We start from the raw sequence: 72,089 nt of genomic DNA, 5'->3' as shown, positions 1-72,089 counted from the left end.
ATTCCATTTGCATACATATAAACAAAAGGAATACATGAAATAATAATAAGGGCTTATGCCCTTTTACAACACAAATCAAATGATGGACTTATGTCCATTTACAACAAATTGAATTAATCAAATTACATTCAAATCTATACTACAAAAACCCAAACATTCATAATGTAAAGCGGCCAATCACATAGCTCAATTATCGAGGCCTTTGGTTCATAATCACCCTTTTCTCAATTAATCACATTAACTAAGAAAGCAACTTAAACAATTGGTTTTTGGATCCATATAATTGATTTAAATGGAACTAAATGAAATGAAAATCCAATTCTCATTAAAGAGACAAAACAATTTTGTTCTCATTTTATTTGGGCCAAAAGGAAACTATGACCACAACAATTGGGCCATAATGCAAATACTAAAACTTTTGGGGTCACTTTGTAAAAACACAATAGTCCACAACTTCATGTAATTACAACTAGATCCCAAAATTTTATTAATGTAAAAACATCATTAAAGGATCAAAACAATTTGACCTTTAGAGTTTTTAGGCCTAAACGTAAAAACGTAAACTTTTGGGCCAAAATACAAAAACACAAAAGTATCAAAACTTTACGTAATTGCACAAAAGGGCCCAAAAGTACCCTACTTGTTAGGGTGGCCGGCCAAAGGGAGTGAACAAGTGAAAATTTTGAAAATTTTGAAAAAGTTTTTGCAAGTTGATTAAAGCACTTTAGCAAGTGGATTGGTTGGTGAAGAAAGTCTTTGCAAACTTTAAAGACTTGTAAGAAAATGTAAGAAAATGTTTTGTAAACATTAATGACATTTTCCTTTCTTCACCCTTAAGTTATAATACAAAATTAATAAACCAAAACTTTATGAAAAACATAAAACCTTTAAATCAAAACTTCAAAACTTTTTGTTCTTGGCAAGAACATCAAGAACATGAAGAACAAACATGAAAAACTCATAAGAGCTCCATGAATGTTTTCACTCAACAAAAATCAAATTTTCACTACACAAAAGAGGGCTAATATCCTAGGGTACTTAGGGGTTCCAAAAGTCACCTTAAAACCATTTTAACAAGACAAACATGAACCCAAAAGATCACCCTTTGGATTTGGCCGAATTTCCCAAAATACATGGCACCAAATTTTAGTTCCAATATTCATGCTTGAATGAAATACATCTACAACATTTGAGATGCTAAATTTTCTAGCAAAATTTATATATTCAAAAGCAAGAACAAAGCTTGTAACATTTACAACATTTAAATCACAAAATATGAAAGTCACAAAACCCAAAAGGATTCACCATAAACTAGGCCTAGGCTCTGATACCACTTGAAGGAAAAAAAATTGTCCTAGCTAAGAACAAGTATGAACATTTGAATACACATGCAAGCTATTAACACTTTAAAGTAGACATGCATCCAAAAACAATTCATAAAACCCATGACTTTCAAAGCCTAGTATATGGTGAACCAATAAACTCTTTAACAACATTAAAGATAAGTAAAGATTTAGAGTTTCTTTACCCTTGAAGCTCATCCTTGTTTACACAAGGGATTCACCCAAGTGGAGGGCCTTCAAGTCACCTCCAAGCTCCTTGAATCCTCCTTGTGTTTTCCTCCCTTTAGTGCTCCTTTGAAGATTTGAGGAAATGAGGATAAGTTCTCCAAAACACCAAAAGTTTGATGTCTCTAAGTCTCTTCACCAAGGATGTATCTTGTGAAGATGATATGGATGACTTAGGGAAGAAGAGATTGCTAGATGTCCCTTCCCTTAGTGGCCGGCCTCTTGGAAGAAAATGGAGAGAAAATGTTTCACCCAATTTCAACTAGAAAACCCTAATGAGACAATTGCTATAAAGTTGCTTTTATAACCTTTTCTTTGGTGAGTGGCAAACTTGCAATTAAGCAAGCTTTCACCATCCACCCTAATGGCCGGCCATCATATTGTTGTTGGGCTTGTTGCTCATTTTGTTTTAGTTGTCATACAATTTAAACATAATGGGCCTTTTGGACCAAAACGCTTTTGGGCCCCGAAACCCAAAACCAACATATAAGCCCAATACGAACCTTTCGTAAAATTAATTAATCTTGACCATTCTTCAATTAAACCATTTAATTGCTTATCCATTTCATTTAATTTCTTCACATACATCCTTGCTCGGTGTACGATCCATTAGGTTCCATTTAGCGAGGCAGTGGGCGATGTTACTCTTAACGATCGATTGTGAATTGAAACCACATTTCAATTCTCCCTTTGATGATTAGTGTTTGCTAATCATTAGGGCTTCCACAAACCATGAGTGACGCCTAGCAAAATATCATGGTTACCCAAGCTAAGTAGAATTGGTTGGAGAACCTATCCAGTTACAACTACAATGCAATACGGTCCTTCTCTAATACAATACTCTTAATCACATTGTTTAAGTGATAGTTTGTTTCATGTCTACTATCCAATGTGATACTTTCCTATATGATTCCCTTGAATATGATTTGGAACAAACTTCCTAAGTCATATTCATTTGCTTTGGCCAAAGACTTTAGAATCATATCTTAGAGTATTCTCCTTCCACCTTGGAAGGTTAGAGATCCCTTGTTGTGCATTCATATGCCTACATGACTAGATAGCTTGACCCCAACAATGCCGTGGACATTCTGATGGAATGCCGTTTGACATGATCAAAGATCAAGGACCTAACCATTAGACATCTATGATGCCTCAGGTCAAAGGACTACTTTGCATATTGCAACTTTAGAGTTCATACATGACATGTATGTTCGAACTCTCTTTTGATCGTAGTTCAGTGTACTCGATTACTCTTTCAAGCACCTATGTGTTTGTCTTAGTGTCCAACACCAAATGGCTTGAGACTAGTCATACTCACGCTTGAGTCAACACAACACATACTAACCTTAGCGGATTGTCAATGCCCAATTGGTAATCCTATGGCTAGGAACGTTTTAGGAATGAACATAAGAGAAAGGTCTCGATAATCTAACTCACTTAGATCACTTATCTCTTAGAACAAATACATTCCTTGGATTCTCTTATTGCTTAAACACATGATACAATAAATAATGATTAACAATAAGATTTGCCCTCCATTAAACATATAAAAGTTTAATACATTAAGTATTCCAAAAAGCTATTACATCAAATGAGTGGCTTTGTGGGCATACTTCCAACATGGCTAGCGCGTTTGCGTGGGCGTTGTCTACCCGGTGAACTTGAATGATAGTGTAAGTCTGAAATGCCTCAAGTTACTTGCATACTTTCTCTAGGAATCAAAATGAATTGCGAGCTTTTTCACCACCAAGTCTTTTACCATTTGGAGGCCTGCTAGTAGGGCCTCGTACTCTGCTTCGTTGTTGGATGATTTGATGCCCAAAATGATAGCTTGCTCGAGCATTGAACCATCTAGGGTGATAAGGACCATTCCTGTTCCCTAGCCTTTGTAGTTGGATGCTCCGTTAACATGCAAATGCCAGAAGTGTTCGTTGGGAGGAGCAAGTGCAGCTAAGGTGTGCTTGGCTGCTTCTGGGGCATTGTGGGGCTGCTCTGTTGCGTTGCCTAGGCCAGGCGTGAATTTTGCTATGAAGTTCCCCAAAGCTTAGGCCTTTATCGCCGTGCGGGGTTGAAAAACTAAACCGTATTTGCCAAGTTCTAATGCCTATTTCATCACTTATTGAGAAGCATCTAAACCATGTAGGATTGATCGTAGAGGATATTAAGTCATGACGATGACTGTATGAGCTTTAAAGTATGGTCTAAGCTTCCAAGCCACGAGAACTAGTGCCAAAATTAACTTTTTGATCTTCGAGTATCTAGTTTCTGCATCGAGAAGAGCTTTAGAAGTGTAGAATAATAGCAGTTTGGCCTCCAGCTCTTCTTGTATGAGGGCAAAGCTTACTATTATTTCTGAGACTGCCAAATAGTTGTAGAAGTTCTCTGCTAGTTCTAGCTTGGATAGTAAGGGAAGTGATGTAAGATACTTCTTCAAGTCTTAGAAAGATTTTTTGCACTCATCATCCCATTTGTCTCATTGTGCCCTTTTGATGGCCTTGAAAAAGGGCTTGTATCGATCAGTAGACCTTGAAAGAAAGCGATAAGGGCGGCTGCTCATTCGGTCAAGCTTTGGATCTCCTTCAAGGTAGTTGGAGATTTCATCTCTAGGATCTCTCAGATTTGTTTGGGATGTGTCTCAATTCCTCGTTGGGTTACTAGGTACCCTAAGAATCTGTCTGAAGATAATCAAAATGTGCATTTGGTAGGATTGAGCTGTATCTTGTGCTTTCTAAGGATGTTGAAAGTTTCTGTCAGGTTGCTGATGTGGTCTGACCGTTGCTTGCCCTTCACCATGATGTCGTCGACATAGACCTCCTTGGTTATTCAAATTTGCTTCTTGAACATCATGTTTACTAACCTTTAGTAAGTGGATCTCACGTTCTTAAGTCCAAAGGGCATAACCTTGCAGCAGTAGGTGCCTCGCTCGATCACGAACACGATTTTCTCTTTGTCGGGCTCATACATGGCTATTTGGTTGCAGCCGGAGTATGAGTCCAAGAATATGAGCTGCTCGTTCCCAGAAGTTGAAGTTATCCATAGATCGATTTAGGGAAGCGGATAAGGATCTTTTGGGCATGCTTTGTTGAGGTCGGTGTGGTCTACGCAAACCCTCAATTTGCCCTTCTTTTTCTTCATGACTAACACGACATTGGCAAGCCATGATGAATGTGCTACTTCTTCTATGAATCTAGCTTGTCAATTTCTGATTCAATGATCGCCACTTGCTTGGGTGTGAAATGTCTTCCTTTTTAGATCATCGGTATAGTAGTGGGGTCAACGTGCAACTTATGGCAAGCTACCTCGGGATCAATGCCAGGCATGTCGGAAGGTGACCATGCAAAGATATCATGATTTTCTCTAAGGAAAGTCGTGAGTTCTTCCTTCTCAGTTGGGCTTAGACGTGAGCCAATTCTAGCCATCTTTTCTGGCTGCTGGGGATCAAAAATGATGTCCTTGGCGTCCTCTTCGGGTTTCCATCCTATTTCGTTTGCTTGGGCACCATTTTCTTGATCCACTTGCTGTAATTTCTATTTGGTAGCTTCTTCGTCCTTTCGGACCTTAGTAGGCCTCTACAGGGGTAAAAGTCTTCTTCTTGGATTCTTTCAATACTTGTATAGTGCATCGTCGAGATGTAGCCTAGTCAGACTTGATTTCTTTGATTCCTTCTATTGGGTTGTGGAATCAGATTTTTTGATACTTGACGGAAGTAACGACATCCAGCTTGATCAATCAAGGTCTCCTAAGAATCCCATTGTAGGGAAATGGGTTGTTTACGATTGTGAATGTTTGCTTTGAGACAACTGGCGGTGTTTTCATGTCAAGTGTGATATGGTCGAGAGCAGTCGAGGTGTGCCCATTAAATCTGGTGAATATCTCTGCTCGGTGTATAATTGTGCTTTTCGAGCCTATTTTCTGAATTACTGAGAGCTGAAGTAGGTTGACCGCACTTCCATTGTTAACCATCATTTTATCGACTATAGTGCGGGCTAGTTGGATAGATACTACTAATGCGTCGTCGTGTGGGAAGTCGACGCCTTCTGCATCATGCTCAGTGAAGCCAACGATGGGTCCAGGTTGGGTGTTGACTGCTTAGACCTCTAAGACTAGTAAAGCCTGCTGTATCTTCCTCTTTTTGGAATTATTGGTGGCCCTCAAGTGCTCGGATTCGACGAAGATGCCATTGATCTGAATCGTCTTGGTTGGCGGCTTTTTGTCATCATCTGTGTTCCATCTAGGCTGCACAACAGGCTTGTCTAAGTATATATCGACTTTGCATTCTTTCACGAGCTTCTTTACGTAGTTCTTCCAAATGTAGCAATTGTCGGTTGTATGACTAGGACCTTGATAGAATGCCTAGTATTTGGTGTGATACAACTTGGAAATATCTTCCTTTGATTGTTTTGGCAATTTGAACCATGGCTTGTTCTTGATGTCGCAAAAGATTTAGTGGATCGGGATTGACAACTTAGAGTAGTTCTTGGTCGTTAGGCCTTCCTTGGTTGTGGGTCGATCCCTACGCTTGGCCTCTTGCTTACTTTTGCCGGATTAATTCTCGTCTTTCTCATTTTGAGCCAATGCCGACTCTTTCCGAGGCTGCTCAAGCACCTTATCTGCTCGTCGAGCCTCGTCCTAAATTGCATGCTTCTCTGCCAGAGTTAGATTTTCTTTCATGATCAATTTTCCGAATAGTGGGTGTTTACTGGGAGTCATTTTTGGAAGGCTGCATTTGCTATTGAGTCGTCGTATCCGACTATCTTCGCCTTCTTTGCTTTAAACCTCTTCACATAGTCGTAGAACGACTCTTTTCGATTTTTTTTCACATTAAACAAATGGTTGGATTTTTTCTTGATCGAGCAGTATGATGAGTATTCTTTGGTGAAAACCAAGGAAAGATCATCAAAACTTTGGATGGATCGTGGTGGCAAGGTGTGGAACCAATCTTGCGCTTTGCCTTGCAAAGTGGTGATAAATATCTTGCACATTAAGAGGATCGTTGTTCCGGTAAAGGACCATTGTGCTTCGATAATGCTTCGAGGCACTTCTCCAGAACTCTATCTCCTTTGAAAGATGTGAAATGTGGCATGCTAAACTTGCGTGAAGGCTCTGCTTGCTCAATCTCGTCCGTGAAGGGTGACCTGCTCATGTTAGTCATGTTTCGTCGTAGTGTTTCATCGGCCACTTCGTTGCATTGGAAATCACGCAATCGCTCATTTAAGAGCCTCTCTACCTCTTCCTAAATTTTCCTTTGTTAGGGTAGTGAAACACTCGGTTGCCCTTAGTCTTGATCTGCTGGTCTAGGCTGCTCTTCTACGTGTTCACCTCGCTTATGCCACGGCGGCTATGCATGTGGTCCATTCCTGGCAAGCGAGGGAATTCTTCGCAGGTTGCAGGCTGAACTTGTGCTGGATGTAGTAACTGTTTCTCTCCGTCTATCTTGCTGCCTATTCCGATGTGATGTAGATGATGTTCCTTGCAGGCTTAGCCACAAATAAACGATTTGCTTGGAAGGCTGCTAATGTTGATTATAGGAGTATGCTCGTCCGCAGGCCTAGTCAAGAGTGCACGCTCATCCGCGAGCTAAGATGGGAGTATATGCTATCTCGGAGGCCCAATCGGGAGTGTACACTACCCGAAAGCTCGATTTGTAGCTGGTTGAATGGCTATTTGCCAGGATGCTGCTGGAGAGTTTCCTCGTCTCCCCTTGTCCTACTTCGGGACACCTCATCTGGGGCACATTAGATCTTGGTGCGCTGCAATAGCTCATTCACCAAGGTCGTCTGTTGTGCAAGGGCACTTGTCAACTCTATGACTTGTCGAGGCAAGTGTTGTTCGCCATTCGAATTGGAAGAGCTTGGAAGGAATGCGTCTCCTTGAGCAGTGGAAGTGTGGTAGACTCTGGGCACGAGGTTTGAGTTAGGAAATGTCAAATTTGCGAAGGAATGTGGTGAAAATGCCCCTAGTTCGATTGTAGGCCCATAAATTTGAAGCTGGGACGGTTGAACCAATCTTAGACCGATTTGGGCTGCTTGGAAGACCACGGGAGTAGGCGAGCCACGGGAGTGGGCAGCTCGGCATGTGGCACATGTGGGTGTGAGGCTAGGGCTCAGCTTGGCAATGCGATGGGTGCGCGTCAAGCTTGAGTGGCTTGGGCCGTCTCGTCTTGGGCTTAGGCCCATGTGGGCTTGAATGGCACAACTTGGGTCGTGGTTGTGGTGTTGTGGTGTTGTGGGCCAGGCTGCCTTGGTGGCCACCGTGGTGGTTGCCACGATGGTTCCTCGTGGGGGTGGTGCTGCTTCACTCATTGTTGTGTTGAGTCTTGTAGATTGCCGCAATCCTAATCCTTGAACATTGGAATTTTCGTTTGTTAAGGTTTCCAAATCTCTTGCCATTGTACTTTTCTTTTACGGTTTTATCGAAGAATTTTTAGAAATAAAAATTCCAAGAATTAGAACGTACGAAAAATCTACAAATGAACAAGAAAACGAAAAACCTTGAATGCGAGAGTTTTTTACGAGCGTTTGATCAAGACTCTCAATGAAAGCACCAATTTGTGGGTGCAAATTTCTTCCTTCTTGTTCTTGGACAAAAATGCACCTGCAAAAACAATTAACACCTTAGGTCAAGGCCAAGAGCCTCACGCACCCATGATGAATTGGGGGGGGGGGACTTTGGCCAAACAGCCTCCGATGCCAAAGTTAGAATTTTGAGGGAAAAATGTTTAGAGAATTTAGAGAATTTTGCAAGAAGCTTGGAATTGGGTTTTGGAAAAAATGAAGTTGTATTTATAGGGGTATGGCAGCCCCCTTTGGTATTTTTTGCTGTTAATCACCATCAATTAGCTAATTAATGACTTGATTTATTAAATCAATTAATTATCTAATTAATATAATTTGAAAGAAATAATTTGGGAGTTACCTTGTGAGGAAGATTTGATAAGGGTTGATGAAATAGGTTTTGAATATCACTTTTGACCTTGATTGAGGGATGATTGTTCACTGCTTGCGCGTAGAAATCCCAGTGTGTCTCAAGGGTAACCTTGTCATTTTTGCCCAAAAATCCACGTGTCGCCTCCATATTTTTCTTGATTATTTTTTGCTTCACAAATATCATACATTGACCGTATCTATGAAAAAAAGAAGAGTTTAAATATCCCAACCCTACTCCAACTAATACTGAGACCTTTTCTGATAAAACTCACTGACGGATTGTACAAGTGGTAATTACCAAGTTGGGGACAATATCGATGTTGTTGGAAGTTAGCCTTTGGCCCCAGTCTCTCTGATAATTCTATATCATCAACGTCCACATCATTTGGTTTACAAAATTTAGTTTAGAAATTTGATCTCCCTAACATTATTCTTTTCGAAATATTTGGCTAACTCGTCACAAAATTTGGTGCTTTCTACATGAAGTTTGGACAACTTCTCCTCTAGCTTGGTCATAGTCTCATTGTAGAGCCCATCATCCAAATGACAATTAGTTGACATTTCATAGATTGACTCTATGTACTCATTGAAAGTATTTTGATACTGAAAGACATTTGTTAGCGTATCAATTTATTAGACATAATTTAGGCAAATTAGAACTTTGCTTAGTCCAAGATGCATGCAAACAGACTGCAACGAAATACTATATCCATTTGATAATATTCCAACGAAGATGCAAGATGTCATCTCGTTTGATTAGAGCACTTCCACCCGTGGAGGGTAAGATCAATAGATTGCCCATAACCCACAAACCTTGCTCCAGCGGTCAATACATGGCCCATAACCTTACTAGCTACCTAGTTAATTATACATGCACGAATTTTCATTGAACATACTAACAGACAAATGACCTGTCCAGGCAGATAGGATATGTGTTTCTTGCTATAACACACGAATTATAGTGAAATTAAAAAGCAAAAACAAGAAAAACTAACGATGACAACTAAAATTGCACTTACCCCATACAGTAAGCCTTTTAAACCCATATATAACCCATATACAACACAAACGAACTTCAATCTGACCTAGTATAATTATTTTCCCGTTCTTTGAGTAAAATTGTTTGTAGTTGACGTTCTTTCAAGATATTTTTTGTTCTTGTACAATAATATTTGATGGTTTTCCCATTTTTCAGACAGTGAATCCTGCACATTTGTAAGTTTGTACAACTTGTTTTGGTCTCAACCATTATTCCAAGTTCGACTTTGCGCATTCGAAGTCACTGCGTGTCGTATGGTTAATTTGACTAGTATTAATTTTCATTGGCTATTAATCAAAGATTGCATGAAACACTTCAAATGTGTTGAAAGTACTTTTTTTTATTATACTCGTCGAAGTACTTTTTTTGGGAACTTTAACGAAAAGTTTTCAGTATTGTTTACTTTAACGAAAAACCACATTTATACACTAAAAATTCAATCATGGCACTATTCACTTTACATTTTATTTTGTCCTTATCGTTAAAATTCAAAGTTTTCAAGTCATTTTCATTAGTTTTTTTTAATTTTTTTTACCTTGTGAATGACTTCCAGGCTAAATGCTTTTAACTACAACAGCTACAAGTCTCTTGTAAGATTTGATACCATATTGATAGTGGTTGAACACAAGATCTCGTGTAAACCTGAATCCTTTTCATCATATAAATGATAATTAAGCGTCTTGCAGATTTGGTACTTGTCCATTCATAAATGGAATTAAACACCAACCAAAGGCGTTTATTAGTGTTGTAGTCTAATCCCTGATGTTAGACTACAATGCTTTTGCTAGGCACTTTGAAATTCATCAACTTAGAAGGTATTTGAAAGATATAAAAGGCCATATGCTTGGGATCATCAACTTGGAACCACACGCCTGGGGTTTAATGTTGAAGCCAATCATGAATATAATTGTTGGTGTCAAAACTCGGACAGAGCATGGCATTGGGTTTCAATATGTATTTGTCTTGGCTTTCGATCTCAGTGCCATGATATAGATCGAGTGAAAGAGAGAATAGGCGTGCCACTGTTAGAGGCTGCCAACAGACAATGTTTGTATTCAAGTGACTGTGAGGTTGTGCATAGAAATAACTTCTTAACCAAACAATTATATGCCGAGTGGGACCCTAGTTTGGCTAGGTTATTTTAGGTGCCTCGAGTGAACAGGAACTTAAAATTTAATGTAACTTTGTGTGTTTTTGCCTAAAACATAAATGAAAGAGAAATGAAAACTTAAAGTGAAAAACATAATGTAATTAGTTCATGATGGAGTCAAGGTTACAAATGTTCATAAAGTAAAATCTAGACTGATGGGTTGAACTACATGGCTTGGAATGTAAATGAACTAGAAATGTATAGAAAGCAGTAAAAGCTCTTAGTAAGATTCAAGCCATGAAGGGCAAGATAATGCTAGAGAAGTCCACCGAGATTACTGTCTTTAGATTGGCCTTAGTACCAAACATAATTCTCAGAGAGGGAATCAAAGTGGTTGTAATTGTATATCAACCAAATCATACCACGGGGTGACAAAGCTATAACAGTTTTATCTCTCAGTGAACGTAGATAGTGTTTGCTTTAAGGAAGACTTTGAGTTTGTAGTTGAAGATCTGAGAGTTGGTTTTTGCTGAAGAGCAATTGGGTTTGTGTTGAAAAGTAGTTGAGAAGATTGAAGAATCACTCAATATTTTGTATAATCGTAAAGATTCGATTTGATGAAAGTCCAGAGCTTGAAGGCTTATGGTTCTATTATAGGTAATGAAGAAAGAGTAACCTTGACCAAATTGCTAAGTTGGAGTAAGGATAGACCGGTCATTTGGTGTTGACAATGACTGTAACTTGTGGTTCTTAGCCTTCAACTGTATCTTGAGGCTGTTTGCACAATTATGGTAGTAATTTTAGCGTACCGGATGATGCGTGCGTATGCATTTAACGGGACGAGATATTCCAGAACTCCAGTCGTTTGCGTGGCTGACATATCTTGGAGAGACTCCTATCCAAGCCCTCAGACAAGTTGGAGAGAGATGAAATGGTTGTCGGAGCTCTAATTTGGGGTTCAAAGTTGGTGGACTGAAGTCGTGAGACTTTTACCTAGATAACAATGGATAGGCTCCATAGTTGACCTTAATTTTATGAGTAAACTGTCAATTTGCCCCCTGAACTATCACCCAACTTTCGATTTGCCCCCTGAACTTTTTAATTGGAAAATTAAGGACTTAAACTAATTTTTTTGGCCGATTTCCCCCCTACCGTTAGTTTTTCATAAATTTCATCCAAATTAACGTTAACTCTTATCATGTGCAAACCATGTAACTCTCATTTTTGGACAAAAGCGTCATTTCACTAGACCTTCAGACAGAAAAGCTATAGAATCACACATATTTGCAATAGGTTTATATTTTAGAAATCTAAGGTTTTCAATTATTTTAAAGAATGAAGTGACCGAACTACCCACACATGTTGTGCATATGCTTCAATTTAACAGAAATTTGGATGGAATGAATGAAAAATTAACAGCAGGGGGCAAATCGGCCAAAAAAATTAGTTTAAGTCCTTAATTTTCCAATTAAAAAGTTCAGGGGGCAAATCGAAAGTTGGGTGATAGTTCAGGGGGCAAATCGACAGTTTACTCTAATTTTATTTATTGCCCAAACATTCATAGTTGCATGTGAGTTACTGCATTTGAGAAAAAAAATACACTATAAAAAGTTGGGGAATTTGCTACAATATACATGTTTTGATATTTGGTTTGTAAAATGATCATTTTTTGGTAACGACATATTGATCATATATTGAAGACATAACAATAACATAACAACAACACAACAATAATATAATGATGATTGATCATTTTGCAACCAAATCTCAAAACACATTGGCTTTTTAGCTAAACTAATTACTGAGATTGTCATAACTCCTCAATTTAGTCATTGAGATTTAAAATCGATAGAAGTGGTACCTGAGATTGTCTACCATCAATCATTTTGGTCTTTAAGTGAAAAATTCCCATTAATTTGAAGAAAATACCAATTCAAGGGGAATGGTTGTTTTGACAAAAATACCCTTAATTTAACGGAAATCTCTCACAGAAGAATCAAAATAATTGACGGTGGACAATTTCAGGAACCACTTCTATTGATTTTAAATTTCAAGGATCAAAGTGAAAAGTTATATCAATCTCAAAGACCATTTTAGATTAAAAAAAAAACCAAATATATTCATTATAGCTAATTGTCCTAAAACGTTTTCCTGGATGTCGGTGGTCTAAGGGTTATTTTTAAGTGATAGTTGAAGTAGGGGCATAACTTCTAGATGAACATATACACAGGTGCACGTTTGACCCCACAATACATGTACACATGTGACAGTAGCATAGATATAGGAGTCGAACTTGTAAATAATTAGCCAAATTTAGTCCACAATTTCCAGTTTATCCGAGACAAACGACAGCATATAAGTCTTAAGGCCATCTTTAGTCGGCGCTAAAAAGTTTGCCCTTTGACTATTCTCCACTGTCCAGTAATAGGAAGTTCACGTGGGCCCCCCAAAATGCTTTATCGAAAGATTAATAGCTCATCTACGTTAATCAAAATAGTAAGAATTAAATTAATGAGGAATTTGATTGATGAGGAGTTGGAACGAGGAGGAGTTAGAATCAGATTTCAGTGAAACTGTTTACTTAAATGTTCTGGAATTGGAATATGAATGAAACTGAGTTCATATAAATTGTTTACTAATTTACCTGAATCGAAATAAAAATCAATATGATTACTAAAATGTCCTTGTTCTTTTATGTTTTATGTCTTCCGTATATTTATTTGGAATAACATTTTAATTTGTTTTATTTCACATCAATCCAATTCCTCCTCTCCTCTCGGCAATTTGTTTTATGTCTTCCATATACTAGAACACTCCCTCCCTCTCGACAAGTTTGCGTACCTTTTCTCTCCTAACCCTCACCAACATCTTCCCCACACACCCTACCTCATAGCCACCACCTCTTCTACCTGTGAAGTATCTCATGATTTCTAGGTTTTTTGAGTGATTGCTTCTACGGGTCTGTGAGTTTGGATTTGGATTTGAATTGTTTATTTTTTGGGTTTGGGTGGTTAATTTTTTAATCCTGTTTTGGGAAGACGTGGTTGGGGTTCTTGAACTGGTAGGTTGGGAAGTGAAGCCCAGTCACACGGGGAGGTGGAAACCGGAAAGTGAGGAGCAGACGCATGAAGGCAGGGTGTGCAGGCAGCGGTGGACTTGTTGGGATGAGTGGCAGACTTGAAATTTTAGAAATAATGAGAGGGTCATAATAGGTGGAAAAAGTACATTCATGATTCCTCCTTCTCCTGGAATCCAAATAGCTCACCCATCTAAGGAGTCTAATTTCTCCAAATTGGCGCATGAAGGCAGGGTGTGCAGGGAGCGGTGGACTTGTTGGGATGAGTGGCAGACTTGAAATTTTAGAAATAATGAGAGGGTCATAATAGGTGGAAAAAGTACATTCATGATTCCTCCTTCTCCTGGAATCCAAATAGCTCACCCATCTAAGGAGTCTAATTTCTCCAAATTAGGGAGTTGGATTCCTTATTTTGTGTGGGTCCCACCACTCTTTTGATTCCCCTTGTTTTAGTAAACACTTCAATACTCTGTAATCGGAATTCAATTCCTTGTTTTGATTCCAATTACGGATACCTAAACGCGCTATAATGTAGTCTACTTGTGGTTTACTTGTAGGCTTGTAGCGAACTTTACCAGCTAATTAAACAGTGTATTAAATTGCGATTTTGAAGATTTTTTTTTTCGATTTATTAATTTATAAATTTTAATAGAGTTTAAATGATTTTTAGAAATTTGAGTTAATTCCCTCAAATTCTCAAGGGAGAAGTGAGATTTTTCAAAATACACTACGAAATCTCTCTAATTTTCTCGAATTCCAAACTTTTTAAAATCCTTTAAAATCAATTTATAATTAAATATACTTGAAATGTTAAAAACTCACAAAAAATCTTGATTAAATACCCTTAAACTTTTAGAAAATCATTAAAAATACTGATAGGTTTTAAAAGAATCATTAAAAATGCTAATTGAATACCCTAAATTTATGGAAAGAAATAAAATCCCTCACAATCCCAATTAAATACACTCTCCTGCCTTTTACTGACTAAAATACAACCTTCTTGCTTGAGACAACTCAACACATTTTCGTGCAAAACAAATGGCCTAATATATATTTTCTTATTCTTCAAAAAAAAAAATATATTTTCTTTAATACGTTTGGTGCGTATAATTAGGCCAACATGTAATGTAAAACTCTGGCATTAAGTATCAATTAACATAGAACTCTTTTGATGATTGGCAATGATCATGAAAATTGAAAAGGCTACAACTTCCATACAACAACTGCTCTTTTAGCAACCTGTGTTTCTATATTACTATCAGATATAATTAATAAATTACAACAGTATAACTTACATATACTCATGTGTAAGATTAATCTGATCCAATTGTCAACCGATCGAAAAAAATGAATTCTAATCATTACAGACGAACCCTCCGTTTGCAATCTTTTCCTTGAATCTCCCCGCTTGAAAAATTGTACCTCACGGTACAATTCAATTCAACCACTACATTTTTCTTGACCATAACGACTTTCACCTTACCCTGAATTCTCGTATAAGTCGTCATGGTCAGTTCCCCTGAAGCTACCTCCCTCATGAGCCCCGGTACGCCCAAGATCTTCCCGGGAACAATATCCACCGTAACATTCATCCTCGATGTCCGCCTCGCCTTTGCCACTCCCGCTGGAGTCCTCCCTTCGCCGACCTCTGTCCCGCTGTAGTAAACCAAAGTGGTGGCATTGCTATACTTGAAAGATGCCACGTTAGGATTTTTGACGGAGACATCCGCTAGGAGTGTTATATTAGTATCCGTACGTAGGTTTCCATTGGCAAACTCCAGCCGTTGGACTGTGACCTTGTTCATCTTGATCTTCGGATCCTTTACATGAAACACGGTGAATCCGAGGACTATGGCTGTTACAGCTATGATTAAGAAAACGGCAGAGACACAGCCGCAACAGTGCACGTATTTTCTTTGCTTGAGCTTTATGTGCAAGGAGGCGACTTCCTCTTCATCACTGCGGAGATAGTGTGAGTTGGCTAGGGCTAAAGGCTTGACTTGTTCTTTAGGAGAAGCCATGGTGATGAAATGAACAGATGCAAAAGTGGTGGCCGGAGATATATAATTGGTAATGGGAAAGGCTGATGAGTTTCATGGAAACTTTGATTTTCTCCTTGTTGGTGTCGTTGATGGTGAAGTGTTGGAAAATTTAAGTCTTAGACGCGGTTGCCCAAGTTGTACGGCTTGACATTTGACTTGGTTTGTTTTTATTTTTTTTTATAGAATTGTGCTTTATTTTGAAATGGCTTGCAGAAGCTTCTCTGAATGATGAATCAATTGTGGTTCAAATGTCAATTCTCAGGGTAACGCTAGGTAAAATTATCAAGTTAATTAAAATTTAGTTTATAAAATTAACATAACTTGTTTAAGGATAATGCTAAGGAGATTTAATTTTTAACTAAATTTTGTAAGCTAAATGTGGTGGATATTAACGATTGAATTATTACTCAATTGTTAATTAATGTGTTTATCTTTTTATTAACGACACATCATTTAATTTATAAATTTACTTTCTCTAACATCATTCCTTGTTTAATTGTAAAAAGAAAAAGCATATATTTAGAATTTGTGGGGTGAACGATGGTGACGTTCTTAAGATTCAGGCTTAAGCATTTCGTAGAAAAGTAATCGGAATGCTTTGTGAATGAAAAAAAGAAAAAGCATATATTTAGAATTTGTGGGGTGAATGATGGTGACGTTCTTAAAAAAGTCAGGCTTAAGCATTTCGTAGAAAAGTAATCGGAATGCTTTGTGAATGAACCGAGTCAAAAGTGTGCAGTTATTGATGTGATAAGGGGACTTGGGTGTTTGACTGGAATTTAGAAATGGATAATGTTCGTGTTCCTTCCATAGAAGAATTTATCTTTTTTTTTGGGAACTTTAACGAAAAGCACATAATACTGTTCACTTTAACGAAAAACCATATTTTTACACTAAAAAGTTAATCCTGTTACTATTTACTTTACCCTTTATTTTGTCCTTATCATTAAAACTCAAAGTTTTCAAGCCATTTTCATTAGTTTTTTTTTTTTTTTTCAACTTATGATTAATGTCTTTTTATTATATGGACATCATAATTAGAATCGTTCATTTTTTTTATCATCTAAGATCGTAATTGTGGAGCCAAAAATAATCAAGAGGTGACACATGGATTTTTGGGTTAAAATGATAAAATTACTCTCAGGGAACACCGAAATTCCTACACGCTAGTAGTGGACAATCATCCCTCAATTAAGTCAAAAGTGCCTAAAATAGGTATTTATTTCTAACTTGTTTGTACCATACTTGACAAATTCCAAAACTACTGAGCACTGATCAACGTTATACCGTCAAGAACCCAGAAGAGTTTCCCTCCAACCAGGAGGTCAATCACAGCGCAACACGTGTTGACGTCAGAAGCCAATCACAACACAACACGTGTCAATGTCAGAATGAAACTAGAAACTCTCTTTTATAAATAGAGATCATTATCTCACAATATTTCCGAATATCATTTGTACTAAATCATTCACTTGTACTCACTAAAGGAGAGCTTAAACCTGTGTACTTGTGTAAACCCTTCATAATTAATGAGAACTCCGATACTTCGTGGGCGTAGCCAATCTGGGTGAACCACGTACATCTTGTGTTTGTTTCCCAGTCTCTATCCATTTACATACTTATCCACACTAGTGACCGGAGTAATCTAGCGAAGATCACAAACTTAACACTTTCTGTTGTACCAAAGTTCTCACTGATTTTGTGCATCAACATTTGGCGCCGTCTGTGGGAACGACACTTATTCCCACTCTTTTTTGCTTTGCCAAGCTGGTTTCCACCATTCGTACACTCTCTTTTGACCAGGCATCCTTCTCCAACATGGGGAGCGAAGGAAGCCACAACACACAGAATGACACCCCTCTTACACCTAGTGCGAAGCAACGAAAGAAGGAAGGAAAGAGGGTTGCTCTTCAAGGTAAAGTCGATGAGCTAGAAGCTCAGAACAACAAGATAACAATGAAGAATGAGGTCTTCCAGGAGCAGTATGAGAAGCTCCACGAAACTAGGCGTACTCAAAAACGCGAGCTCGTTGCCCTTGTGGACATCAACCATCATCTGGGTGCCCCCAACACGAAGGGTCGCCTCCTTTCGACATGGGTATCCCTGATGAGGAGCGAGCTAATCATCAAAACATTGATCAACATGAGATTTCTCTCAACCCAGATGCTTCGACCCGAAGTAGAAGAAGTGGAGGAAGACACTTCCTTGCAGAAGGGTTGGAATGATCGAAAGTTGTTTATCGTGACTGCCGAGACTTCTTAAAGCAACGTCGAGAGAATCCCTTCTACATATGCTCGAAGATCAATGACCCAAAGGTTTCTGAAAGACTCGGTCCTCTCCCACGACCTAGGCCAACTGCCAATTTAGGGAAGGAACGACACGTTCTAGAGGAACATGAAGGTACGGGGGACTTTGAGGTATTCCAACAAACTAGCCCTAGAAGTCAGTACGGCGAGTCCAAGAAAAAACCACACGCCCTTGCTCAAACTTTCCTACTTCCAAGAGGCGATGGAGAGTTACGAAAGAAAATTCTAGTGGTACATGACCCCACTTAAGACCCCCTTGTCCTACAGTTTCTTGAGGAAGTAAACAAGTTGAAGGCTGAACATCAGGCCGAGAAACCTGACTAGAACCAACCCAGGCCTGGCCCTCTTACAAGAAGGATTATCGACACCCTCTTCAAGCGAAGACAAAAAAAAAGCTTGGTTTATAACTCTATACTAGAAGGGAGGACCCAATTGAACACTTTAACCTCTTTGAGTCCACCATGGCATATCAGATACACACCGACGAAGAGCGATGTCTTTTCTTCCCCTCCACCCTCTCTGGCGGAGCTCTAAACTGGTATTGCCATCTTCCACCTAAGACAGTAGACTCATTTAAGGAATTGAGGAAACTGTTTCTCTCTTAACACATCTTCCAGACCGATCACTTTCATTCTGTAGATGACTTGTACACTATTAACCAGAAGCCGAACGAGTCACTACGAGAGTATGCCGGTCGCTTCAGCCACGAGTATTCTCACTGCGATGAGGCATATGACATGACCGCCCTCAAGGCCTTCACGGTATGCCTACTTGATTGTTTCTTCAAGTATATGATCAATGCTAACACTTGGAAGACTTACTTTAAGGTGATGGCACAGGCTTACAACCACGTCTCCGCTGAAGCAATGACATACCAAGGGAACCCCTATATGGTTAACCCCTATCAACAAATGGGAAGTGGAAGTCAAGTTCTACCAAGTGAAGAGATATTGGCCATTCGGACACCCATTGCATCATCTCCTGCCTCATTTAGCTACTCGCTAAGTTACCAAACGTATCTATCTCTTGGTAAGAGGAAGGATTTTTACTCTCAACAAGCCCATTACAACAAGAGGGATAAAAGTTTGTATCAAGACAACCAGGGGTGAACGTATCGTCGACTATTATGACTATGGGGCCAAGCCTCACTCTTTCAAAGTGGAGGACTAGGTACTGAAGGAAAAGCTATTATAAGAAGGCATACACATTATAAATGTTTTGACTCTCAACCGCTTGAGATCTTTTGTCACACAAGACATTCGACAAATATTTAAAGAAGAGGGAATTCAGACAACTTCTTCTGAGTCTTTTGCATTCCTAGCACTGGAACACTTGGTCTACGCTGACCTACCCTTATACTCAAACTCAGAGCTTTAACATGCGTACTTTGACACAAAGTATGTGATACTAAGTGTTACAACCAACATGGTTCATCAAAAACATGGATCCCTTCATGCATAGCAAAACATTCATAAGCATCACTCATATCAATCAACATAAACATTATACATTCCAACACATTCATACATAAACATCATACATTCCAACACATCCATACATAAGCCAACTACGCTTCGAAAGGGTTCAACATACTTTGTGTCTTCGACACTTGCTATAATGTGCCTCGACACCTAGCCCTTATTCTCACCAACCAGGTGATGAAATGTGAAGAAGGAACTCATCTTCATGCCACCAACTAGGTGATGAAATGTCCAACCCAAACTCTCTTTCATGCCACTAACCAGATGATGAAATGTACAACCCGTACTCTAATGTCATTTGGCAACTTGCCACTCATTCCACCAACCAGGTGAAGAAGGAACTCATCTTCATGCCATAAACTAGGTGATGAAATGTACAACCCTTACTCTTCTTCATGTCACCAACCAAGTGATGAAATGTATAACCAGTACTCTAATATCATTTGGCAACTTGCCACTCATGCCACCAACCAGGTGAAGAAGGAACGCATCTTCATGCCACCAACCAGGTGATGAAATGTACAACCCGTACTCTAATATCATTTGGCAACTTGCCATTCATGCCACCAACTAGGTGAAGAAGGAACTCTTCATCGTGCCACCAACCAGGTGATGAAATGTGATGAAAGGTGGTGAAGGAACTCACTTTCGTACCACCAACCAAGTGATGAAAACAACTCACCATTCATTCCACCTACCAAAAGACGAGTGGTACAACTTGTACATGTGAACTCCTAGCATTCACAAATAACCCTTAAGCTTGACAACTCAACTAAGGGAGCACTTATGCCCAACAAGAGTTATAGTCACCAACAAAGTCTTATTGTAAGCCAACACCAACTTCAGTGCATGGCATACGAAGATCAAGTTATTCAGCCCTTTTGCATTTGCTTCAGATATTTCATCTCTGTAACAATGCAAACACTACAACTCATAGAAAGCTTCACACACTCTTGACCAAGACAGTGTGAAACAAAACCAATTTATGGTGCCAACAAGAGCTTCATCAATAGAGGGTAACCACAATTCTCAAAAGCTTCACACACACTTGATTAAGACAGTGTGAAGCAAAACCAATTTATGGTGCCAACAAGAGCTTCATCAAAGGAGTTCAACCACAATTCTTAAGAACTTCACACACTTTTGATCAAGACAGTGTGAAGCAAAACTAATTTATGGTGCCAACAAGATAATGTGAAACAAAATCAATTCATGGTACCCAACAAAGCTTCAACATCAAAGCTTCACCTACAAAGCTTTAAAATATATATATATATATATTTTTTTTTTTCAGAAATTCGAAAATTCAAAAATTTAAAAATTAAAAAATTCGAAAATTCGAAAAAAAAAATTGCCTGGGCCTCCTCTTCTTTAGGTCTAACAACTTTCATAACAAATATATATGAAGAAGGAGTTTTGGGCTACCACTTAGAAAGGAAATGCCTCATTCGTCAACACTCTCGACCGGAAACTTGGGGGACTCCTACCATATGCTACTGCACCTTGATACTCGGAAGTCTCACGACCACTCAGTGACTTGGATTTTTCAAGTCTCCAAACGAGAAGTTTTCCTCACTCGGGAAATTAAGGGAGCACTACCTCAACCTACATGCTTCACTCACAAAGCTTCAACAAACAAGCTTCAACAAAAGGAAAAATTCAAAGAACTTAGTGAAGAAGGCCTTGGTGTATTTAACACAATACGTTGAAATGAAGCAAAGCTTGTTTATTGATATCTCCGATAAGTTACAAATATGTACATATACATAACTTATTTCATCAATCCTCATCATATCTTCTCCACAAGGTAACCCCCAAATCATTCATCTTTTATTTTATTAATTAGCTAATTAATTATTTAATTATTCCATTAATTAGCTAATTAACCACAAATCAAGAACCTAACTCACAAAATCATCCAAGTGGCTGGTCTTTCTTCTCCCAAAGGGGCCGGCCACACCCCTATATAAACCCTCTCATTCTCTCCAAAACCCAACTCCAATTCGCTTGCTAAATTCTCTAAATTCTCCAAACAATTTTCCCTCAAAATTCTAATTTTAGCATTGGAGGTTCTTCGGCCAAAGCCCGCCCCCACATTCATCGTGGGCGCGTGAGGCTCTTGGCCTTGACCTAAGGTGCTATTTGTTTTGTAAGTGCAATTTTGTCTAAGAACAAGGAGGAAGAAATTTACATCAACAAATTGGTGCTTTCATTGAGAGTCTTGATCAAACGCTCGTAGAAGACTCTCGTATCTAAGGTTTCTTGTTTCTTTTCTATTTGTAGATTTTTCGTACGTTCTTATTCTAGGAATTTTTATTCTAAAAATCCTTTGATAAAACGTAAAAGAAAAGTACAATGGCAAGAGATTCGGAAACCTCGACGAACGGAAATTCCAACGTTCAAGGATTAAGACCGTGAAGATCTACAAGGCTCAACATAACGGTGAGTGGAGCGGCACCACCCCCAGGGGCATCACCGTGGCAACCACCATGGTGGCCACCTTTGGCAAAACCCATGGCTCTAAGGCCACAACCTAAGCTGTGCCATTTCAACCTTCAAGGGCCTAAGCCTTAGCCAAGCCGGCCTATGCCGTTCGAACCTAACTCAAGCCCAACGTGTTACCAAGCTAAGCCCAAGCCTCGCACCCGCGTGCGCCACAAGCTGAGCAGCAGCCCAGCCTGCTCCTGTGGCTTTCCAAGCAGCCCAAGATTAGTTCAACCATCCCGGCTTCAAATTTCAGGACCTACGATCGAGCCGGGGCCATTTTCACCATACTTCTCTGTGGATTTGACATTTCCCAACTCAAATCTTGCGCCCGAAGTCTACCACCCATCCATTGCTCAATGAGGTGCATTCTTTCCAAGCTTTTCCAATTTGAATGGCGAGCAACACTTGTCCCGACAAGTCATAGAGTTGATGAGCGCCTTTGTACAACAAATGATCTTGGTGAATCAACTCTTGCAGCGCACCGAGATCCAACGTGCCCCAGATGAGGTGTCCTGAAGTATGACAAGGGCAGACAAATAACCTCTCCAGTAGCATCTTGGCAAGCAACCACTCGACCAGCCGTAAACCGAGTGGTCGACAATGTACATTCTCGATTGGGCCCTCGAGATAGCGTATAATCTCGTCTTAGCTTACGGAGGAGCGTGCACTCTAGACTAGGCCCACGGACGAGTATACATTTACGGTTGGGACCATAATCTGATAGTCAACATGAGCAGCCTTCCAGGCGAAGTGTTTATTCGCGGCTAGGCTCGCAAGAAGCATCTTCCATATCTTATCGGAGTAGGAAACACGATGGACGGAGAGAAGCAATCACTCAATCCAGCTCAAGTTCAACCAGCAGCTTGCGAATAAATCCCTCGCCTGCTAGGAATTTACCTCATGCATCGCAACCGCAGCATAGACAAACCGAGTATGTAGAAGAGCAGCCTAGACTAGCATATCAAGATTGGGGGCAGCCAAGAGCTTCGCTACCCTAACAAAGGAAAATTCAGGAAGAGGTAGAAAGGTTTCTCAACGAGCAATTGCATGATTTCCAACGCAACGAAGTGGCTAATGAAGCACTATGACAAGATATGACCAACATGAGCATGTCACCCTTCACGGACGAGATTGAGTAGGCAGAGCCTCAACGCAAGTTTAGCATGCCGCACTTCATATCTTTAAAAGGAGATGGAGATCCATAAATGCACTTGAAGCACTACCGAAGCACGATGGTTCTTTATCGGAACAATGATGCCTTTATGTGCAAAATATTTGCCACACTTTACAAGGAGAGGAGTAAGATTGGTTTCATACCTTACCACTACGATTCATTCGAAGTTTTGATGATATTTCCTTGGTTTGCACCAAAGAATACTCATCCTACCGCTCGATCAAGAAAAAGTCCGACCACTTGTTCAACATGAAGAAAAATCCAAAGGAGTCACTCTGCGACTACATGAAGAGGTTCAAAGTAAAGAAGGCGAAGATCGTCAGATGCAATGACTCGATAGCAAGTGCAGTCTTCCAAAAAAGACTCCCAGCAGACCACTCAATGTTTGGAGAACTGATCATGAAAGAAGATTTAACTCTGGTAGACTCTTTCGACCTGGCAAAGAAGCATACACTTTGGCATAAAGCTCGACGAGCAAACAAGAGGCCTAAGCAGCCTTGAAAAGAGGTGGCAGTGGCTCAAAAGAAGGAGGATGTGAAACAGTTCGTCAAAAGCAGGTAGAAACCAAACGTAAGGACCAACCCACAACCAAAAAAGGCTCGAAGACAAAGAACTACTTTAAGTTCTCAATTCTGATCCACCAAATCCTTCGCAACATCAAGAGCGAACTATGGTTTAAGCTGTCGAAACAATCAAAGTGAGATATTTCCAAGTTGGATCACACCAAATATTGCGCATTCAACTAGAGTCCTGGTCACATAACCGACAACTGATGCACTTAGAAGAACTACCTAGAGAAGCTTGTGAAAGAAAGCAAGGTCGATAGATACTTGGACAAGCCAACTATGCAGCCTAGAAGGAACGCAGACAACGACAAAAAGCCACCAACTAAGATGATTCGAATAAATGGCATCTTCGTCGAGTTCGAGCATTTGGAGGCCATCAACAACTCTAAAAAGAGGAAGATCCAGTAGGATACAAAAGGCGTCATCGAGTAGGATGCAGAAGGCATCGATTTTCCACATAACGACGCAGTAGTAGTATTTATCCAACTAGTCCATGCTATAGTTGATAGAATCATGGTCCAGAATGGAAGTGCAGTCAATCTACTTCAAATCTTAGTCATTCAGAAAATGGGCCTGGAAAGCATAATTATACGCCGAGCAGAAGTATTCACTAGATTTAACGGGCACACCTCGACTGCCATCGGCCACATTACACTTGACGTGAAAATACCACCAATTGTCTCAAAGCAGACGTTCATGATCGTAAGCGACCCATCTCCCTACAATGGGATTCTTGGAAGACCTTGGTTAATTAGGCTGGATGCCGTCACTTCCGTCAAGTATCAAAAGATCTAATTTCCTATCTTGGGAGAAGAAGTTGGAGAGATCAAGTCTGACCATGCCATATATCAACGATGCACTGTGCAAGTATTGAAGGAGTCAAAGAAGAGAACCTTTACCCCCATAGAGGCTACTGAGGTCCAAAGGGACGAAGAAGCTACCAAATAACAATTAAAGCAAGCAGATCAAGAAGATGACACCTAAGCAGACGAGATAGGATGGAAACCTAAAGAGGACGTCAAAGACATTATTCTTGATCCCCAGCAGCCAGAAAAAGAGGCTAGAATCAGCTTACGTCTAAGCCTAGCTGAAAATGAAGAACTCACAGCTATCCTTAAAGAAAATCAAGATGTCTTTGCATGGTCACCTTCCAACATGCCCGACATCGATCCCGAGATAACTTGCCACAAGCTGCACGTCGACCGGACTTCCAAATCGATGATCCAAAAAAGAAGACATTTCACACCTGAACGAGAAGGGCAACGTCGTGATAGTCGTGAAGAAAGAGAAAGGCAAATTGAGGGTTTGCGGAGACTATACCAACCTCAACAAAGCATGCCTAACAGATCCTTATCTGCTTCCCCAGATCGATCTATTGGTAGATTCAACTTCTGGAAACCACTTGCTCAGCTTCTTGGACACATATTCCGGGTACAACCAAATAGACATGTACGAGCTCGATAAGGAGAAAATCGCGTTCGTGATTGAGTGAGGCACCTACTGCTACAAAGTCATGCTCTTTGGCCTTAAGAATGTAGGAGCCACTTACTAAAGGTTAGTAAACATGATGTTCAAGAAGCAAATTGGGGTAACCATGGAAGTTTATGTCGATGACATCATGGTGAAGGGCAAGCAATGGTCAGACCACATCGGTAACTTGGCGGAAACTTTCAACATCCTTAGAAAGCATAGTATGAAGCTCAACCCCACCAAATGCACATTCGGAGTATTTTCAGGCAGATTCTTAGGGTACCTAGTAACCCAACGAGGAATCGAAGCATATCCCAAGCAAATCCGAGTGATCCTAAAGATGAAATATCCTACTACCTTGAAGGACATCCAAACCTTGACCAGACGAGTAGCCGCCCTTAACCATTTTCTATCGCGGTCCACCAATCGATTCAAGCCTTTTTTCGAGGCCATCAATAGGGCACAATGAGACAAATGGGATGGAGAATGCGAAAGTGCTTTCCAAGACCTGAAGAAGTATCTTACATCACTTACCTTACTACATCTATTTAGCAGTCTCAGAAGTAACAGTGAGCTCTGCCCTCATACGAGAAGAGTTGGGGGCCCAACTGTCGGTATTCTACACTTCCAAAGCTCTTCTCGATGTGGAAACAAGATATCCAAAGATCAAAAAATTAATTTTGGCGTTAGTTTTTCTAGCTCGGAAGCTCAAACCATACTTTCAAGCTCACACGGTCATCGGCATGACACAATATCATCTACGATCAATCTTACATGGTCTGGATGCTTCTTAACGATTGATGAAATGGGTGTTAAAACTTGGCCAATATGGTTTAGTTTTCTGACCCAGCACAGCGATAAAGGCCCAAGCCTCGGCGGACTTTATAGCAGAATTCATGCCTAGCCTAGGCGACGCAACAAAGCGGCACAATGACGCCCCGAAAGCAGCTGAGCACACCTTAGTCACGCTTGCTTCCCTTAACGAAGACTTTTGGCATTTGCATGTCAATGACGCATCTAACTACAAAGGCTCGGGAGTAGGCGTGGTCCTTGTCACCCCAGACGGTTCAATGCTCGAGTAAGCGATCACTCTAGGCTTCAAAGCATCCAACAACGAAGCAGAGTACGAGGCCTTATTAGTAGGCCTCCGAATGGCAAAAAACTTGGCGGTGAAGAAGCTTGCAATTCATTCCGATTCCTAACTAATCACCAACCAGACTATTAGAGAGTACACAGCAAAACATCTAAGGATGGTGCAATACTTAGAGAAGGTACGTAAACAACTTGAGGCATTTCAAACTTACATTTTCACTCAAGTTCTAAGGGAAGACAATGGCCACGTGGATGCGCTAGCTGGCTTAGGCTCCGCCCTCGACCACCAACTCAAACGCTTGATTCTGGTTGAGTATCTAGACAAGCCAAGCATAGAGGCGGAGCCAGCAGCTGAGGTGTCATAGGTTAGTATAACTCCCAACTGGCAAAGTTCTATTATGGATTACTTAGTCAATGACACATTCCCCACGAAAAATTTAGAGTTTAGAAAGCTCCAAATAAAGGCAACATGTTACTACATGTGGAGCGACATTCTCATCCGAAGATCCTACACTGGACCACATCTCTGCTACCTAGCGCCTCCTGATGACATGAAGGTTATAAGCTTACTCCTAAGGCCAATCCTTAGCGTAGAAGGCTCTTAACGCAGGCTACTATTGGCCTACCATACACCAAGATGTTAAGGAGTTAGTATAAAAGTGCGACCGCTGCCAACGTTATAAGTCGGTACCCGTGTTGCCTACTAGCGAACTACACCCACAGACGAGCCCTTGGCCGTTCATGTAGTGGGCAATCGACCTGGTAGAACCTATGTCACCTGCTATTGGGGCTGAGGCATAATGATCGTGGCAACCGATTACTTCACTAAAGGGTAAAAGTGGAGCCCATGATGACCACAACTCAGACGGACATAGAGTGCTTCATATGAAGGAACATCATTTACCGATTTGGCATCCCACAGTCTATCGTCATCGATAACGACCCGTAATTGGTGGGAAAAGGTTTGGCAAAGTTCTTCCAAAGTATGGCATCAAGCAGCACATGTCCACGCAGAGATATCCTCAAGGCAATGGGTAAGCCAAAGCATCCAACAAGACGATCCTCGACTGGCTCAAGAAATCCCTCACCGACAAGAAGGGAAAATGACCAGATGAACTCCCCGAATGTCTATGGGCATATCACACCACCAAAACACGAGCAACCGGTGAAACATCTTTCTCTTTGGCATTTGGTTTGGAAGCAATAATTCCTCCCAACATTATCATCTTAAACATCAACACTATACTGCCAAGCATTGAGTAGAACAGTAAGGAGATGGCCATAAGCTTAGATCTGACAGAGGAAAAATGCGAGCAAACCATCACTCGCATCGCACCCTACCAGTAGCAGCTCATCTCCAGCTACAATAAAAGGGCTAAGATTCGACAGCTCCAACCCGAAATCTAATCCTAAGAAAGGTTTTCATCACTGCTCGCAGAGAAGGCTCCAAAAAGATAGATCCTATTTAGGAATGTCTATACAAAATCAGCAGAGTAGGCGGCAATGGTAATTACACCCTTGCCACTATGAACGACAAAGAAATCGAGAAGCAATGGAACATTTACAACCTGAGGAAGTACCATATGTGACCTCTTACTATATCAAGATCCAAAGACTCAAGCAGCTCAACAGGCACCACCTTGCAAGCCGAGGACTATCCGGTTGTTATAAAGTCTTTTATAGCTAAGTTATTCGTTCGTTTCACTCGTTTTTCAATGAGGAATTCAAAAGTAATTTACAACTTGGCTCAACTATATGTCTACAACAACTTATCTCTTCTGCACTTCAAAAGAATATCACGCCCTTCTTAGGGACTCAACACCCACATGGGTCTGCTCTCTAAAACGGAAGGACAAACTCTACACTCTGAATATCCATACGTGGATGAGCCGGGTTGCCCTAGTAAACTAAATGCACGATAGCTTGTGTCGACATTCCTAGAAGTAGGCACAATGGTCTCTTTCAAGGCTTAGCTAACTGAAAGATTTTAGGTCTCTTGGCTTAATCCATAAGGAACCGAGCCATAGAAACAGAGGGGGCACATAAAGCAGCACAACCCATGGACAGCTGCTCTGGAACCCTAAAGCTGCTATCGAGTGTACTAAGGTAGCCTACTATTTCCGGAAGACTGCCTACAGCTTGACCTTTGAGTAGTAAAGTTGCGCTAGACTTAAACAACTGCAGATTCTTGTAAGAGGTTAAACAAGGAAAAACAAAGAAAATCCTAGAGGCTACCTACAAGACTACTCTTCAGCAGCTTGGACATCCCACGAATACTTGGTCACCACACCTTCAGTAGCCATGACACCTTCAACAACGGCACCATCCAGAGCTTAACCCCCAATTGCCCAAGCCTGGGCACTAACCTCTGCGACTACTTCACCAATAAAAGACTTAAAAGTAAAAGCGAGTAAGTCTTTCGAAGAAATAGAGAAGGTCTCAAAGTTTTTACCAGAAAACTCAAAGTCAGACGGTCGCCTAAAGAGATGATCTACATAACCTAGCTGATAGAAATTAGTTTGACTCTGAGTAAGTGAAGCCTTGAACCCATCATTCTCACCCTTCAACTGCTCATTCTCCTCGACCAGACAAGCACGAACCAACTGCAGCTCCTCCACTTCTTTTTTCAAATTTTTGTTGATCTTCAAAGCACATTGGAGTTCTAACACTTGAGGCTCAAACCTATCAACAACCTTCTTAAAGTGGATCACTTGGTTGTAAGCAACGATCAGTTCTTCATCCTTTGCATAAGCATCGAAGTGGAATTCAGAGATGGCATGCTCAAGATCTTGAATCTGAGGTATGTAACACTCGATCTCATTCTCTACACTTTCATACTTTACTTAGATCGCGTCAAGCCTAGTCTTCAATCCACGATCTCAAGCTGCAAAGAAGTGGGGGCAAAGATATTAGACCCCTTCAAAGCAGCAAGCTCAAATTCCAATTTCTTGACTTTCTTGGCCGATGAGTAAGTTTCGGTTGTTACAGTTCTTGCCACTTCCTTGGTAGCCTTGGCATCTTCTTGATCAAGATGTATAAACTCGACTACCAGAATTATCATTTTCTGTAACATGGCTAGCAGATCAGTCATCCTATATCGTATGTTTCATAAAAGAACTTGGGCCAACAACCCCTTGGACACTATCAAAAAACTTGGCACATACATCCATGTCCTCAAGCAGATCTGGTTTCAAAAGTGCACAAATCTTAGCAACTTCCCCATAAACAAACTTGGTGGATTTCTCACGACTGCCTACACGAGCAACCTCCTTATTCTCAACAGACGAGTCAATCTCATTAGTAGAGGGAACGGGTTTTGGCCCTACTTTAGCAGGCAGGGGCACTTTATCACTCTTCATAGTAGCAAGCTTCTTCAAAAGTGAACCAGATTTATCCCTAGACTGACGTGTTGGCACAAACTTCGGCACCAGAGGCATGAAAGAACTTCTATGCTGGGCAATCCTATCATATATAATAGTCTCCTCTTTCTAGCCGTTGGAGAAAGTCAAGTCAATCACAAGCTTGCGAGCAGCTGGTGAATCCTCGCGAGCAGCGGAAGAACTCTTCAGCTTCTTCTCAGTAAGCGTCTCTTGAGCAGCCGGTGAACCCCCACGAGCAGTGGAAGAAGTCTTCGGCTACTTATCAGCAGGCATCTCTTGAGCAGTCGGTAAACCCCCAAGAGCAGTGGAAGAAGTCTTCAGCTTTTTCTCAGCAGGCGTTTCATGAGCAAGCAGGGAATACCTCTTTTTCCCACCTTCATTTGTAGCAGGCTCTACCACAGTGATAAGACGAGCCAACACCTTAGCCTTGATTCGTTTTATCTCCTTTCTCGGGGGCTACCCACCTTTTTCCCTACGAAGAGGACTAAGTAGCCAACGCTACTCACGGTATTTAGAGTTGAGCCAAACTTCGAATCTACAAAAGCAACGGAAGGCAATCAGAAAATTAAAAAGCAGCTTAGCACAAATACAAAGCAGTCGAGAGATTTAGCAACTTAGTTACCATATATGAAGAGTTGGAACACGCAACTCTGAGGAAGAATCAGATTCCCATTTTCCACTTATCTCCAAAATCTCATTGGCCCAGTCATGATCTCTCTTGCTCGAGTTATCAAAAAGCCTATGGCAAGATCGCAACAGCCTAACTCCCTCAATGTGACCTATGTCAAAGAAGTACCAAAATTCGTTGACTGTTAGATCTAAGTCAAAGAATTGACTTAGATTGTGGAATCCCACCATCACACGAACCGCATTTAGAGAACATTGTGTAAGGGCACATCTCATGGAGCAGAGCACTTCTTGGAAGAAATACGGTATAGGAAAAGTAAACCCCAACACAAAATAGTAGGGGTGGAACTTGATGGTTCTCCAAGCCCTATTACATGGCTCACGACTACTATCATCCTTAACACACTTCACACGCACTCCCGAAGGAATGGCGTGCTAATATGCCTCGAGGAAGTCTCTAAACAAGTCATCAGAGCTAATTTTGAAGTAAACAGCCTTGAAGAAACCAACCTTGCTCAAAGACCCGCCTTGACAATACAATGGCGGCACACCATCATCATTCTTGTGGTTCGAGGAAGACATGCTTGAAGAAATTCTACAAAGATGCAAGGAAGATTCGTTAGGTGGCTGCACATAAAGAAAAAAAAAGGAAGGCCAGCATTCTGCCCAACCAGGCGGGCCAAGCTTTGTGACCCTTCTTTCTCAAGCACGGGCTTGAGCTCAGCTTAAAAAAAAAAAAAGCATCAGGCCCTTTGGCCCAAAATCAGCAGCCCAAGGAGCCCAGCCTGTGCTGGCTCCCCTATCTTCTTTTCTTCTTCTCGGCCCAATCCATCCAACAAAGGGCTGGTGCCCCCGTGCCACTTTTCTCATCATGACCCAGGCACAGAGGTCCAAACAACAGCACCCAGGCGCCATCACAAGGTCAACCCATGATAACCACTGTGCTGTGCCTTTTCAGCCACTTTTTTCAAGCCTCCTCGACCCTCGTCGAGCCAAATTTCAAGCCCCAAGGTTCCCAAAAATTATGAAGACAAGAAAATTAATTTTTCCTTACCTAGAAGCAACGAAGAGACGAAGCAAGCAACGAAAGACGATCCTTTGCACAAGCAAGATGTAGAAGATTGCTAGAGGAGGGGGAACAAATATCCTCTAAGCTCTCTCTCTTTCTTGTATGGTAGAATAAATTGCTCTCCAAAGTTGATTTAATAATCCACTTAAGTGGAATTAAATAGGCTTTTAGAGAAATTTATTTCTCTTTCCTAAAAGGATCTAATTTCTTATTAAAGAGGGAATCTACATCAAAATAGGAAACAATCCTATGTTTCCCAAAGCAAGAAAATCTCTACACCTGTTGCCCTTTTCTACGAGCAGCCCAACATGTGTGGGGGCATTTGTGGAGCCAAAAATAATCAAGAGGCGACACATAGATTTTTGTGTTAAAAGGACAAAATTACCCTCAGGGAACATCGGAATTCCTACGCGCGAGCAGTGGACAATCATTCCTTAATCAAGTCAAAAGTGCCCAAAATAGGTATTTATTTATAACCTATTTAATCCATCCTCATCATATCTTCTCCACAAGGTAACCCCCAAATCATTCCTCTTTTATTATATTAATTAGCTAATTAATTAATTAATCCATTAATTAGCTAATTAACCACAAATCAAGAACCTAACTCACAAAATCATCCAAGTGGCTGGTCCTTCCTCTCCCAAGGGGGCTAGCCACACCCCTATATAAACCCGTCATTCTCTCCAAAACTCAACTCCAATTATCTTGCTAAATTCTCTAAATTCTCCAAACACTTTTCGTTCAAAATTCTAACTTTGGCATCGGAGGTTCTTCGGCCAAAGCCCCCCCAATTCATCATGGGCACTTGAGGCTCTTGGCCTTGACCTAAGGTGTTATTTGTTTTGTAGGTGCAATTGTGTCCAAGAACAATGAGGAAGAAATTTGCATCCACTATAACTATAAAAACTCATTCAAAATGAAGATCGTTTAGTCATTCATATACATCAAACAAATTAACGGTTCATCATGAGGATGTTACTTGTTGCCAAAGTTGTCCATTTTTTAGGCATATGAATGGTTAAACGATCTCCAAATTGATATGATTTGAGATATGATCTTTAGATGATGATAGAGAAAGCGTTCCGATTATTATATATGTTCGTACAGTTAAGAGACATTAATTGTAAGTGAAGGGACAAGTAGGTTCCCTATCTAAAAAGCACAAGCATTATCCTTTACATTATAGGTTATATATAAGTTTCATTCACAATTTGGAAAGTTGGAATTGACATAGGAGCATAATTTTGTTTGGGCGAGAAACCAGAGTTCTTAGCAATTGGGCAAGAGCAAGGGTGGTTACTATTTACTTTGAAATGTAATTGTCTTTGTGCAATTTCATCCGTTGGGCAAAGGTAAAGGGCGATTACTATTAAAAAAAAATTTAAATTGTTTAAATAATCTTTGTCAACGTTATTTACACGAATGTCAAATAAAACATGAAATTACAAAATTATTATTTTTATTTAAAAAAATATGTTTTTCAATTTTTTTTTTAATTTTCTCATTTTAAAACCATTTTTATGAATTTGTTTTAATAAATTTTAAAATTCAAAATTAATTTAGGTCGTTGAATACAAATGAATTTGAAATCTAACAACCCATTTGACGCCATGCATGTTCCTGAGGTGTGGATTTTAGTGTTGGACCACCAAGGCACCCCACTACAACTTCTGTTGTTGTTAAGCCATCTCCAATCAATCCGGCCAAAGAGCCAAATGACCGAAAATAGCCCGAAATGACACGAAAACTATCTCCAACTGAGGGCTAGGCCAAAGAGCTTATGGGCCCCACCGGGCCAAAAAAGGAGAAAAGGGCCAACCGGCTGGCCCAACCTAGCTAGCCCTGGGTGTTTGAATGCAACAACAAGCTGCTGACGTCAGCTAGCCGTTATATTTAAATTTTGTTTTTTAACAGTTTTTTTTTTCAAATTTTTTTAAAAGACTTTAAAAATTGTATTTTTTTCCCTATAACTTCTTAAGCCATTAAACAACATTAAATAACATTAAGTAACCTGAAACAATATTAAACATTATTAAACAACATTAAATAACATTAAGTAACATTAAACAACATACAAATTATACAACATAAAAAAAACGTTTAACAACATCAAACTTAAACAACATTTTTAAAAACATTTAAGAACATAAAACTTAAATGCCTCCTCCATGCTTCTTTTGGCCCAAAGATGTGCAACAAGATCTTGTTGTACGTACTTGTTTGTGGCACAGGAACGTATCATCCTATGGCGTCTCATGTACTCATTCAAACAGATATTACCAGTTCTTGGATTCAAAGGAAAATTAGGCCCATCATATATTTTTGCACGAGCCCTTCTTGACCTATTTGGATCCTCTTGGTCGTCATCAGACTCTCCATCAATATACCTATCTCGCTCATCCTCCACAATCATGTTGTGTAATATGATGCAAGACATCATGATGGAGTCCAAATTTTCTCGACTTCACCCTCTTGTTGTTTCTTTAATGATCTTCCACCGTGCTTGTAGAATATTGAAAGCTCTCTCAACATCTTTCTGGTATGCCTTTTGGTGTAAGGTAAACCACTTTTCAGCTTCATTTGTAGGGTTTGCAATTTCTTGGACAAGTGTCACCCACTTTGGGTAATTGTCATCTGCCATGTAATACCCCATGTTGTATTGATGCCCGTTGACGTAGTAGTTAACTTGAGGTGATTTACCCTTCGTTGGGTTATTGAAGAGGGGTGAATGACCAAGAATTGTAATATCATTTTGGGATCCTGGGACTCCAAAGAAAGCACGTCATATCCATGTGTCAAATGACGCAACCGCCTCTAACATAACTGTTGGCTGTCTCGATCTTCCACTAAAGCCTCATTGCCATCTGGTGGGACAGTTCTTCCATGCCAATGCATGCAATTTATTACCCTATCATGCCTGGAAAGTCACGATCTTTAGTTTTGTGAATGAGCTACTCTAGATCAGCTTGATTTGGTTGACGGTGGTACTCCTCTTTGTAAAGTTAAACAACTATTTCATAGATTTTAGCAAGAGTATCAAGACATGTAGACTCAGACATACCAGATGTATTGCGCCATGCTTCATCTTCTTCATCAGACTCTTCATCTTCTCGCCTCATCTGCGCCCATTTATCTTCCAATTCGAAATTGGAAGAAGACCTTTAGTTGGAACCCGAAGAGGATCCAAAGTTGGAATTCATTGCAAACTTGAATTGAAAGAGATATTGGAGAGGGAAAAACTGAAGATGTGTGAATTATAGACCAATATCCACCCTATTTATGGACATTGGAAGCAGATAAAAATCCTATCAAAAATTCCCACAACCAATTACATCTCGACATATGGCACTCAAAATCCTATCTGCAAAATTATTGAGATTACATATCGATAAGAAATCTAGGGAGTTACTCATAGATCGATACGTAACACTTGAAATCTGAACGTAAAATTATTGAGATTCCTTTTCGATAAGAAATCTGGGGAGTTACTCACAGATCGACACATGGCACTCAAAATTTGAGAAGTAAAATTATTGTGATTCCTTATCGACAAGAAATTTGCAAAGTTCGATGTGGCACTCGAAATCCGAGACGTAAAATTATTGAGATTCCATCTTGAAAAATTTTTGGTAATCCATAACGTAAAATTATTGAGGTAGTTTAATTTAAGTAACATATTAATTCAATTAAAATAATAAATTATGTTCGGCCTTATGGCCCCTCGGTTGGAGATGGTTTTTTGTCACAGGGTTATGTTTGGCCTATGGCCCTTTAGCCCCTCTATTAGAGACGGTAAGAAATATGACATTGCATTGTTCAATAAAATATTAATTTCTTGAAGGGCTATAAGGTTAAAACGAGAATAGTTGATCCTCCTTCGGTTGGAGATGGCCTTAGCTCACACTTCCTCTTTGCACATGAATTGCACGCTCTAGACATAGAAAAAAGGAAAAAAAAAAGAATGTGACAGGCGTCAAGCCAAGTCAGCAGACACCCATGCAGGCAAAAATTAAATGGGCTTTAGGTCGGGCTTCATGTGCACCATCACTTGCCCTTCTTCTTTTGGACTGCTGGGAGCATTTCTTCTCTCTTTTGAGCAATTGAGAAACCATTGCCCTTGCCTAAAGGCAACGGGTGCCATTGCTTTTACTGAAAAAGTCTTTTATCTTTATTATGGTTGTGTTGGTATGGTATGGCAATCCATTTAAATGCATTCATCAGCGTGATTCCATTTTTTTCTCTTTTGATATACACAAAGGTAAAGTCTTTGTAAATGTAATATAAGAAGCAACAATGATTTTTATCAAGTTCAAGTTTCAAAGATGATCAAGTGATCTACTACTAATCAACATCGATATTGTCTCTAATTAATTTCATATACAAATTCAATGCGATATTGTCTCTAATTAATTTCATAAACAAATTCAATAAGTGTGATTTTATCACAAAATAGGGTAAAATACAAAAAACTACCTCAACTATTGGTGTCACGACACTCTCATACCTCGTCTTTTAAAATTGACAATGTCATACCTCATCTTATGAATTTGTGCCAATGTCATACCTCCGTCAGTTTTTTTATTAATTTCTCAGTTAAATGTTGACGTGGCTTGATTCTGGACCCACTTTCTATTAAAAAATTAATAAAAAATGATTAAAACTAAAAAAAAAATCATTGAATATTTTTTAAATATTAAAATAATAAAGAAGGTTATTAAAAAAATAAAAAATAAAAAAATAAAAAAACCAAACAAAACTTCCCCCCGCGCCCTCTCTCTTCTCCCCTATCTTCATCCCCTTCCTCTTTCCTACCTGCTGCAACCCAAAAAAAAGAAGAAAAAAAAAAAAACTTTGCCCCACGCCCTCTCTCTTCTCCCCCATCTTCATCTTCTTTCCTCTTCTTCCCCCCATCTGCTGCAACCCAGAAAAAAGAAAAAAAAAGAAAAAAAAACTATAAAACCTATCCTCATCTTCCCTAACCCCCTTCCCTGCAACTCATCCCTTTCTTCCCCCCTCTTGTCTTCCCCAAACCCTCCGCACCCACCCTCGCACCCACTACCTGCAACCCATAAAAAATAAATAAATAAAAATTAAAAATTAAAAAAAACCCAGATCCTGTTCCCCAGGCCAATTCCACGGGTGGAGAACCTGAGCGCGGAGAAAATGGGGGGAATGGGTGTGGATTTAAGGAGTGGGGTGTGTAGAGGAGGGAAGAGGGTGGGTGTGAGGTGGGTGTGGAGGGTGGGTGAGGGTGGGTGCAGGGGAAGACAATTTGTTTTTTTTTTTTCCTTTTTTTTTTTGGGTTGCAGCAAATAGAGGGAAGAAGAGGAAAGAAGATGAAGATGGGGGAGAGGAGAGAGGGTGTACGCGGGGGGTGGGGGGTGGGGGGGGAGGGACAAAGTTTAGTTTTTTAATTTTTTTTTCTTTTTTTTCTTTTTTCTGGGTTGCAATAGGTAGGAAGAAGATGAGGGAGAAGAGAGAGGGCACGCCGGGGGGGGGAGTTTTTTTTTTTTTTTTTTTTTTTTGTTTGTTTAGGTTGTAGCAGATAGGGGGAAGAAGAGGAAAGAAGATGAAGATGGGGGAGAAGAGAGAGGGCGCCTGGGGGTGGGGGGGGGGGGTAAGGGACAAAGTTTTGTTTGTTTTTTTTTTTTTCCTTTTTTCTGGGTTGTAGTAGTAGGAAGAAGATGAAGGGAGATGAAGATGGGGGAAAGAGATAGGGCGCTGGGGGGGGGAAGTTTCGTTTGGTTTTTTTTAACCTTTCTTTATTATTTTAATATTTAAAAAATATTAAACGATTTTTTTTTAGTTTTTAATAATATTTTATTAATTTTTTAATAGAAAGTGGGTCCCGAATTAAGTCACGTCAGCAATTAATTGAGAAATTAACAGAAAAACTGACGGAGGTATGATATTGGCACAAATTCGTAAGATGAGGTATGACATTGTCAATTTTAAAAGATGAGGTATGAAAGTGTCGTAACACTAATAGTTAAGGTAGTTTTTTGTACTTTACCCAAAAAATATTACCTCGATACAACTAATAGTAAAAGCATTTAATACAGGGACGTATATATGTTTTAGCATGCCCCCATGTGGAACCCATCTTTAGTGGCCACAAGTGGAGGCAATTCCACGTTAGTAACCCTTTTTTCTATTTAGGTTTTAGGGATTTGATTCATGTGTCCCAACTCGAGATTTTAGGGTTTTCAGTTCAGGTACAGTACAATGGTCTATTACTAATAACCATCAGCATTATTTCTGACTTAAATTAGTTGTACAAATCTAACATGTATGAGGTTTTATCATATAATATTTCAATACAATTAGCAGTGGAACCATTCAATACAAGAAAATTTTCACTTCATGAGTTTCTCAATGTGGGACAACACACCCCCTTCATGCGGGATCCATATTTAAGGGGCCACACTCAGTGGCAACTCCACGCCAGTTACCATTTGTTATTTGGGTTTCGGGGATTTAATTTGGGTGCTCCTACTCGAGACTTTAATGTTTTCAATAAATGGTACCCATTCGGATTTACTCGGGTATAAAAGATTGGCCTCCTTCGATATTGGGGGTGGGAAATTTTGTCATAAACTAATTTACCGATTGAACTATACCGATCATTTCATATGGTATGGTATAATTTTGGTATTTTTTTATGAGCAGTTGACATTATACCGAATCTACAATTAATGGTATAACTTTGGTATTAGATTTTGTATATTGGCAGACCAACAACAACAACAACAACAACAACAACAACAAAGCCTTTTCCCACTAAGTGGGGTCGGCTATATGAATCCTAGAACGCCATTGCGCTCGGTTTTGTGTCATGTCCTCTGTTAGATCCAAGTACTCTAAGTCTTTTCTTAGAATCTCTTCCAAAGTTTTCCTAGGTCTTCCTCTACCCCTTCGGCCCTGAACCTCTGTCCCGTAGTCACATCTTCGAACCGGAGCGTCAGTCGGCCTTCTTTACACATGTCCAAATCACCGGAGCCGATTTTCTCTCATCTTTCCTACAATTTCGGCTACTCCTACTTTACCTCGGATATCCTCATTCCCAATCTTATCCTTTCTCGTGTGCCCACACATCCCACGAAGCATCCTCATCTCCGCTACACCCATTTTGTGTACGTGTTGATGCTGCACCACCCAACATTCTGTGCCATACAACATCGCTGGCCTTATTGCCGTCCTATAAAATTTTCCCTTGAGCTTCAGTGGCCTACGACGGTCACACAACACGCCGGATGCACTCTTTCCATCCAGCTCGTATTCTATGGTTGAGATCTCCATTCTCCGTTCTCTTGCAAGATAGATCCTAGGTAGCGAAAACGGTCGCTTTTTGTGATCTTCGCTAGATTGCTCCGGTCATTAGTGTGGATAAGTATATAAATGGATAGAGATAGGAAAGCAAACACAAGATGTACGTGGTTCACCCAGATTGGCTACGTCCACGGAATAGAAGAGTTCTCATTAATTGTGAAGGGTTTACACAAGTACATAGGTTCAAGCTCTCCTTTAGTGAGTACAAGTGAATGATTTAGTACAAATGACATTAGGAAATATTGTGGGAGAATGATCTCGTAATCACGAAACTTCTAAGTATCGGAGTGTGGTGTCGTCTTGACTTGCCTTATCTGTCTCATAGGTAGATGTGGCATCTTCTCTGGAAGTACTCTTCCTCCATCCAGGGGTGGTATCTTTAACTGGTGGAGATGCACAAGGTAATGTATCAATTTCACTTGAAGCTTACTTGTAGTTTCAGGCTTGGTCAAGCGTGATACAAACCATGTAGTAGGAGTCCCCCAAGTCGCCGAGCTAGGGGGTCTGCTGAAAGAGGTGACAGACAAGGTAAGCAATCAGAGCTTCGACTGATTGTTCACCTTCTCCCCATCTTGCAGCAGCATGAAGGATAAAGAGAAGAAAAATGAGAAGAGATGATATGAGATACTTTTGCTTTTGAAGAAGTAACTTTCCACAGGCTTATTCTTGAACTGAGCTGGAGGGTTTTCTGGTTTCCTCCAGAGTATAAGGCCGACTGAAGAATTTGAGGGTCAAAACAAGTCCATCAAATCTAGAGTACGTTCCACCCTGCTGATATGGGATACTTTTGCTTTTGACAGAGTAATGGATGTATCGGCACGTGTGCTGTTACGCTTGTCTCCACATGCTTCCTTGTATCCTTCGCACTTGCCCTATCTGTTCCTCAAGCAGATGCGGAATCTTCCCTGGAAACATCAGATGTTGAAGATGAGTACTCGAGAGCAATGCCAGGTAAGTAATCAGGTAAGGGGTTCCAGGCAGTCAGTTCCTGGCTGGAAGCTTGATTCCAAGTGCTGACTGATTGCTCTCTTTCTCCTTGTCTTGCAGGTAAAAACAAGGCCAAAAGAAAAGACAGGGAAAAAGCATGATATGGGATACTCTTGCTTTTAACCCTGATGATATGAGATATTCTTGCTCTAGTATAGCTTGTTTGCAGAGGTATTATCGGGGGGAAAGAAAGCTGAATATTTCGAAAGGCTTCGTTGGGAGTGCCCTCTCAGGTATGATGAAGGGTTGAGCATTTTTGCAGGTCTGCCTGTCCGTTGGGGATGGAGGTCGACATATATAGGAGTCTCCCTAACAACAAGTAGTAATGCTATTCCTTTACCCTGCTTGGTCATAGCACGGTAGTGGGAGCTGCCAGTTTCACATGTTTTAACTCTGTCAGAGCACTTTGAAAAAGTGGTCTGTGGTATCTGGCTCTCGAGGTTCGGAGAACGATGCCTCTTCGATTTTTGAGAAAGCAATCATGCTGGGGGTCTGACTCTCGAGATTCGGAGAGCAGTGTCTCTTCGATTTTTGAGGAAGTAATCATGTTGGGAGTCTGGCTCTCGAGATTCGGAGGGCGGTGCCTCTTCGATTTTGGAGCAAGCAATCTTGTTGGGAGTGTTGTCTCGAATGTGAGTAAAGGTTGGGCATGTTTGCTAGTCTACCTTGCCACGAAGCACAAAGGTTGACACACAGGGACTTTCCAATTATCCAGCAATGGTACTGTTCCTTTACCCTCTCTTCGATTTTGAGAAAGTAGTCATGTTGGGAGTCTGGCTCTCGAGATTCGGAGGACGGTGCCTCTTCGATTTTGGAGCAAGCAATCTTGTTGGGAGTGTTTTCTCGAATGTGAGTAAAGGTTGGGCATGTTTGCTAGTCTACCTTGCCACGAAGCACAGAGGTTGACACACAGGGACTTTCCAATTATCCAGCAGTGGTACTGTTCCTTTACCCTTGTGGGTAATAATATGGTAGCTAGACCTTCAAAATTTATGTGTCTAAACTTTTGTTAGTGCTGTTTCTTTGCTATTCTTTTACCTTTCTTGGTCAGAGCGATGTAGTGGGAGCTGCAAGCTTCACGTGCTCAACTTTGGCAGAGAACTTTGGCAAAGTTATTTATGGTACCCATGAGCTATTGTTGCGTGTGGGAAGTGGGTGATTGAACAATAAGATTCATGTGCTTTCTACTTCACCAGAAGTCTTCGACAGAATGCCCATAATTTCTGCAAAGCTGAGTGTGCGTGTGACAGGTGCTGACAAGGCTAGAAAAGTAGGTGCCTCTTCGATTTCTGAGATCGGCCCTCGTGGTCTCTGAGCAGCCCAGCTTTTGAGAAAGCGAGCGCCTCTTCGATTGATTCGGAGAACGATGCCTCATCGATTTTTGAGAAAGCAATCATGCTGGGGGTCTGGCTTTCGAGATTCGGGGAGCAGTGTCTCTTCGATTTTTGAGAAAGTAATCATGTTGGGAGTCTGGCTCTCAAGATTCGGAGGGCGGTGCCTCTTCGATTTTGGAGCAAGCAATCTTGTTGGGAGTGTTTTCTCGAATGTGAGTAAAGGTTGGGCATGTTTGCTAGTCTACCTTGCCACGAAGCACAGAGGTTGACACACAGGGACTTTCCAATTATCCAGCAATGGTACTGTTCCTTTACCCTCTCTTCGATTTTTAAGAAAGTAGTCATGTTGGGAGTCTGGCTCTCGAGATTCGGAGGACGGTGCCTCTTCGATTTTGGAGCAAGCAATCTTATTGGGAGTGTTTTCTCGAATGTGAGTAAAGGTTGGGCATGTTTGCTAGTCTACCTTGCCACGAAGCACAGAGGTTGACACACAGGGACTTTCCAATTATCCAGCAGTGGTACTGTTCATTTACCCTTGTGGGTAATAATATGGTAGCTAGACCTTCAAAATTTATGGGTCTAAACTTTGTTAGTGCTGTTTCTTTGCTATTCTTTTACCCTTCTTGGTCAGAGCGATGTAGTGGGAGCTGCAAGCTTCACGTGCTCAACTTTGGCAGAGAACTTTGGCAAAGTTATCTGTGGTACCCATGAGCTATTGTTGCGTGTGGGAAGTGGGTGATTGAACAGTAAGATTCATGTGTTTTCTACTTCCCCAGAAGTCTTTGACAGAATGCCCATAATTTCCGCAAAGCTGAGTGTGCGTGTGACAGGTGCTGACAAGGCTGGAAAAGGCTGGAAAAGTAGGTGCCTCTTCGATTTCTGAGATCGGCCCTCGTGGTCTCTGAGGAGCCCAGCTTTTGAGAAAGCGAGCGCCTCTTCGATTTCTGAGATCGGCCTTCGTGGTCTTTGAGTAGCCCAACTTTTGAGAAAGCAAACGCCTCTTCGATTTCTGAGATCAACCCTCGTGATCTCTAAGCAGCCCAGCTTTTGAGAAAGCAAACGCCTCTTCGATTTCTGAGCAGACGCCTCTTCGATTTCTGAAGCTCCGTCGAGTGTATATTTTTATAGGGGCTAGCATTAAGTTCCAAAGCACACTTGAATCTCCACCAGTAGAAGCTTCATTCTTGCACTTCTAAGATCTTGATTTGTCCGACCTCTTCTCTCTTCAACACCTTTGAAAATGTCTGGCCCCTCCGACCGTCGTTTTGACTTGAACCTTGTTGAAGAGGCAGCCCCGCCTTCTCCAGACAACATATGGCGCCCATCCTTCGTCTCCCCTACTGGTCCTCTTACCGTTGGGGATTCCGTGATGAAGAATGATATGATCGCTGCGGTGGTGGCCAGGAACCTTCTCACTCCCAAAGATAACAGACTACTTTCCAAACGGTCTGATGAGTTAGCTGTTAAGGATTCGCTGGCTCTCAGTGTTCAGTGTGCAGGTTCTGTGTCTAATATGGCCCAACGCCTATTTGCTCGAACCCGCCAAGTTGAATCATTGGCGGCTGAAGTGATGAGTCTCAAACAGGAGATTAGAGGGCTTAAGCATGAGAATAAACAGTTGCACTGGCTCGCACATGACTATGCTACAAACATGAAGAGGAAGCTTGACCAGATGAAGGAAACTGATGGTCAGGTTTTACTTGATCATCAGAGATTTGTGGGTTTGTTCCAAAGGCATTTATTGCCTTCGTCTTCTGGGGCTGTACCGTGTAATGAAGCTCCAAATGATCAACCTCTGATGCCTCCTCCTTCTAGGGTTCTGTCTAGTACTGAGGCTCCAAATGATCCCCCTCCGGTGCCTTCTCTTTCTGGGGCTCTACCGACTGCTGAGACTTCTCCTAAGCAACCTTTGTGAAGGCTCCCTCTTGTGTGTTTATTTTGACTCATGTATATGTACATATTTGTAGCTTATCGGGGATATCAATAAATAAGCTTTCCTTCATTTCAACGTATTGTGTTAAATACACCAAAGCCTTCTTCGCTAAGTTCTTTGAATTTTCTTTTGTTGAAGCTTGTATGTTGAAGCTTTCTGAGTGGAGCATGTAGGTTGGGGTAGTGTTCCCTTAATTTCCCGAGTGAGGAAAACTTCTCGGTTGGAGACTTGGAAAATCCAAGTCACTGAGTGGGATCGGCTATATGAATCTTAGAACGCCATTATGCTCGATCCTGTGTCATGTCCTTCGTTAGATCCAAGTACTCTAAGTCTTTTCTTAGAGTCTCTTCCAAAGTTTTCCTAGGTCTTCCTCTACCCCTTCGGCCCTGAACCTCTGTCCCATAGTCGCATCTTTTAGATATTTTAAGTATTTTTTACATGTTTGACTCTTCATTTTTAGGGTTTAAAAATTAAAGGAATTTTCAGTTTTTTTTTTCCCCCTACTCTTGCACGACTTCTTGCAGGCTTGATCTCTCAATTTTTTTTTTTTTCAACGCACACCTCCCTGTAATTGCACCAACTGCTAGCTTTGCCATTCAAATTTCAGAAATCTTCTTCTTCGTTAGCTTTCTGATTTAGGTAAATATTGGTAACGTGTGTGTGGATGAATATTATACTGTGTGATCATGTTTAAAAATTAGGGCTTTTCAATCCTCAAAATTTATTTTCTTGTTTAAAAGTTAAGACTTTTCAATGTGTGTGTTGATGAATATTATACCGTGTGATCATGTTTAATGCATCTCTTAAGTATTCATAGTACTGTTGCATTCAAGTATTATAGTTAAATGAAAATTTTATGTTGTATCCCCTTATTTGGAGTTAGATAAATTTTATGTTGTATCCCCTTATTTGGAGTTAGATGATGCATGCATATATCATAAGTCCTAACACCAATGGATCGATCATGTAGAAAAGTTGTACTATAGTTTATCTGTTTAAGCTAAACTGTAGAAAGACACAATAAAGATATAATCTTGCCTTGAGAAATTCGAGATTTTAGTAAAAAACCTTTTATGTTCACATAGTATAATATATATGTATATGTATATAATTCATGCCATGATAAATATAGTAAATATTGTTAACAAAATTGATGGTATGATGATTACTGATATTGTATATACATGTACATATATATGATTTTGAATGTACATGCATTGCTTATGTTTAGGATGATGGAGTCTAGCCTATTAACCGCTAGTGCACAACATGGATTAAACTAAAATGAACCACAAAATGCAACTGTAGACCCCAATCTGAAAATCAAGTTGAGCCATTGGAACTGGAAGACAGCAGGGAAGAAGGGGAACATGTGAATAACAAGAGACCCAAACCGGGTCATTCATTTGTCTGGGATCACATGGTTAGAACTAAAAAGGTTAAAGATGGGAAAGCCAAGTTTGCCATTTGCAACATTTGCAAAGCCCATGTTCATGCACATCCAAATAAAAATGGTACCTCATCTTGTAGGAACCACCTTAGGCAGCAATTAAGAATTCACCTTATTATATATTGAAACCGGTTTGTATAAGATCTCAAGGGATGAGTTGTATGTATGGGTTGTCATCCTCACTTTAGCTAAGTCATAGGCTAAAGTGATAGTCTTAACCCTACTTTCATGATTTCCCATAACTTGTCATTCACTTTACCTTTCTTTTGTCAACCTTTCTTAGTTGCTTGTAAAAGCTTCTTTCCTTGTAATTTGGTTTTGGCTTTTCCCCTTGTTAGGGCAAATTTTAGGGATTGTGTTGGGGTAGTTAGCCTATAATCTCTTGTAGCTTTCTTTTTGGCTCTCTATAAGAGTGGCCTTCACTCTCTTGTAATCTTCATAATGAAATATACAACAAATATTGAAACCAAAATTCAACATTATATGAAAGGTGCTGAGAAATGTCAATCTATATTGACAAATGATGCAATGGTTGGTGGGACTTTGGGTTACCACTCTTTGAATCAGAAAAGGTGTGACAATGTTCTCATTGAGTTAGTTATAAGAGATGAGATGCCATTCATGGCAGTTGAAGGGGAAGGGTTTTTGAAGTATAGCTTTGAGCTTCAACCTCGTTTGAAGGTGCCTAATAGGAAGAAGGTTGCTACTGGTTTGTGGGAGTTGTTCTTAATCGAGAAAGCTGAGATCAAGAGTGTGATGGAGGATTAAAGAATAAGTATCACAACCGATACTTGGACCTTGATCCAAAACATAAACTACATGGTTGTCACTGCCCACTTCTTGGGCAATGAAGGGAAACTACATAAAAGGATCATAGCATTAAAAAAAAATCACATGTCATAATGGTGATGACATTGGGATGCATCTGGATGAGTGTTTGAATGATTGGGGTATAGAGAAGCTTTTTAGCATTATGGTGGACAATGCTACATCTAACAATGTGGCGGTTGAATACATGAAGAAAAGACTAAGGTCTTTAAAGACCTTAATGTTAGAAGAGAAATACTTGCACATAAGGTGTGCTTGCTACATTCTTAATTTGATTGTTAAGGATGGAATGAAAGATCTTGCCAGCTAAATGGAAGGGATAAGGAATTGTGTGAAATGTATTCACTCAAGTGCAGCAAGGTTGGACAAGTTTAGGGACTTTGCTATCTTAGAGAGGTTAGATAAGAAGGCAACCGTTCCCTTGGATGTATCTACAAGGTGGAATTCCACCTATAAGATGCTTGATTGTGCTTACAAGTATCAAAATGTGTTTAAGAGGATGGCAGATGAAAACGCTTTATTTGTTACTTATTTCGAAGAGAAGATGGGGGACCCAAAGACAAAAAGGGTGGGGCCTCTAAGTTATGATAACTGGAAGGACGCACATTCATTCACTCATTTTTGAAGAAGTTTTATGACAACATTAGAATTTAGTGCCACCAAGGCTACAACTTCTTGGAAATAAGTTCAAATCAAGTTGAGATTAACAAAAAAATGAAGGATACTAGAGATCCTACATTGCAAAGGATGGCTTATTCGATGAAGCAGAAATTTGAGAAGTATTGGTGAAGTTATGACCAAGTGAACAAGCTTATGTACGTGGCTACTACACTAGACCCTCGATTAAAGCACCAAGGAATTAGAGTTGGCTTTAAAAATATTAGATGGGATCTTATGAACAGGACCAAGTTTGTTAAAATGTTAATGCTTCCTTGTATGAACTGTATGAGGAGTATAAGGGAGAAGCTAAAATGTTTGGAGTTATTCTTTGAATGATATTGAGCATATGGATGTTGATGATGATGCTGAGATTGATGGTGATGATGCTCAATCACAGTTCCTACGGAATCTTATCCAAGAAAGGCAAGAGCAACATCTTTTAGAGATAACCAATGAAGTAAATCAGTACCTCTCTAATCCTTTTGAAGTGTCAAGAGCCCTAAGTTCAACATACTAGATTGGTGGAAATGTAGCCAATCTAAATATCCCTTCCTTTCAAAGATGGCCAAGGACGTATTTGCCATCCCATCTTCAACTGTGGCAAGTGATAGTGCATTTAGCCTTGGCAATAGGGTATTCGATCCTTTTACGGATTCATTGACTCCAAAAATGGTAGAGGCATTAGTGTGCACTAGTGATTGGCTTAGGTTAGGTGAATTCAACTTCTACAAAGAGCCAACAAAGGAAGAGAGTGAATTGTACAAGACATGTGAAGAACTGAAAAATGTAAGTATTGGTATATTCTTTTTAATTCTAATTATAGTACTTCAACCCAATGTTTATTGATGTTTTTAATTTATTATTCAATATTATTTCTTATTCTAATCATACTTTTTTTGTGTAATATTTGAATTGAAATAGTTTATGGTTCCACATCTCAAGCAGGAATATCAATTCCAAATGCTTCGAAGAATTGATTCATGGATGATTTCATATGCATTGGTTGCTGCTACTTCATAGATGTTGCATTATCAAAACAGCAACTTATTTTTATTTGTTTTGGAATTATAATAAGGGGATCTTATAACCAAACTAGACTTTTGAGTTTTGAGTTTTTTGTGTATGCATTAATTGCTACAATTGGATTTAGACAATTATATGAGTTAGACTTTTGAGTTTGTGAACTTATAACTATTTGGATTATGTTTGATGACATTGTTGTTGGCTTATTAAGTTATGATTTGATTTCCATTTTAATTTTTAAGTTATGATTGAGGAGTCAAAATCGGATTTTTGTTGAAATTGTTTACTTAAATGTTGTGGAATCAGTTTAAGAATGAAATTGAGTTCATATAAATTGTTTACTAATTCATTTAAATTGGAATAGAGATGAATATAATTACCAAAATACCCTTGTTCTAAATAACATATTTATTTGCTAATCAATTGATAATTTTTATCAAATTAATTGTATTATTACTGATATTTTTTAACATAATAAAACCTTAATTAGTAACTATACTAAAAGTATTAATTATTTGTTTTTTTAATTTATATATTTATTAAAGAAACAATAAATTCAAGAAAAATAAATGTCATTTGCTAGGCAAACGCAATTAGTGTTTTTGATTGTAAAAAAAAAAAAAAAAAAAAAAAAAAAAAAAAAAAAGCACTTCCTGCTATTCCAAAAACAACCCCAAGCATGCCCTAAATGAGTAGGGTTAATGTTGACTACTTATTCGACACAAACATGAAAGAACACGACGTAAAGATAACCCCATATCCCGAATCGTCAACCTTAACTAATTAGAAGAGACCTTACATGAAGAATATTGGTAAGGCATCTAATCAATAGGAAGGAAGAGGAGGAGAGGTAGTATGTGATGTATAAACTTTGGATAATGTTAAAGATGTCAAATTTTTAAACCAAATTGTGTGTTACTAATAAGAAATAAACACGTTAATCGATACTTAATCAGTAATCTAATAATCTACTACCATATCATTCAGTTTTAAAACTTCCGTATCCCTAACATTCTCAAAAACTTGGAACTCTTTTTTTTTTTTTTTTTTTTGTTTGTTTTTTTTTTTTTCACATAAACTTAACTCATTGACACAGCCCAAATTAGTTCACTTCATCCCAATATCGGTCAATTTACATGGACTTCTTTGCATGTGCTAAAGACTACCAGGTGGTCGGTCGAGATCAAACAGGAAGGAAGGGGATTGAAACAGACGTTATAGCCAGCAGCCAAAACCGACCATGAAACATCCTCCACGTTGTCATAAAATGATGCAGATCATCATGGAACGGTAATCTTGGATTCCATCCTAATTCAAATTATAGGAATTTTAGGAATCTTTACATCTTAGCATTTATAGTACATCGGTTAGAAATCGTTTGATTTTTTTTATTTAAAATTAAATATAAATAAAACCTGACGAAAATTGATCACACGATATACGATGAACGACTAAAATATGAGAATTTATAAGATCTCCACAAAAAAAAGATCAGGAGATAATCCTCATCCATCTGGGAGATAAACCAAATGAAAAAGAAAAAGTTATAAGTTTAACAGCCTGGAGACACAGAATCTATGACCTCAATGGACACCTCCAATTTCAATCTAATATTTACCAAAGCATATTATAATAATGATAACCACCTCCTAAATTAACCTTTAATTATGGAAAACAGGGATTTGGACTTTTTGGGTGATGCTTTTGGTGCCAATAAAAATATAATTAAGTACAAGAATTCTCATATCTCTACGCAGAAGCATGCCGTTGGGTACTGACAGTTGAGGAATCGATTCACTTGCATCTTTTTTAATCCAAGACGTGTATGTTGTGAATCATTCCAGGCCAAAAGAAAAAAAAAACGTCTTTCTCCTTTCGTTTTCTAGAAAGCTTCCAAATGGCAATATATGTTAGCATTTATATCACCCATTTTTTTGGTGAAACACAGCTGTGATGAAGTGGACAGAACAAAGAGAAAAACTTGGTCATAATGAAATCTTAAATCTGAAATTGAAATGAATAGAAAATTTTCTATTTTTGGTGTGCTTGGAAATACTTTTAAACGAGCTTTTTGTCAATAATTTCTTAGCCATATTTACACAACCGAGGCTATAAGACTAAAAGATGAGTGTCAAAAGGATGGGGATTCTCTCCCCTCCTCTCATAGTTTTTTTTTCTTCTTTATTTCCAAAGATTAAAAAAACAAGATGAAATCTTGAGCGTTCAAATATGAGGGGAGGAAAGAGGAGGATAAAGAATCCTTGTCTGTGTTAAAATCAATACCAATTGAAATATGCGAACAAAAATTTTCAACCAAAAAAAAACATACTAACAAAAAAATGATACAAAATTTCTATGAAAGATGAAGTCATATGTATATTACCAACATACAAAATTGGAATAAATACAAGCAAGCAAATTAACAAATGATTGAATTCCTAGAACCCAAATCTCGACAAACAAAATGATTGGATCAATTCCTAGAAACTAAACCCCAAACTACAAACTATACCAATATCATTAACAAAAACACCACCAAAATAATCATCATCTGCATACTAAATCCTTAACTGTCTTATTCTTCAAAACAAGAACCATGGTGCAATTCATATCAATAGTCTTCCTCTTCTTCATAATCTTCATCAAATGCACTCTCCCACTAATCTTTGCATAGCTGCTGATGTTCAAAAATCCAGAATTAATCTCACTCCCTAAACCACCATTTTGAACGTCCTTAGGCAGCCTATTTGACCTCACTTCAATTCTCAGGTTCACCTTCCGAGTCCCTCTCGCTTTCACGCTACCCTTGGCAAATTTAGCTTCGCCGACTTTGAACTCTCCATACCACAAGCTCGCGCTGCTGCCCTCGAACTTGTACTCCCCGAAGTTTTTGTTCTTTATGGCCATCTGAGCAGATAACGTTGCGTTGAACGAAGCCGCCGGAGAACCGGTGGACTTGAGAGTTTTGATCTGGACGGAGCTGAGATTGAAACCGGGGGATTTGACACGAAAAACAACCAAAGCAAAGACGAGGATGATTATGCTTTGGAGGACGATGCCTGCAAAGACGTAGACGAAACATTTGTTGCTTCTTTCTCTGCGTATGGCTTTGAAAGTAGGGTTTTCTTCGTCGCTTCTGCGGTGTAATCTGGATGGTGCTAGTGGCCAGATTTGGCTCTCTTGATCTGCCATCGTTTTGGGGGCTTTAAGAAAATATTGTACAAAAATGTAAAGGTGTGCTAAGTTTGGTTAAAGAGTTTTGTTTAATCATGGGGTTTTTATAGTGTGGAGTGGGGAGTGAGTGGGGTTGTCGTGTTTAATATTTCAAGCTTAGAGGATAAGAATTGGTCAGTCATGGCCTACATCCGTGTCGACTCTTGATTGTGGGATTTTATTTTATAGTTTTAGTCTTGTATTTTAGGTGAGGTTTCACTCGAGTCCTGCATTTTCATTTTTCTCTAGTTTAGTTCTGTAGTTTACTGATTGTTTTAAGACAGATAATTTTAGAGTGATGTTTTTTTTTTCCTTAACAATACGATATTTTATCAACAAATTTAGCACGTTCGGGGGCACATGCGAAGTGCTTTACGCTTGTAAAAAGTTCAGTAAAAATAGGGGCATTTGATATCATGTCGGTTTTCGTTTTTGTTTAATATTTTACTTCATAAAAATAGAGGGACTCTGTACGAAGGCGTGAGGAATGAAGAGTAGATGAAATTTAGGGAGTTTGTGGAAAGAGAATTGAAAGAAAATATAAGAAAAACTGGAAAAGAAAACCTATTAAAAGGAGCTTTCTGTTCTCCTTTGTGTACACTTCCATATAGCCATCCCTCTTTTCTCCATCATATTTCACCTTTAGAAAAAACTAAAAAGTAAAACCTAACAATGAGATGGTCATCAAACTATTCAACTAAAATGAGATAGTCATCAAAGTTTCTAATTTTTATTTTTCATTGCACATACTACTGAGTGGTATAAAAAAATCATTGTTTTAGATCTTAGACTTAAAGATCAAATTAATCTTGCAATGGTTATTTATTGCATAATACTCGGACGTAACATTGAAGCTAGCAGGACCTCAAACTCTCTTAATTTATCCTTATAAATATCACTCATTTGCTAAATTCATCAAAGTAGTTGACAAACTTAAGTCATTGTCCTTGAATAGGAGAAATTAGAAATGCTAGCTAAAAGTGCGAATATTAAAATTTTAGGGCTGTATTAATGAAATTTTATCCAAACTGTAAGGACCAGGAAAGTAATTTAACTTTAGTTATATAATAAACAGCATTCACAATAGGTCCAGAAACAGAGATATTTTTAATTTTAATTTGTGTGAAATAATAGTTCACAAGTTGAATTTGTAGGGCAACCCCGCAGTGCTTTATTGACGAGTTCAATAAAAAAATCTGGGAAGCCGCATTTTTTGTTTCATCACTTAATTGATCTTCCAGAGCACAAAGTTTTGGTCAGAATGTCATATGATAGAGTTGCGATCGACTTCTTCTGGTCCAAATAGGTCCTTAACTATTCAATCATACTTCAATAAAAAATGACTAAAAGCATGCATGCCTGAGAAATTTCAATGAGACGTACATACTGATGTAAGAACCCACAACTGATTGTGTCCTTCAAATCGCACGTTGCTGTTTTACCAAATCCTCTCTCGGACAGACAACTAACAATTAATTTATTTTATATTTTTGACAAAATATAAAGTACATATAAAACTGAATCAATTGATTCTTTCCAGGTTTTTAGAGGTTCTATCATAAAAGAAGAAGAATTAAGAGGATAAAAGGTGAACAATGTGGCTCTGATACTAAGAAGTTAAGGTTTTATCATAAAACTAATTGGCATTATGGGTAATAGCTCAACTACTTATATGCAAATGCAGGGTCTTGTTGGATGTTGAACTCTAATCCAACGACTAATAGGTCAATATAGTTAATAAGGATTGATGTGGAATGTAGGTACAATTAGGGTTTAGTTAGAAGTTATAACTTGGACTCCAAGTAAAGTATATAACTCGGTTATAATTGGAGAATAAGGGCTCTTGATACTATCCTATTTGGACTGAGATTTGGTAGATTGTATCCTTGTACAATAAGGAATTCTAGTGCGTGATTATGGGAATGCGCACTAGGGTTATAGTAGTATAAATACCAAGGGAAGGTCCTTGCATACACCACCGAAACATAAACTCAGAGAACTCCCCATAGGTTCAAGTAATACAGTCGTGGTGAGTATGCAGAAGACCCTCGTCTAGTTCAAGGTGTTCTGGTCTACTTGTTGCAGCCTCAATGCTCGTTGTGCTCAAAATGTCTTCACAAGGTTAGTATTATGGTGTTTTAATGTTTCATGAACGTATTAAGTCTAACAATTGGTATCAGAGCCAACATTTGTGTGATTAAAATCCCTAGAGAACTAACATACATGAAATCATGCATGCAATATGAATGAACTGATGTTTTTCGAGTTTTGATCCTGTTTCTTTTCCGCTGCTATATTTAATGCATGCATGCATATGTATATATAAAGTTTTGAGAAAGGCTATACCTGCATATTTATAAGAACCTTGATACAACCAATATTGCATACATTTTAATGCCCTTTAGTTTAGATTCTTGTTATGTTTTTGAGTGAATTTAGTTTGTTTCACTTAGTTTTATGTTTTTCTTAGATTTGAAGAGTGAAGATGAAGAAAGAAGAAAAAGGAGCACTTTTGCGATTGAAATGAGTTTGGCATGTTGGAAGCAGAAGTTATTTGTGCAGATCATCCAATTTTACGGATTAAATTGTACTTCCTCAGAACGAACCAGTTGTGAGCCTTGTACCATTGGAAAGATAAGTTAGCTTTCAGAGGAATTTTATGGTTCGTGATTCCGAGTTTCCTAGAAGACATTATAGTGATTCTTGTACCAGACGTAGGTCAACCAAGTCTACGCGGAAATTGCAAAGTTTGTTGGGTTTTTCAAGTCATGATTCAGTCGAAGCCCAAAGCCCAAGATAGAACGTGTGGAGCTGACTTTAATCCTATTTCAAATGGGTTTGAAGTAATTAATTGGGAAGTTTATTCGCCACATCATCAGTCATGCAATACAAAGGATATCAAAAGACCTAATTATGTGAGGATTTGTCTACTATATAAAGGGGGTCCAAGGAGCACAAAAAGAGGTGGCAGCGAGGAACAAAGCAAGAACAGCAGCCACCGACCATCTTTGCTATCCATCTTCATCATTCGGAAGTTTTTCATGTTTTTAAGATTTTTAATTATGTTTTCGTATTCTATGAGTAACTAAACTCATTTTCTAGGGTTAGGATGATGCCCTAGCATGGATGTTTATGGTTTTTAATGTTATTCATTGGATTTCTAGTTTCTTTCAACAATCACTGTTTGAATTGTTACTTTTTGTTTGAGTTCTTTGATTAATCACCTTAGAACTTTGCATCTAGTAAGATTGGAAGATGAATTTGAGGTTGAACTAGCAATATAATTCAATTAGCTTCTTGTGGTTAAGTATGGTAAATTACATTATTGCTTGACAAAGAATAATGGTTTGCTTGGTTCCCTTGTTTTCTAGAGCGTAAAGAGTCCTGCTTGTTAAATTTATGCCTTAACCAGGTAGACTGCATGTTAAAATATACGATCTCTGCCTGAACTACGAGAGAATCATTCACTTAAGGAAAACTAAGGTTTAATATGCCTGACAAGGACTTAGATACGGGAATTATCATCTAAAGAATCGAAAGATCCATTGAATGCATTGAAACCTAAACTAGATTGCTTGTGGTTGATTCCGAATCCCTAGACTTTTTCATCAATTGCCTGAAAACACAACGTGTTCTTCTGTTTAATTTTAGTCTAAATTTAGGTTCTATTTTCGTTTGCTTATACAATCATCAAACAACAAACTTTTCACATCTTTAATTGAATTATTAATTAAGATCAAGTCTAGTCCGTTGTCTAAGTTTATATTTTTGTGGTTGCGTGTTTTCCAGATAATTATATTCAGTTTAATTTATCAAATTGGAGATTGAATTAGAATCCTTGTGGGAACAATACTTGGACTTGCAAAACGCTATATTATGACTATCTTGTGCACTTGCAAGTTTACACCAAACCTCGACTGACTATGGAACTAATTAAGTAATTGCAAACATGTGCCATTATTACTTCTAGTGCTATACATATTGTTTGTACCATACTTGACCAATCCCGCAACTACTGAGCATCGGTAGACGTTATACCGTCAAGAACCCAGAAGAGTTTCCTTACAACCAGGAAGCCAATCATAGCGCGACACATGTCGACATCAGAAGCCAATCATAGCGCGACACGTGTCAACATCAGAAGCCAATCAGAACACGACATGTGTCAATGTCAGAATGAAACTAGAAACTCTTTTCTATAAATAGAGATCATTCTCTCACAATATTTCCTAATGTCATTTGTACTAAATCATTCACTAGTACTCACTGAAGGAGAGCTTGAACCTATGTACTTGTGTAAACCCTTCACAATTAATGAGAATTCCTCCACTCTGTGGACGTAGCCAATTTGGGTGAACCACGTACATCTTGTGTTTGCTTCTATGTCCCTATCCATTTACATACTTATCCACACTAGTGACCGGAGCAATCTAGCGAAGGTCACAAACTTAACACTTTCTGTTGTACCAAAGTCCTCACTGATTTTGTGCATCAATATTTTGCGCCGTCTGTGGGAACGACACTTATTCCCACTCTCTTCAGCTTTGTCAAGCTGGTTTCCACCATTCGTACACTCTCTTTTGACCAGGCATCCCTCTCCAACATGGGGAGCGAAGGAAGCCATAGCACACAGAATGACACCCCTCTTGCACTGAGTGCGAAACAACGAAAGAAAGAAGGAAAAAGGGTTGCTCTTCAAGCTAAAGTCGATGAGCTAAAAGCTCAAAACAATAAGATAGCAATGAAGAATGAGGTCTTCCAGAAACAGTATGAGAAGCTCTTTGAGACGCTCCACGAAACTATACATACTCAAACATGCGAGCTTGTTACCTCTGTGGACATCAACCATCATCTGGGTGCCCCCCAAAACGGAGGGTCACCTTTCTCACAACCCAGCTGCTTCGACCCGAAGCAGGAGAAGTGGAGGAAGACACCTCCTTGCAGAAGGGTTGGAATGATCGAAAGCCGTTTATTGTGACTGCCGAGACTTCCTAGAACAACGTCAAGAGAATCCCCTCCACATATGCTCGAAGATCAATGACCCAAGGGTTTCTGAAAGACTCGGTCCCCTCCCACGACCCAGGCCAGCTGCCAATTTAAGGAAGGAATGACATGTTGTAGAGGAACATGAAGGTGCAGCGAACTCTGAGGTATTCCGATAGACTCGCCCTAGAAGTCAGTTCGGCAAGTCCAAGGAAAAATCACACGCCCTTGCTCAGACTTTCCTACTTCCAAGAGGCGATGGAGACTTACGAAAGGAAATCCCAGTGGTACATGACTCAACTCAAAACCCCCTTGTCCTACAACTCCTTGAGGAAGTAAACAAGTTGAAGGCCGAACGTCAGGCTGAGATACCTGACTGGAACCAACCTAGGCCTGACCCTTTCACAAAGAGGATCCTTGACACCCCATTCAAGCGAAGACAAAACAAAAGCTTGGTTTACAACTCTATACTGAAAGGGATGACCCAATTGAACACCTTAACCTCTTTGAGTCCACCATGGCATATCGGATGCACACCGACGAAGAGTGATGTCTTCTCTTCCCCTCCACCCTCTTTGGCGGAGCTCTAAATTGGTATTGCAGTCTTCCACCTGAGACAGTAGACTCATTTGAGGAATTAAGGAAACTGTTTGTCTCTCAACACATCTTTCAGACCGATCGCTTGCATTCTGCATATGACTTGTACACTATTCGCCAGAAGCCGGACGAGTCACTACAAGAGTATGCTGGTCGTTTCAGCCATGAGTATTCTCGCTGCACTGAGGCAGATGACAAGACCGCCTTCAAGGCCTTCACGGCAGGCCTACGTGATTATTTCTTTAAGTACATGATCAATGCCAACACTTGGAAGACTTACTCTAAGGTGATGGCACATGCTTACAACCATGCCTTCGTCGAGGTAATGACATATCAAGGGAAACCCCCCACAACCACCCCTTATCAGCAAATAGGGAATGGAAGCCAGATCCTACCAAATGAGAAGACCTCAACCTTCCAAACGGCAGCAGTGCCTCCCCTTGCCTTACTTAATACTTTGCCAAGTCAACAGACATATCAATCTCAGGGCAAAAGGAAAGATTTCCATCCTTACCAGTCTCATTTTAGTAAAAGGAATAAGGGACACTACCGCGATAACCAAGGGTATCGCCATGATAATCCCCAACCCCAGGCAGTCAACACAGTGGGTCAAGCACGTGTTAGAATAGCCCCTACCCCGAGGTATAAGGCATACACACCTTTGAACACCATATGCGTGGCCATTTACCCCAGCATAGCATACTTGATACCAAAGCCAAAACCGAGGCACCCGGATTACAAGCCCACGGAAAACACGGGCACGTTTTGCTGCTACCACGAGCATAATGGCCATGACGGCGAGAAGTGTATCACCCTTCGTGATCATATTGAAGTTTTGGCACGTGAAGGAAAAATTGATCAATTCCTTATTCACCCTCCAAGGGGTAACCGTAACCAACGCCAGGTAAATGTGATATATTCTATAAGTGGTGGCACACCCATATCTAAATATTCCAACAGGGCCATAAAAAATAATGAACGAGCTTTAAGGTCTGGCCTCCAAGTGTTTCACGTGGAAGACATCAGGGAGGTAAGTATCAAAAGCCTAACTAGGATCCAATATGTTTCTACTCTGAGGAAGAAAGAGGTATCATCTACCCTCACAAGGACCCACTGCTCGTGGAAGCTCACATAGCCAACTTTGAAGTACGAAGAATCTTAGTAGACATGGGGGCTTCGGTCAATATCATGTTTGCTGAAGCTTTCAGGGCACTTAATGTAGTTGAACACTTGCTCGATCGCTCGATTTCCCCTCTGATAAGCTTCTCCGGTGATATCGTGCAACCTTTGGGGAGTATACACTTACCTTTCACCATTGGTACATGCCCTTACACAACTACCATTACCACTAACTTCCTAGTGGTTGATTGTCCAACGGCATACAAAGTCATCTTCAGACGCACAGGCATCAATGATCTCAAGGCCATGATATCTACACATACGTTGTTGATGAAATTTCCAACCTCTATGGCAATGCTTACATCAGAGGAGATCAACTTAGTGCACGATCATGTTACAACACTTTGGTCAAGCAACAACACCTGCCTGTGCCCAAGGAAACCCTTTCTATACATGACTAAGTCATAAAGACCAGCCCAAATGAAGCCAACTTAGATCTTCATGGTGGCAACAGTCAACCCGACGATCCTCGAGATGACTCTTTCACCCAGCAAACATAACCCGCTGAAGAGTTGGAGAAGGTCTCTATCTCAACAGATTATCCGGATCGCATGGTGAAGATTGGCCCCACATTGTCACCACCAATTTGGTTGGCATTGATCTTTTTTTTGCAAGAGAACATTGAGGTCTTGGCTTAGTCATACGATGACCTAATAAGCATCTTTCCCGATATAATCTGTCATCGCTTAAGTATTGACCCCAAGACCAAGCCAGTGAGACAGAAGCGAAGATCCTATGACGCTGAACGGTACGAGGCAATGAAGGCATAAGTTGAAAAACTCAAAGGAATAGGCTTCGTCCGCGAAGTCAATTATCCAACGTGGGTAACAAATGTTGTCCTTGTTAAGAAGAATCTGACCAAGGAAAGTCTCCTGCTTCAAAAGGTCTTGTGAAGAATGTGTATCGATTACACTATCCTAAACAAATGATGCCCGAAAGATAGCTTTCCTCTTCCTCTCATAGACAGACTTATAGACTCTACGGCAGGGTGTGAACTCCTGAGCTTCATGTATGCTTACTCAAGATACAACCAAATCCTCATGAACCCTCCGGACTAAGAACACACAGCCTTCACTACTGACAGGGGACTATATTGCTATAAAGTCATGCCCTTCGGCCTACAGGAGCGACTTATCAGAGACTGGTCAATTCAATGTTCACCGAACAGATTGGGAAGAGCATGGAAGTTTACATTGATGATATGCTAGTCAAGAGCAAACATGTTGACCAACACATCACCAACCTATCTGAAACTTTCACCATTCTGAAGAGGTATCGAATGAGGTTGAACCCCAACAAATGTGCCTTTGGTGCAGGCTCTGGCAAATTCTTAGGCTTCATGATAAGCCAACGAGGCATTGAGGCTAATCCTGAGAAGATCAAAGTAATCCTCGACATGAAGGAACCGGTAACTTCAAAAGACATTCAGAGCCTTATTGGCAAGGTGACAGCCTTAACTAGGTTCATCTCTAAGGCCACAGACAGATGTGCTCATTTCTTCAAAGCACTTAAGGGAAGTAAAAAGTACATTACATGGACTAATGAATGTGCGGAGGCATTCAAGAACCTCAAAGACTACATAAGTAAAGCCCTTTTGCTCTTCAAACCTGAGGTTGGTGGCACTCTCATTATCTATCTGTTGGTATCAACTTCAGCAGTAAGTTCTGTTCTCATTCGAAATGATGGTAATGTCGAACGACCTGTCTACTACGCTAGCAAGGCCTTACAAGATGTGGAGACATGATACTTCAACATTGAGAAATTGGCTCTAGCATTGGTCATGTCTGCTCGAAAACTTCGCCCTTACTTCCAAGCACACTCCATCATCGTGCTTACTAATCATCCTCTTCGACAAATACTCCAAAGTCCTGACACTTCCGGGCGAATGATCAAATGGGCGATAGCATTGGGTGAGTTTGACATCTCCTACCAACCAAAGCCAGTTGAGAAGGGCCAAGCAGTGGCAGACTTCATCGCCGACTTCACATATCATGTTAACATTGTTTCTACGCCTAAAGAAGTGGTTTCATTACCCTCGGAAGCTCAGAAAATAGAACCAACAGCCCCAACATGGAGTCTGCAACTTACAACAAGGAGATAGTTGGATTACCCTGATTTATAGATTCCTTGCTCATGGCACCCTTCCAAATGACAAAGTCCAAGTTAAGCAGATTCGATACAAGGCTACCCGTTACTTGATCATTAATGACCAACTCTACAAGAGGGGTTTTAACCTACCATACTTAAGATGCCTTACACCCGCAAAGGCAGAAATTATCTTTCGGGAAATACATAAAGGAGTCTGTGGAGATCATGCTGGATCTCGATCCCTATCACACAAGGCTTTTTGCCAAGGATATTACTGGCCAACACTCCACCAAGATGCCATAAGAATATCTCGCTCATGTGATAAATGTCAACGCTATGCAACTATTCTTCACTCCCCTCCCGAGCCGCTCACTCCTATGATCAGCCCTTGGCCCTTGGCCCAATGGGGACTTGATTTGATCGACCCAATGCCTGCAAGGAAGGGTAAGGTCCGCTATGCAATCGTTGCAGTTGACTACTTCACAAAATGGGCTGAAGTAGAACCCTTGGCAACCATTACTGAGGCAAAAATAGAATACTTCGTATGAAAGAACATCCTTTCCAGATTCGGCATTCCCAATGCGATAGTCACTGACAACAGGCAACAGTTCGACAACAACAAGTTTAGGATATTCTGCTTTAAGTTCAACATCAACTTATGTTTTGCCTCTCCAGCTCATCCCCAGTCTAATGGACAAGTTGAAGCCATCAACAAAATAATCAAGTGAACTTTGAAAACCAGCTTGGACAAGGCTAAAGGTTGTTGGCCAGAATTTGTACCCCAAGTTCTTTGGTCATACCGCACTTCGTATCAGACATCAACAAGAGAAACCCCATTCTCACTTGCCTTTAGTACAGAGGCAGTTGTCCCAGTTGAGCTTGAGCAAGCAACGTTCCGAGTCCAGAACTACGTGCAAAGCAAAAATGACAAATAACTGACCTTTAACTTAGATCTAGTTGAGGAACACAGAAACCAGGCTCACTTGAGGAATGTCGCCTACAAGCAGTGTATCTCCAACTACTATGACTTAAGGGTCAAACCTCGTTCATTCAAAGTAGGGGACTGGGTATTGAAGAAAAGATTACTCTGCGACAGAGTCCCGAGTGAAGGAACACTTAGTTTAAACTGGGATGGACCGTTTGAAGTTGTTAGCATCAGTCACCCTGGCTTCTACAAGCTTAGAAGCTCCAATGGCAAGACCTTTGGCCATCCATGGAACGCTGATCACTTGAAGTACTATTACAAGTAAACTCACATTGTACAAGTGTTAAGCTTTAGCCGTTCGGCATCCTATGTAACAAAAACTATTTGGCATGAATTCAATAAAGAGGTGATTTAGACAACTCGATCCTAATCCTTTTACATTCCTAACAATGAAACACTGGGGTTCAAAGCTTCAACATAAATGCTTCCAACATGAAACAAAGTCTAAGTATATGTCAACAAGACTATATAAATAAACGAACCGCTTCACAGTATATTCGTTCAATTATACATTCCAACACATTCATACATAAGCCAACTGTGCTTTTAAAGGGTTTAACATATTTTGTGTCATTTGACACTTGCTACAATGTGCCTAGACACATTGCCCTTATTCTCATCAACTAGGTGATGAAATGTGAAGAAGGAACTCATCTTCATGCCACCAACCAGGTGATGAAATGTATAACCAGTACTCTCTTTCATACCACTAACCAGGTGATGAAATGTACAACTCGTACTCTAATATCATTTGGCAACTTGCCACTTATGCCACCAAACAGGTGAAGAAGGAACTCATTTTCGTGCCACCAACCAGGTGACGAAATGTACAACCCGTACTCTAACATCATTTGGCAACTTGCCACTTATGCCACCAACCAGGTGAAGAAATGTACAACCCGTACTCTCCTTCATGCCACCAACCAGGTGATGAAATGTACAACCCATACTCTAATATCATTTGGCAACTTGCCATTCATGCCACCAGCCAGGTAGAAGGAACTCATCTTCATGCCACCAACCAGGTGATGAAATGTACAACCCGGACTCTCCTTTATGCTACCAACCAGGTGATGAAATGTACAACCTGTACTCTAATATCATTTGGCAACTTGCCACTCATGCCACCAACCAGGTGAAGAAGGAACTCATTTTCATGCCACCAACCAGGTGATGAAATGTACAACCTGTACTCTCATTCATGCCATCAACCAGGTGATGAAATGTACAACCCGTACTCTAATATCATTTGGCAACTTGCCATTCATTCCACCAACTAGGGGAAGAACAAACTCACCTTCATACCACCAACCGAGTGATTAAAGCAACTCACAATTCATTCCACCTACCATAAGACGAGTGGTACAACTTGTACATGTGAACTCCTAGTATTCACAAATAATAAAAAACCCTCAAGCTTGACAACTCAACTAGGGGAGCACTTATGCCAAACAAAAGTTATAGTCACCATCAAAGCCTTATTGCAAGCCAACAACAACTTCAGTGCATGGCATACGAAGATCAAGCTATTCAGCCCTCTTGCATCTGCTTCAAACATTTCCCCACTGTAACAATGCAAACACTACAACTCGTAGAAAGCTTCACACACTCTTGATCAAGACAGTGTGAAGCAAAATCAATTTATGGTGCCAACAAGAGCTTCATCAATGAAGGGCAACCACAATTCTCAAAAGCTTCACACACTCTTGATCAAGACAGTGTGAAGCAAAACCAATTTATGGTGCCAACAAGAGCTTCATCAAAGGAGGGCAACCACAATTTTCAAAAGCTTCACACATTCTTGATCAAGACAGTGTGAAGCAAAACCAATTTATGGTGCCAACAAGAGCTTCATCAATGGAGGGCAACCACAATTCTCAAAAGCTTCACACTTTTGATCAAGACAGTGTGAAGCAAAACCAATTTATGGCGCCAACAAGAGCTTCATCAAAAGAGGGCAACCACAATTCTCAAAAGCTTCACACACTCTTGATCAAGACAGTGTGAAGCAAAACCAATTTATGGTGCCAACAAGAGCTTCAGCAATGGAGGGCAACCACAATTCTCAAAAGCTTCACACACTCTTGATCAAGACAGTGTGAAGCAAAACCAATTTATGGTGCCAACAAAAGCTTCATCAAAGGAGTTCAACCACAATTCTCAAAAGCTTCACACACACTCTTGATCAAGATAGTGTGAAGCAAAACCAATTTATGGTGACAACAAAAGCTTTATCAATTGAGGGCAACTACAATTCTCAATCCTTCGAAGCAAATTTAAGACTTTTCGAAGCAAATTCAATTTATATGGTTCATCCAAACCTTTGACTACTACAAGATGTGGCTTGCATCACAATCTCTTGCTCAACAGTGTGGAAGCAAAATTTGTATATGTTGTCTCTCCCACATTTTCAAATTTCTAGTTTCCCAAAAAAAAAGGGAAATTCAACAAAAGCTTCAAGTCCAAAGCTTCACCAACAAAAGCTTCATCAATGGAGGACAACTTCAAATTCTCAAAAGCTTCACACTATCTTGATCAAGATAGTGTGAAGCAAAATCAATTCATGGTACCCAACAAAAGCTTCACCCATAAAAGCTTCACCAACAAAAGCTTCATTAATGGAGGACAACTACAAATTCTCAAAAGCTTGACACTATCTTGATCACGAGAGTGTGAAGCAAAATCAATTCATGGTACCCAACAAAAGCTTCAACTCCAAAGCTTTACCTACAAAGCTTCAACTCCAAAGCTTCACCTACAAAAGCTTCAACGCAAAAGCTTCACCCACAAAAGCTTCAACATAAAAGCTTCACCAACAAAAACTTCATTAATGGAGGACAACTACAAATTCTCAAAAGCTTCACACTATCTTGATCAAGATAGTGTGAAGCAAAATCAATTCATGATACCTAACAAAAGCTTCAACTCCAAAGCTTCACCTACAAAGCTTCAACTCCAAAGCTTCACCTACAAAAGCTTCAACACAAAAGCTTTACCCACAAAAGCTTCACCTACAAAAGCTTCACCTACAAAAGCTTCACCCACAAATGCTTGACTCACAAAAGCTTGACCTACAAAAGCTTGACCCACAAAAGCTTCATCGACAAAAGCTTCACCTACAAAAGCTTGACCCACAAAAGCTTCACCCACAAAGCTTCAACATAAAAGCTTCACCTACAAAAGCTTCACACTATCTTGATCAAGATAGTGTGAAGCAAAATCAATTCATGGTGCCCACCAAAGCTTCACCTACAAAGCTTCAACACCAAAGCTTCACCTACAAAGCTTTAAAATATATATATTTTTTTCAGAAATTCAAAAATTCAAAAATTTGAAAATTTGAAAATTCAAAATTTGGAAATTCAAAAATTTGAAAATTAAAAAATTCGAAAATTCGAAAACAAAAATTGCCTGGGCCTCCTCTTCTTTTGGCCTAACAACTTTCATAACAAATATATATGAAGGAGGACTTTTGGGCTACCACTTAGAAAGGAAATGCCTCATTCGTCAACTCCCTCAACCGGAGACTTAAGGGGCTTCTACCATATGCTACTGCACCTTAATACTCAGAAGTCTCACGACCACTCAGTGACTTGGATTTTTCAAGTCTCCAACCGAGAAGTTTTCCTCACTCAGGAAATTAAGGGAGCACTACCTCAACATACATGCTTCACTCTCAAAGCTTCAACATACAAGCTTCAACAAAAAAAAATAAAAAATTCAAAGAACTTAGTGAAGAAAGCCTTGGTGTATTTAACACAATATGTTGAAATAAAGCAAAGCTTGTTTATTGATATCTCCGATAAGTTACAAATATGTACATAAACATGAATCAAAATAAACAAACAAAAGGGAGCCTTCACAAAGGTTGCTCATGAGAAGTCTCAGCAGTCGACAGAGCCCCAGAAAGAGTAGGCACTGGAGGGTGATCATTCGGAGCCTCAGTACTGGGTACAACCCCAGAAGGAGGAGGCCCCAAAGGTTGATCATTTGGAGCTTCATTACGCGGTACAGCCCTAGAAGACGAAGGCAATAAATGCCTTTGGAACAAACCCACAAACCTCTGATGATCAAGTAAAATTTGACCATCAGATTCCTGTAGATGGTCAAGCTTCCTCTTCATGTTTGTAGCATAGTCATGTGCGAGCATGTGCAACTGCTTATTCTCATGCTTGAGCCCTCTGATCTCCTGTTTGAGACTTATCACTTCAGCCGCCAATGATTCAACTTGGCGGGTTCGAGCAAATAGGTGTTGGGCCATGTTAGACACAGAACCTGCACATTGAACACTAATAGCCAGAGAATCCTTAACAGCCAACTCATCAGATCATTTGGAAAGTAGTCTGTTATCTTTATGAGTGAGAAGGTTCCTGGCCACCACCGCAGCAGTCATATCATTCTTCATCACAGAGTCCCTAATGGTAAGAGGACCAGTAGGGGATAAGAAGGATGGGCGCCATATGTTGTCTTGAGAAGGCATGGCTGCCTCTTCACCAAAGTTCAAGTCAAAATGATGGTCGGATGGGCCAGACATTCTTAGAAATGATGAATGAGAAATGAGGTGCAATAAATCTCTGAAGTAAGGGGAAAATTCCTACAAGCAATAACTCTCTGAATGTACTTCTTGCACATAATTGGTGCCCTTATAAAAGAAAGGGCAACAGGGTCGTTGGTTAAAAAATCGAAGAGACACCACTCTTCGGATTCCGAAGAGGCACCACTTTCCACAAGCAACATCAGCTCCTTGGGTACCACAGATAACTTTGCCAATGATCTCTGACAAAGTTTAGACACATAAATTTTGAAGGTCTAGTTACCCTACTATTACCCACAAGAGTAAAGGAACAGCACCACTTCTTGATAACTAGAAAGTCCCAATGTGTGTCAACCTCCGTGCTCCGTGGTAAGGCAGACTGGCAAAAATGCCCAACCTTTACTCACATTCGAGAAAACACTCCCAACAGGATTACTTTCTAAAAAATCGAGGAGAAACTCCTCTCTGAATCTCAAGAGTCAGACTCCCAACAGGATTGTTTTCGCAAAAATCAAAAAGGCACCGCTCCCTGAATCTTGAGAGCCAGACTCCCAACAGGATTATGTGCTCAAAAATCGAAGAGGCACCAACCTCCGAATCTCGAGAGCCAGACTCCCAACAGGATTACTTTCTCAAAAATCGAAGAGACACTGCTCTCCGAATCTCACGAGTCAGACTCCCAACATGATTGCTTTCTCAAAAATCGAAGAGGCACCGTTCTCTGAATCTTGAGAGCCAGATCCTCGACAAGATTGCTTGTTCGAAAATCGAAGAGGCACTGCTCTCTGAACTTCGAGAGTCAGATTTCCTTGGATAAAGTTTGTCTGCAATATTCACACGCAACATCAGCTTTCCAGATACCACAAACCACTTTTTCAAAGTACTCTGACAAAGTTCAAACACGTGAAACTTGCAGCTCCCACTACATTGCTATGACCAAGAAGGGTAAAGGAATAGCACTACTACTTGTTGTTAGGGAGACTCATATATATGTCGACCTCCATCCTCCACAACCAAGCAAACATGCAAATAAAAAAAGTGCTCAACTTTTCTTCACATCCGAGAGGGCACTCTCAGCAGAGTCTCTCGAAATACTCAGCTTCTTTTCCTCCCGATAATACCTCTGTAAACAAGCCACACCAAAGCAAGAGTATCTCATATCATCAGGGTTAAAAGCAAGAGTATCCCATATCATGATTTTCCTTGTCTTTTCCTTTAGCCTTGTTCTTACCTGCAAGATAAGGAGAAAAAGAGCAATCAGTCAGCACTTGGAATCAAGCTTCCAGTCCGGAACTGACTGCCTGGAACCCATTGCTTGATTACTTACCTGGCATTGCTCTCGAGTACTCATCTTCAACATCTTATGCTTCCAGAGAAGATACCACATCTGCCTTAGGAACAGATAGGGCAAGTGAGAAGGATACAAGGAAGCATGTGGAGACAAGCGTAACAGAACACGTGCCGATACATCTACTACTTTGTCAACAGTAAAAGTATCCCATATCATCAGGGTCGAACGTACTCCAGATTTGATGGACTTGTTTTGACCCTCAAATTCTTGAGTCGGCCTTATACTCTAGAGGAAACCAGAAAACCCTCCAGCCTAGTTCAAGGATAAGCCTGTGAAAAGTTACTTCTTCAAAAGTAAAAGTATCTTATATCATCTCTTCTCCATTTGCTTCTCCTTATCCTTGTTACTGTGTACGACACAAGGAGAAGGAGAACAATCAACCGGAAGCGAAGTCGAACCTCCAATCCAGGTTGCTTGCTTGGAAGTCTGATTGCTTACCTTGTCTGTTACCTCTTTCGGCAAATCTCCTTGCTCAGCGACTTGGGGGACTCCTACTATAGGGTTTTGTATCACACTTGACCAAGCCTGAAACTACAAGTAAGCTTCAAGTGAAATTGATACATTACCTTGTGCATCTTCATCTGTTAAAGATGCCACATCTACATATGAGATAGATAAGGAAAGTGAAAATGATACCACACTTTGGTACTTAGAAGTTTCGTGATTACTTAATGGCTTAGATCTTGCAAGTCCCCAACTGAGAAGCTTCCCTTACTCGGGAACTTAGAGGAGCACTGTTTGTACCATACTTGACCAATCCCGAAACTACTGAGTACCAGTCAACGTTATACTGTCAAGAACCCATAAGAGTTTCCCTATAACCAAGAGGCCAATCATAGCGCGACACGTGTCGACATTTGAAGCCAATCATAGCCCGACACGTGTCAACATCAGAAGCCAATCACAACACGACATGTGTCAATGTCAGAATGAAACTAGAAACTCTCTTCTATAAATAGAGATCATTCTCTCATAATATTTCCTAATGTCATTTGTACTAAATCATTCACTAGTACTCACTAAACGAGAGCTTGAACCTATATACTTGTGTAAACCCTTCACAATTAATGAGAACTCCTCTACTATGTGGACGTAGCCAATCTGGGTGAACCACGTACATCTTGTGTTTGCTTCCCTGTCCCTATCTATTTACATACTTATCCACACTAGTGACTGGAGCAATCTAGCGAAGGTCACAAACTTAACACTTTCTGTTGTACCAAAGTCCTCACTGATTTTATGCATCAACACATATATTCATAGAAACCCTAAAACTATCTACCATGCATAACTAGTGTAAGAACTAATTTTAGGCATAACTAAACTCAAAAATTGTTTGCTTCAAAGTCTTGATTGTTGAGCATGTCAATGATCGAAAGTTTTAAGGTCCATAGCATGCTGAAAGTTATAACATGATCAATGTTTTTTTATATGTAATTGGGTGAATGAAACACAACAAAATTGTTTCAGTAATTCAATAACTGCTAAAAAATTCAAGGTCTGATTGATCAGCTTCTATCAGTAGCCATAACAATAAGGGTTATATCCCTAAATAAAGGTGTGACTAATCGATATTGGTTCAAATACTGATAGCTCAGTGGGAACATATAAGATGCATGAGTTGTGAAAGTTAATTGCCAAACAAAGGTGTATGGCTTTCATGTTGTACCATTACTTATGCAACTTATATATTTTGCACTGATACTGATTAAACTTGAAAAACCAAACAAAGGTTGAGTTGTTTTAGTTATACAAAAAATAGTCTTGAATGCTTATTTTCGTTTGCAAAATCTTTCAATAATTAGCTCCTGAATTCAATTCAACCACTCAATGGAACCAACTATAAAAAGTGGAGGCAAGATATTCAAATAACTCTAGGGCTCATGGATTTTGATTTAGCTTTAAGAGAGAATGAGTCAGCCAAGCCTGCAAATGATGCAACTACAGACAAGAAGAATGAATATGAAAAATGGGTTAAGGCTAACAAAATGGTGCTACTGATAATCAAAAGGTCAATCTTTGACCTGGTTCAAGGGGCAATCACTGAATTAGATAATGCTAAGGCATATCTTGACTCCATAGAAGCCAAGTTCAAGGAATCCGAGAAAGCTGAAACTGGAACACTCATGAATACCCTTATAACCACTAAGTACCTTGGTGGTGATGTGAAAGAGCACATTCTTTCAATGGTTGATGCAACTGCAAAACTTAATGCACTTCACACTAAGATAGATGATCCTTTTTCTAGTTTATCTCACCCTAAATTCCTTATCCCTTGAGTACTCTCAACTGAAGAGTACTTACATGGCTTAAAAGGAAAAATGGGACTTGAATGAGCTAATTGCCATCTGTGTGCATAAAGAGGAAAATATTCGACAAGAAAAAGGGAAGAAACAAGTCAATGCAGTGCAAAATGCTAACCCTGCAAATTCTCCCAATGAGAGACAATTCTCCATATAAAAACAATAAAAGGGGTGCAGGAAGAATCAAAAGGGGCAATAACCATCTGAGAGTGCATAGGGGTGTTGGAATAAAATGTTTCTTCTGCAAAAAGGTGGGACATTAGAAGAAGGAATGCGCTAGGTATAAACAATGGAAGAAAAACAAAGGTATGGTGCATAAAATTTCAGTTTGTTTTGAATCAAATTTGGTTGAGATATCTTATGATACCGGGTGGCTTAATAAGCAGGGGTACATTAGTAAGAGGGTGGCAAACAAGGATGATATTAATGAGATTGGTTTTTCAATATTTCGAAGTTCTGAGCTAATTGGTGATGGAATGTTGATTGGTGATATGTTCAAGCTTAACTGCAATATACCAATAAGTGTGGTTAACACAGTAAGGTACAAACAAACACTGACAAACAACACCTCGTCCAAGTTATGGCACAAGAGATTAGGACATATTTCTAGAGAGAGAATGCAAAGATTGACTAGAGAACAAATCCTGATATCACTAAATTATAGTGATTTCGAAATTTGTACCAACTGCATTAAGGGAAAATTAATAAACAAGAAAAAGAAAGGTTTAATTAGAAGTACAAAGTTGCTGGAACTAATCCACACAGACATTTGTGGTCCTTTCCCAACTCAAACACATGATGGCTACAAGTATTTCATCACATTTATAGATAACTTTTCTAGGTTTGGGTATGTATACTTTGTTGATTGAGAAATCTAGTGCCTTTGTTGCTTTCAAAATTTATAAAACAGAAGTAAAGAATCAATTGGACTGCAAAATCAAGGTAGTAAGGTCTAATAGGAGTGTGCTATGGAGAATTTAGTGAGTTTGGTAGACAACCTAGTCTCCTTGCATTGTTTTTGCAAGAGCATGGAATTGTTGCTCAATATACCAATCCTCGGACCCCTGAGCAAAATGCGGTTAGTGAAAGAAGAAATAGAACCTTGATTGAAATAGTGAAAAGTATGATGAGTAGTTCGAAGCTACCTACTTTTCTTTGGGGAAAAGCAATCAAAACTGCCAATTACTCGTTGACTAGGGTCCTTAGCAAGCCTGTTCCCAAGACACCCTTTGAATTGTGGACCAATAGAAAATTAGTGCTAAATCACTTGAGAATTTGGGGATGCACAACAAAAGCAAAGCATACAATCCAATGGAGAATAAGCTAAACCTTAGAATAATCTCATGCTTCTTTGTAGGGTATCCAAAAAGAACAAAGGGTTACAGGTTTTATTGCCCCAATCACACCTCAAGGTTCATTGAAACTAGGAAAGCCAAGTTTATTGAAGAAGTTAATGATGATCAATGGGAAGAGAATCTTGACTGGAATGAAGAGACCACAACACTGCAAGATGAAAACCTAGGTGATGCTATGACAGACGAAGTTGTTGTGCCAACTCCAGTGCATAATGCAAATGAACAAATTGAAGAACCAATACAGGTTGCTCAATAAGAAGAAATAGTTGCAGAATAACTTGTGCAACTGAACAACACACGAGATATCTAAGGAATGCACATTGAACCTATGCAAGTAGAAACCAGAAGATCCACTCATGCAAGAAAGCCTGCAACCTCAAATGACTTCCTTGTGTATTTGCAAGAAGTTGAGTTTAATAGTCAAGAAGAAGATCCATTAAACTTTAAGATAGTAATTGAAAGTCCAAATAATACACATTGGCAAGAAGCTATGCAATCAGAATTGGATTACATGAATAAAAACAAAGTGTAGGAGTTAGTTAAGCTTCCACAAGGATGTAAACCAATAGGCTGTAAGTGGTTTACATGACCAAGAGAGACTCAAAGGGTGATATTGAAAGATACAAAGCTAGACTTGTAGCAAAAGGTTATACTGAATAAGAAAGAGTTGAATATAATTAAATATTCTCTCCAATCTCTACAAAAGACTCTTTTAGAGTGATCATGGCACTAGTGGCTCACTTCGACTTATTTATGCATCAAATGGATCTTAAGACTGCATTCTTGATGGAAATCTTAAAAAAAAGATCTATATGAAGCAACCAGAGGGTTTCAATCAAGAAGAGAGATAGAGTTTGGTCTGTAAACTTAACAAGTCCATTTATGGATTAAAACAGGCCTCGAGACAATAATATTTGAAGTTTGATGAGGTTGTTTCATCACATGGTTTCAAAGAAAGCCCTAGTGATGAATGTGTTTACATGAAAATGAATGGAAACTGTTTTATTTTTCTCATTCTTTATGTAGATGACATACAACTAGCATGTAATAATGCATCATTGCTGACTGACACCAAGAGATTTCTGTCAAAACACTTTGAGATGAAAGATATGGGAGAGGCAACTTTTGTTCTTGGGATTCAGATCACAAGGGACTACTTGGTTTGTCACATAAACCATATATTGAAAAAGTACTTAAAAGATTCAATATGGAAGACTCGAATGGCTATGATGTTCCAATGACAAAATGAGAGAAGTTTAGTAAAGATTAGTGCCCCAAGATTGATTTTGAGAGAAAAGAAATGGCTGGCAAGCCTAATGCTTCTCTAGTTGGGAGTCTTATGTATGCACAGGTATGTAGCAAACCTATTATTGCATATGCCATTAGCATACTGAGAAGGTTTCAGTCTAATCATGGTAATGCACATTGTACAGCTTCCAAGAAAGTTTTAAGATACCTGCAGATAACAAAAAAGTATTAGCTAATATACAAAAAGGGTTCAAGACTCGAACTAGTAGGCTATAGTGAATCAGATTTTATAGACTGCCTTGATTCACTTAAGTCAACTTTAGGATATATATTCACGTTGGCAAATGGGGCAGTGTCATGGAAGAGTGTGAAACAAGATATTGTTGCCACTTCTACCATGCAAGCTGAGTTTGTAGCTTGTTATGAAGCTACATCACAAGCTATATGGCTGAGAAATTTTATCAGCAGCCTCGAGATTATGGATTCAATAGCAAAACTTGTTCAAATTTGGTGTGATAATAAAGCTGTTGTCTTTTATTCTAAGAATAATAAAAGCTCTTCTGGAACTAGGCACTTGAACACCAAATATGCGTTGACAAGGAAGAAAGTGAAGTCTAGAGAAATCAAGGTTGAATACATTGACACTCATGCAATGCTTGCTGATCCACTTACTAAGGTATTACCTAATGCAGTTTTTCATAAGCATGCAGTCAATGTGGGAGTGACTGCAACCCAAAATTTGTTAAACTAGTGGGACTAATGATAATATGTAGTTTAATTATGCATGATAGTTAGTATTGTGATAGTTTTTATTGAGTTTGGTTTTATATTTTGTTAGTCACTACACTTGGTTGAATTGAAGGCTTGATAAAGGAATGTTATTTCAGTAATTCATTACATTGTTCCAATATAGTTTTAATTCATGTTTTCTAGTTGAAATAAAGGTTGCTGAAAGGTTATAAGAAAACAATGAAATCTCTTATTAATTTGCCGATGGTGTCTGCAAAGCTTGGATGACATTGTTGCCAAAAGTTTCCCTAATATCTACAGAAAAATCACCATTAGGTAAGCAAAACATAATCCTATATTGTTTATTATTGTTCACATATGTAGGGAGATTAATCAGGTTTTTGCAATCTATTTTTTTTCGTTTTGTCAGTTCGTGAGTTTGATGATTTTTCTACCCATTTGGTGCCCTTATATCTTTGTTGGCCTATGAATTTGGTCAATTTGTTCCAATTCTTGAAGCAGTTCTAGAGTTTTCTTTAGATTTTATAGCAGCCAAAGATGGTATTGGTGTTGCTTTCTTCCAT

The 72,089-nt window shown here is 39.6% G+C and overlaps 3 protein-coding genes across 3 annotated transcripts; 1 reads left to right on the top strand and 2 right to left on the bottom strand.

The window, feature by feature from the left end:
• Positions 1-15,060: 15,060 nt before the first annotated feature.
• On the bottom strand, positions 15,061-15,720 carry LOC103417542 (late embryogenesis abundant protein At1g64065-like). The gene has a single exon (XM_008355718.2). The coding sequence runs from the start codon at positions 15,718-15,720 to the stop codon at positions 15,061-15,063; it is 660 nt and encodes a 219-aa protein (XP_008353940.1).
• Positions 15,721-49,487: 33,767 nt separating this feature from the next.
• Positions 49,488-50,132, bottom strand: LOC103445373 (late embryogenesis abundant protein At1g64065). The gene has a single exon (XM_008384408.4). It carries the CDS (start codon positions 50,130-50,132, stop codon positions 49,488-49,490), a length of 645 nt encoding a protein of 214 aa, XP_008382630.1.
• Positions 50,133-67,753: 17,621 nt separating this feature from the next.
• LOC139196869 (uncharacterized) lies at positions 67,754-69,784 on the top strand. Its single transcript, XM_070823220.1, has 3 exons — positions 67,754-68,059; positions 68,560-68,659; positions 69,531-69,784. The coding sequence occupies exons 1-3, from the start codon at positions 67,754-67,756 to the stop codon at positions 69,782-69,784; spliced, it is 660 nt and encodes a 219-aa protein (XP_070679321.1).
• The last annotated feature ends 2,305 nt before the right edge of the window (positions 69,785-72,089 follow it).

This window comes from Malus domestica, chromosome 06 (genome assembly GCF_042453785.1).
Source record: "Malus domestica chromosome 06, GDT2T_hap1".
Lineage (NCBI taxonomy): Eukaryota > Viridiplantae > Streptophyta > Magnoliopsida > Rosales > Rosaceae > Malus > Malus domestica.
Note: the sequence above shows the minus strand (reverse complement) of the source record. Positions and strands in the feature narration are given on the sequence as shown.

Bases quoted from the DNA above. Each gene is read 5' to 3' on its own strand.
- LOC139196869 (XM_070823220.1), top strand. From the start codon at position 67,754: ATGGATTTTGATTTAGCTTTAAGAGAGAATGAGTCAGCCAAGCCTGCA. The intron at 68,060-68,559 runs GTTGATGCAACT...CTTAATAAGCAG, and splicing joins AAGAGCACATTCTTTCAATG to GGGTACATTAGTAAGAGGGT. The intron at 68,660-69,530 runs GTGATATGTTCA...GCTTCTTTGTAG, and splicing joins TGGTGATGGAATGTTGATTG to GGTATCCAAAAAGAACAAAG.
- LOC103417542 (XM_008355718.2), bottom strand. From the start codon at position 15,720: ATGGCTTCTCCTAAAGAACAAGTCAAGCCTTTAGCCCTAGCCAACTCA.
- LOC103445373 (XM_008384408.4), bottom strand. From the start codon at position 50,132: ATGGCAGATCAAGAGAGCCAAATCTGGCCACTAGCACCATCCAGATTA.